The sequence below is a fragment of the Meleagris gallopavo genome, chromosome 6 (genome assembly GCF_000146605.3).
Source record: "Meleagris gallopavo isolate NT-WF06-2002-E0010 breed Aviagen turkey brand Nicholas breeding stock chromosome 6, Turkey_5.1, whole genome shotgun sequence".
Taxonomy (NCBI): Eukaryota; Metazoa; Chordata; class Aves; order Galliformes; family Phasianidae; genus Meleagris; species Meleagris gallopavo.
Window position 1 is genome coordinate 2,369,084 of NC_015016.2, and position 65,096 is coordinate 2,434,179.

Consider the following 65,096-nt stretch of genomic DNA (forward strand, 5'->3'; position numbering starts at 1 on the left):
TTTTACGGACAGACAAATATGACCACAGAGCTTGTAGAAGGTGAATTCCACTCTGAAATGACACAGAGAAACCAAGTAAGATATTCTAAAACTCATGGATGGATGTATAGCACTGAAAATGTATATTGAGGCAACTGAGTCATCCTCAAAAGGCCATTCACTGCATCTGCTTTAATTTAAATGACAATTCAGGCACATAGCTTAGCAAGTGAATTGTTTTTCTCACTATTTTCAACATTAAACTTGTGGAATAAGCTCTAATTGGTTTAGGAAAAGGTTAGAGGACCCACAGACCTGTAAGCATATCTCTGCCTTGGAACCAGGTGTACTGGATCTCTAGCTGCAGCCACCTGATGTCACTCTGTGGATATTTCTTAGGGACAGATGAGGTAGCACATTTGCAAAGTGCAAGGATAGCAGGATGTATGCATCACCTACTTGGCTGAAGGCAGCTGGAGATACAGAGGTGCATATTGGCTTCCGACAGAGGCCATGCCAATCAACAAAGTTGTGCAAGTGGTTTTGTTGGGTGTGAGCAATTGGACTTGTGTGTTGGGAGAATGTAGTAGATTACGTCTTTGCCCTACCCCACCCAGGGCCATTGAATAGGCCATTTCAGAACTCCTTTGGCCTTTTCTTGTCTTGATTTAAGGTACAGGAGCTGCGAGAAGGGATTGTTCAGAGTTGCACAGTGGAACAGATTCATTGTGCCTTGCTCACAGATATGCAGCACTGCCCCAAGATGGAGTGATAAGGCTTGGGCCACGTAGCAGAACTCGAGTTTTCTGTTTTGATTGCATTATTGCAGTATATTCCACTTAATAGGTCCCCTAGTAAATGTCACCCTCCCTCACCTGGCAAGATTTCCTGGGAACAGACTCGGCGTGAGTCATTTCATTGCCTTGAAACAATGAATAAACAACACATCTAATCCACAGAAAGGGCATGTTAGAGGGGATGGCTTAACAAGTTAAGTAGCAGATTTAAAACACGTAGACTCTCTGGAACCATAGAACTAAATTCAAACAGTGTCACTTGTTCTCTTTCACTCTTATTTTTCCCTCACGTTTTCCTTCTCTTTCTTCTCAGGGTAAACCAAAGGAATATCAGAATACTCTTTTGCACTGCAGAAGTTTGGGTTGTTCACCATTGCTCTGGGTGGGCACTGGAAAGCACCAGGCGTATTTCATGCAAGTGGGAATTTACCCTATTGTCCTTGGACATATTTTTCCTCCTTCTTATTGTTATGGCCAGAGCAGGCTGGATTTCAGCACCAGTTGATGTGACCTTTGCATGTGTAATTTGCTGAGTGCTTTGGGATCACAAGGGATGAAGAGCTCTGTTTAAATGCAAAGTTTTTATTATTAGCTCCTGTGAATAGACTTCAGGCAACAGGTGTGAATTGGTGCTTGCTTAGCTAAGACTTCCTGCTGTGCTTGCCTTGGACGTTGCTCCTGGCCTCCAAGCTCTGTCAGTGCTTCCACAGCTCATGCTTACCTTCACAAATACTTTTGTGCTTCCTACAGTGGCTATTTTTAAAGGCATCACTGAAATGGAATACTGCCCTGAGGATTCCCCATATTCCCTAAGGATCAGTAGATGCAGAGAGGAAATCCTAGTTTGGGGGTTTTCAGCCTGGACTTTGCATATCTTTGATCTGTCTACCTGGAAGAGGTCTATCAATACAGCTATGAAGGTATTTATGATTCAATCCTCCCGTTAGTTCAGTCTTCCATCATGCTGGAAATCCTGTGTGCCACCTTAAGCAACATTCCTCTTTCTTGCCCGTTAATAGCATTTTTCCTGTTCTTTGTTCATGGGAAGGAGAGGTTCTTCTGAGTCAAGCTCTTACTCTGTATGTGGTATGATGCCATTATGAACTGATTAATTATTAGTAGGTAATGAGACAGTTGTATCTCTGACAACTTTCAGTTTGTTCTCATGGCCCGTGAGAAAAGTTCTGATCCTAGGTTCTTTTTTTTTGTTTTTTTTTTTTTGCCATACAAGTAGTTGGAAACCTCTATTAAAATTGCATTGCTCCCTTCTGCCCTCAGCTGCTGGTAATTACAGCATGATAGCATCAGTGTCGAATGACACAGACAGGCAGTCATTGGGAAACAATTCCAGGAACACTGACTGAGATGAACTGACCTGTGAGCAGTGGCAACTTGTTCCCAGGGGTTGCCTCACAGAAGCCAGGCAAGAAGAAAAAATGGAGTCTTGCAGGTTGAGCCACTGAGAGCAAAAACCATTTGATGGAGACAAACATTTTCCTCAGGAGCAATCAAACTTACTCTCAAGAATGGGCAAAGGACTTTTCTGTCTACCTAAAGGTAGCACTCAGGGACAGAGCATGTCTTCACTAGCAGATCCAAGATCTTTATTGCTCATCCCAAAACACTCTCTTGGTTTTCCTGAGGTATATGCTCTTACCTCTGCTCAGACACTCTCCTACTTTGTTTTTATTATAATTTTTTTTCCTGTTGTGAGAATCAAATGTTGTTTCTGCATTAGAATTGGATAATATATATTTTTATTTCATGATCTCCACTGTCATAGTTCTTTCTGGGAGTCTTTCTGCTTGACTTGGGGAAGATCCCTCATAGTTTACATCACTTATCGTCTAGATAACCCTTCCCAGGGACGCACACTCTGTATATAGGTGTATATAGGTGTATATATGTATATTTTGTCATACACGCTGCAAGAATATCCTGCACCAGATCAAACCATAGAACAAGTCATGACATGCCCGAGGAAGCGCCTGAAGAGACATCGGAAGGCCTGACATCATCCCCCACTACGGTGATCATTGTTTTAACGAAGACTTGGAAGCAAATCACCATATCAATACGACAAGAAGAGCACTGAGACATCTTGGAAACGACAGGATGGCGACACCAGATAACAAACAAATTAACAACTAAATAACAAATGTAAATCCTCTGATAAGATTGTGAACCTGGAGTACCCAGCCAGTGGGGAAACAGGGGAGAGGGGGGAGGCAAGGGGGAGAAAACAGGGTATAAAGGCTGTCATGTTGTGTCCATAGGTGCGCTCCTGCTTGCGGGACGCCCGCCATTGCAATCGCGAATAAAATCTGCTTTTATCAGAGATACCGTCCTGGCAAAATTATTCGGATATTTCCAACACTATCTGCCTTCATTTCTGTGTTTATCCCAAACGGTTCAACAGACAAATTGGAAAAAAAAGGTCAAAATCAAAGCAATTAAAGCTGATGCAAGTAATTATGGATAGAGCACATATATTCATTCTTGCTCAAGTTTACATACCCTCTACAATGAGAATGACAGAATATGATTAATCCAGAATACAAGCAGTAGGTGGTTGCTTCAGTAGGTATCAGAGAGATATCAGCAATCAAATTCTTTGTACTGTAGTTCAACACAAATGGGAACATGGCATCTGTTAAAATAGATGTCTTAGTACTGGAAAACAGGGATGAGGGAATTCTTTTGATTAGATAATCGTTCACTCTCCTGTGATTGTTTTCAGAACACAACTGGAAACTTTTCTGACTTCTGCAATGTCTGCTTCACAATATTAGCTTTGCTGCAGCACCACCCTGAGTACTTAACTATTTTAGGTCAAGTCACTGCCAGAGAGAGAAATGGGGAATCAAATGCAGGAAGCAAACACAACAGAAGAATAGGAAATCATCACTTTGAGCAAGAGAGTAAAGAACAGGAAATATACAAAAGAACTGGAGAAAACGGAAGAGATGGAACTACTTGAGCTCAAAAGTAGATCAGTAGACACAAACTGGTTATTGCTGTAAAATGTTAGTAATTGTGACACAAAGAACATCCAGGGAACAGTGAAGTCCCAGATGTTAAATATTAATGAGATGGTATTAAAAGTTTAACTGTCAGTACGATCACACTAAATAAACTCCTGTTATACAGGGATACCCAAATCTCAAAGATAAAGTAAATGTACTGACTGTGACCATCATGAAAATTACTCTGTGCACCTCTGTAAATATTAAAAAAAAAAAAGAAGAAAGAAAAACAGAGCTGCAACCAAATGTTCCAGCCCCCCAAAGATGTGCATGATAGGCTGAAATTCATAGACATGTTATTTTTTTCTTAAGACAGATCTTAACTGTAATTTGATTTTGTGATCTGTTGGCATTTGTTTCTCTGAAAGTTCAAGTTGAGTTGTTCAGAGATTCTATTCTAAAAGTATGTTAAAGAAAAGAGTGTAAGGGCAGGTTTTGGTGTGGAAAGAGCTGTCTGTGTTTTTCTGACTATGCATTTCTGCTGGAAGTTCAGAATTGTCACCTAGCTTTGAACAGGGGTGATATTTCCAAGTATGATGAAGAAACATCTCTTTATGAGTTCATTCTATTTTGTTATAAAACAGTTCTGACGTACTGGAGACTTGTTAGGATAAATCAATAGTTCTGAAACCACTTGATACCATAAAAATATTTTAAAAAATATTTTAAAAAAAGGTTTTCAGTGATAAAGATATATATATTATTTATCCAGGTGCATCCTGGAGTGCATCTTGCATAGAAGAGGCCTGATGCTAAGTTCTGATGGCTTCATCCAAACCAATTTGGACTGGTCGGGATCACAGTCAAGGAACAAATCCAAGAATAGGTCGCAAATGCAATCTGAAATTCATGCAGAGAGTCAATTAATCATTTAATACACTCACTATATCTTGTCTTCCAGATGTGTCTCATATAGACACAGTTTTAGAAATGCTGAAGACATGTTTCCCTTTTTGTATGCCTCAATTGGAATTTTGGCTTGGAATCTCAGAATCTGGTTTACCAATTAATCTGCAAATATCTTCTTTTTGTCTTTGATTCTAAAGGTACCAAAACAAATGCATGCTAAGTATTCCTAAATCCTTAATGTTGCTATCAATAAACTAGAAAACTCCACTAGAAAAGTAGTTTTCCAAAAGGTAGACGGATCATCCAGGTCTACATTTAATTTCTTATGCTAAATACTGTTGCCAAGGAGACAAAATTTGATAGCTGTTTAACTACAGCTTTCTGCAACCATTACTCAGCTTAATGAAGAACCCAATTTTAAGGAGAACACATCAGACTTGTATGAACTGTACGAAGGTGATTGAGAAAGAAGCAAAGTGCTCATTCAGTCACAAGTTCTGTCATTCTTTGGAAAATTTAATTTATAACCTAGAAACAAAATCTATTTATTCGAGATCTTGGTATCTGCAGTGGCTGAAAAGGACATAGAGAAAAATTGTTCATTGTTTCTTTAATGGATTCCTGAGAGATTCAGTTAGACCTTATCACTCTACAACTCTCTGAAGGGAAGTTGTAGTGATGTAGGGATCGGCCTCTGCTCCCATGTGACAGTGATGGGATGAGTGGTAGTGACCTTAGGTTGTGCCAGGGGAGGTTCTGATTGAATAGAAGGAAAAATTTCTTCTCAGAAAGAATGGGAATGTATTGGCACAAGCTGCGCAGGGAGGTGTTGGAGTCACTGTCCCTGGAGGTGTTCAAGAACATGGAGATGTGGCACTGAGGGATGTGGTCAGTGGGGATGGATGGGGTTGGTCTTGGTGATCTCAGAGTCTTTTCCAATCTCAAGGATTCTACGATTGCAGGGTAGGTAGGGAGCCACAGTGAAGCCCAAGTGAGAAGAAAAGAGGCTGCTTTTCAGAATATTCACATTTCTTTCCTCAAAATCTGCCAGACCTCAGGAGCTTGATTCTACAAGGTATTCAACTATGGACTGACTCTTATGTTCGTTTTGGTGCAGGCTCTGAGGGTCCTGAGAGTGGCCTGTCAATATCTAAAGGGAATCTTCAAGAAAGGACACAGACTTTTTAATAGGGTCTGTTGTGATAGAACAGGGGGAAATTCATTTTCAAACTAAAGGAGGGGAGGTGAAGATTTCCTCTGTGTGTTTCTACCTTGCAAGTCTACATCACTGGATCACAGAAAGCAGAAACTCATCGGTATTTTATTTATATCTTACATTTCCTGGTTTCTCCAGTGGTTTTGGCATTTAAAGGTTTTACTCCAGTGCTTGTTTTAGAAAAGAGGATTAAATTTATTTTTCTAGCCAAATTTTGAGAAGTTTCCTGATTCCTGATAATATCAGAATCATTCTTTTTCTCAGCCTTAACCTAAGATGTAGAAATAAAATCAGAGACTACATACTCTCTGTGTTTTGCCAGCTTTACTGGCAGATGGATGGACTGTTTTCATAATGTTTTTTGTTTTTTTTTATCAGCTACAGTTGAAGTCACACAATGTCTTCATAGATCAGTCCTTCTGATTGAGGATCACTACGATAGGATCCATCTTATCTAACTGTAGCCTTATGAAAAATAATGTAAAATGTGTTATTCTCCAAAGGTTTGTGCTGTAGCCAATGGAAAGAAAACAACAATAAAGTGCTTAAAGCACTTAAAGGGTAATTTGTTTGACCAATTTAAGTTATTTATTTTGGTTTTAGGTGAAGTGAACCCATTAGCTGAAAATGTCTGGCTGTTAATCACCCTGAGAGAACTAGAAGCAAGGTTGATTCTTCAAAGTAATAGAAACATATCTCAACTACAGAAAAATCCTTATTTTCTCTGTATTTAGACTTCATTTAGAAGGAAGTAGAAATCACCTGGAGCTACTGATACAGAATTTGGGTGTGCGTTCTATGATCTATTAGTGGAGATCATGCATGTGTCTCTTATATGATGTGAACATTACTCATTAAGATGGGATTATGTGAACAACGTGTCTTTTGCAAGATCTTTACACGTCAGTAAATTTAGGAAAACTAGTGAGGTTTTCCAAAGAGTTCAGACCTGCCCCAAACTGATTCCTAGTGGAAAAAAATAAATTCTGTTAAATTGATGGAGACATGAAAAAGTTAGTGGTAAGGCCTGAATTTAGGTTACACACATAGGTATCTACTGCTGCATTTTACCTTTCTGTTTGATGCTGTTCCAGATTGATGCAGGTGACAGATGCAGATTTTTTAAAATAAATTTTCTAACATGAGACAGAAATACACAGTCAACTTTGGGTAGATATCTATATTTATATGTCTATCTTGTAGATTTCTATAGGTGAGCTAGGGAACTGATTCCTTTGTTTGATTTAATTAATTTCTTCCATTTAATATGTTTTAAAAGGAGACAGATGGGCTGGCCCCTCTGTATCTTTAGCAAGATGTAGTCTCCTGTAGTTCCTGCCTCATATCTACCAGCCCAATGCAGATGTTGTGGATATCTTAAAGTCATTTCAGCTGGCAGTCTCTGGTTAGATTGCTGACTCATATTTCTGCATTTGACCAGCTGAATAGCAATTTGGACCTCACTAATTTTGCTTGTGATTATCTACTGATTTATAATGGGAGCCTATATACGTACCGACATGTAGAAATCTCCATTTACATAACTGTAAGCCAAAATCTTACCCTGAGCAGATTTGAAAAACCCATCCTGCTCATGCACACTCACCATCTACTTATGATTTAGCCCTGACTATATTTCAAACTGAGCACACTGTGTAGGTGGACATGTGTTCCCAACTGAAGCTCAAAATATAACTACAAGTCATGACATCACATGTAGGAAACAGCTAACAGATGTCATGAATGTAACCAAACAACTTATGATACTAACATTAGACTTCCCAGAAAACTTTAAGGATCCATATATTTTAGACCAGACAGGCCTTGGATTCTTTAGTCTGACCTTGAGCATAACATAGGTTAGGAAAAAAATCACCTACTCCACTCCAAAATGAGTTCCAAAAGCTGTTTGCTTAATTTTTCTTTTTATCTCTCAATTAAAAAAAAAATATATATATATATATTTTTAAGAGAAGAATATTATCTTTAGATGAAAGCATCATGAAACCGATGCTTCAACTTCTGTCTTGGAAGATTATTAATGTAGCCAATGACCCTAATTAAAACAAAGAGGAAAACCTCATAGAATCACAGAATGCAAAATAATTTGCATTCAAAAAGACTTCTGGAAGTAATCTCATCCAACACCTTTCTCAAAGCAGGTCCAATTAAATAAAGCTGAAGGTGTATTTTGTTTCCTATTTAAACTTCATGTCTGTGATATTGTTGTTCTTTTTCTCTTTTTCTTTCTTTTTTTTTTCTTCTAGTGGGGGTGTGTTTGTCTTGGAATTAAAGAGTTTTTTAGCACTCAGTCTTTTCTTTCCATGAAAGTAGTTCTATATTTTTATGAAGTCCTGGTGACTGGAAAGATGACTAAATAAGGTTGTTGGATAATTAGAAGAGTTGAGAAGTCTAAAAAATGCAAGTGGAAATAATGTATTTTGGCTGATGTCATGAGCTGAATTGTTATTTTAATTTCGAACAAATAAAATATTGAATCATAAATGACTTAGTCATGCACAAAAGACTTTAATCTTGCAGAACTGGAAAAAAAAGGAAAAAATGTTATTTGAAATCAAGACAAAATGAATTGTATTTTTAATAGGGAATTTATCATTGCACACTATCATTGATATTTAATACCAGTAACATTAGGAAAACATCATCTGTATATGGTGAATAATACATGTGTGTCCCTCAGTGTGTTGGTCTCAAATGATGGCCTATGGAAGCAGAATTTAGGCGATTTCTAAAGCATCCCTCTATGAAAAAGCTATTGAATTTAAGACATGACTACAGCATTCAAAATCTCCACCTGTTAAGGCAGAAACCATGGTTTAAGGTACAGTGCTTGAATAAAAGGCAACGCTGCAAATGCTGAGCAAGGCATAAGAATTTTGGAGGCTTGAATTGGTTTGCTAAGCATAGACATAAATGATATTTCAGACTTCCTAGGATATTCAAGGCATACACACAGGGTTGGAGACAATAGACAGGATATGTAGGAGAACCATCCTCTTCTGAGCAAGAAGTGTTGAGCAGTCGAGGCATCCTGTGACTTTCCAAATGTCACAAGACACCTATGTTTAGCAAACCAAGCTGAGTCCTTTGTGATTTGCTCACGATGAGACAGGAAATTGTTGTCAAAATAAAACTTGGACTGTGATTTCCTGAGGCTGCACCTGTTCATCCTAGCCATAAGAACATCCTTTTCTTTTAAGGAGCACATGACTTTTGAAGGGTGTCACGACATTGAAACAAGAACAGACGATATGAAATTCTTTGTTTGCAAAATGAGATATTGAGAAGGAATAGAAGGGCATTTCTCAGCCCCTAAGCTATGTAATCTTGAAGTATCAACATTTTAGAAGGCAGACAGGTCACTCTGAGACCAACTTCAGGTGCCTATTTCAGGATGTGACGATGTATTCACGTACTCAGATACAGGGGCTTGTGCTGCTCATCCATAAAATCAGATGACGGCCACTTTGAGCTTCCTGTGAGGCTTGTAGGAGTGCAAAGGCCAAAGATGGGGAATGTGCTCATCTGGTCTTCAGATAACTCCTGTACTAGCAGATACAGATGAACTCAGCCTAGATCTGTAATGACTACAGATGGAGCTTGGATATATGTAACAAATGCAGATGCCTACATGTTAATATCTAGAGGCATTTACAATATCAAACTTCTTTTTCTCATTCAGTTAGATTTCCTTTCTCCTCACTGTTGTGTTCTACTCATGTTGTAAATTTTAAAATCCAGAGAATTTAGAAAAAATATATATATTGATAACTGATGTTACTTGGGTAATAAACTCTGCTCCAATTCAATGTGCTATACTGCTAGTGTGGAAATTCAGAGGCAAAGCCCCACTGCCTTCACCAGTCAAAGGAACTGGGCTGTCTGGCTCCAACCCAATGAATCTTGTAAACCAATTGGATTTTTAATTGTTTCTTAAATATCATAACATGAGAGAGTTCCTGCACTGTTTGTAGACATAAATTTCATCCTCAGTATGTCAAATATACGTAATATGAACTATAACAGCTCTTCTGTTTCAATACAATCAATAGTTGTATACATCTCCCCTTATTTTTAGATGCTTAAATATATGATGCATATGTTTAGAAAAAGATAACAAGTAGAACAAGAGATGAAGATTAGCAGCCAACATCAAGCAGCTTTTCTTTTCTCCCCCACAAAAACAAATGGTGTACATCACAATAACAGATTCAACTTCAGCTGAAAGTTTAGCATTAGAAAAATCATTGTATGTCAGGGATATTTTAAATGTTAGAAGAAAGAAGAAAACTCATGAAAATAGATTAAGTAAACACATGTGAAATTGAGTTTATTTTTGATTCTCTTAATATACAGGTTAAGAATTGGTCATCAAAATTATGACAAACAATAATAGAAGCCATTCACATTCGTTGTTGTTGAAAGCCATTGTGACCACTGTGAGATTTAATTCCTATACAAACTAAGAAATATGACTTAATTTTAGAAAAAGTCACATTTATAGAGTTCAGACAATTTTTAATCCCCTTGAGAATAATAATAAAAAAAAAGTAACTTAAAACGTATGATTATTTTTTCAAGCTCTGATTTCCATTGCTGGAAATCTAGAGTTCTGGATTTAAATCAATTATAAAAATATATCAAAATTAGTTCTGACTATTGTTAAAGTGGTCAAAATTGAAAAAAGAAATCATTTTGGTTTTGGGGAATAAAAAAGTATTTGATCTACCTGATTAATTTTTTCCAAAATACTTGTTTTTGAACAATGAAGGGCAAACAAATGCAATCTCAAACTTGCAAACTTTGAATCAGTGACCAAAGCACCTCTGTCCCAACCTACTTGCTCTTCTTAAGCCTTATTTAGGAAAATCTGCCACTTATGTAGATCTCTCAAATTGTTTTTTTTTTAAGTCTTCAAGCATTTTGGGTGATTTCAATCCATGTTTATTAGAACAAGGGTTCATTGGTAAGGACTCACTGTTAGTTCATTGTTAGCAGCAGCTTGTGGTGACATTATTAGGACTGAGAGCAATTTTTCCTCCTCATTTAAGCTCTTCATATGGATGTTGAAACAAATAATGACCTCAGCACAGATGATGGATGGTGGCTCATTAAGCTATGGCAACCCATTTCTCCATACAAAGAGATGGCACCAGTGGGCTTTACTACTAATGCTCCATCTGATGTCTACCGAGCAGCCTTTAAGAGACTGAATGAAGCAGTCTCTAAGGTAGAGTCTTCTAACTCTACAAAAAGACAAGGAAGGATTTCATTTCAGTATTAGATGGATGATCGTCCATATTGGAAGACAATCGTGGGCTGCGTGGAGAGATGAGCTGAAAGGTTATGGATTTTGATCTGGATCTGGATATTGACATGTTGGAGTAACACAGTGGGCTTTAAGTTACAGTGTAGGAGTTAGATCCTGGTTCTTCTTGCTTCAGTAGGAGGATGAACATAGCACTTGTATCTATATAACTTTATTGTTTTTCTTAGGGAAAGGGCAGAGAAAGGTAATTTAGATTGTACCATCCTGTTCTTGAATGGAAATCTTAACTTATGGGCATGAGACAGACTATGCCACTTACCCTTGGGTTAGGAAATCAGCCTCTTATTTGTTTTATTTACCAGTATCAATGAACTCAATGAATCTGAGCTTAAGATGGGCTGGGGGCAGGCAGTTTGTGAGCAGCTCATAGCACTACATTCACCTTGTGGTCGGGTCATAGCTAGACAACTTCCCCATACAGGACTTGGGTTTTCAGCACAAACCTTAGAGATTAGGTTTTTTGCACTTCTATTTTTGTTTTCATTCACGTGGGGCTTCTGGGGTATCCATCTGAAATGCCTGAAACCCACTCAGCAGCAGCTGTAAACTTTTTCCAAGGAAATTCACATCCAGTCTCCCTACTGATTCAACTCTCTCACAGCTGGAGTGATTTATTTTTACTTTCACCCTCACGGAGAAGCAAATGAGATGCTTTTTTTTTTATTTCCTTTCTCTAAGAACTTCCCTCCTCCAGTTAGATTATGCCTGAGGGAAAGAGGATGAGGACAGAAAGTACTGCTCCATGAGAAGTCCTGGGAGATGTTGCAATTCAGAAACATCTTCTTGAGAGCTGGTTCCCCCCTTGTTTCCTCTTATTTTGAGGAGTCTGGGGATTTCTTAGTAACGTGATGCTTGTCTACAATAGCTGTAGTTCTCAACACCCTGCATGCTAGTATTTCTGCATTGATTAGGGAACTGCTGGGTAGTTCCACAGCTAAAGTCTGCCCATGTTGTTTGCACAGCATGGAAATGAGGGATATTTCTGCTGCCTGAAAACTTGCACTTCAGGGAGCAAGAAAAAAAAAATAAAAGAGAAAAAAGTGTATATATGTTTTAACACTAGGTAAAAAAATACACCTCTGTCTTGTGAAGGATCTCTTTGTCATGTATGGTGCTGATCACACCAGGAGTCCCTGCTTTTTCCTTTATGCCCCCTACAGGGACATGACTTCCAAGTCACACTCTGGCTTGGTTTTATCACCTGAAATATGCAAGAGATGGACTGGTTTTCTTTCCCTGCTGTAGCCTAAATGGGTGGATAGAAATTTTAAATTGGTATCTAGATTTAATGGAATTACATATGATAGAAGCTCTTGAAGGATTATAACCCTGACTCATGAGAAAGAGATAGACTATAAAGCCAAGGAACTGGTCATCAACTGAGATACAGTAAGCTATTAAATATAAACATTTTAATTTCCAGAATACATTTTGAAGATTAATAACATTACAATGCTTAAAAAAAAAAGACAAAGATAATTTCTCTCCAGTTAATGTGATGTGAAATCCCATATTCTTTCCTATGCCCGTAATCCTTTGCAGGTTTCTTCATGGAAACCTGCTACACCTGCTTTGCCTTCAGGCTGAGGCAGAAAGTAATTGACAGAAGCAGACAGTAAATAGGCATAAATTGGCACAATACTTTCATCTCAGAGGAGATGTAAAGTTTAGTGTTGCCTGAGGATCTACTTCAAAACACGCTGCTAACCTCTTGCCTTTTAAACTGGAACAAGCAAGTGTGAAAATGAATCAGTGAAGTCACACACCCCAAAATTGTATTTGGCTTTGTCTGAAGCACTTATTGTGAGTTACGAGTCCATGTTTGCAGAAGAAACTCAATCCTCCTAATTGCAAGATATTCTGGACCTGTTGTGTTTTTCCATGTCAAGCCCCCTTCAGCCGAGCAAATATAATAATAATACCAGTGTCACACATCATGAATTCACACTTCACAGACCAGTAGGTGAGGTCTAAGCACTGCTGCATTGAAACAAAGAAGAGAGGCTGCAGTTCCACATCCATTCAAGACACTGTCTATTCTCAGCTGTAGCTGAACTTAACCACATTGCTTAAACAGACTTTGTGTCACTTTCTGGCAGAGAAGCTTACCAAAAAAGGTTAAAAAAATGGGCAGAATGTTTATTTTGCCTCTATTGACCACCCAAAGTAAGCCTAATAAATCAAGTGATTAAATCATTCCTGAAATATTTCCCTAAAATAGATTTGCATGAACATATTGAAAGCTAGGGATCATGTTAATCATAGTAATCTATAATACTTCGTGCTTGTGTATTGTGAGGATGCCAAAACGCTCTCTGAACATTAATTAATTTTCACGTTACGCTGTGTGAGCATAGGGATTATCCTTGCTCTATAGCTGGAGGGTGATGGCCGAATGATTTGCTCAAGGCCAACTGACCCACAAGCCAATGCCAAGACAGGGAGCTGGACTGAGATAAGCTAAATGCAAGAATCCAGAAGCCTTTTTTTCTGAAGGCAGGAAGGGATCTTGGGTATTTGTCAGTGAGTGAGCCCAGTTTCAGAGGTCATTTGGGTCAAGAGTAATTCCTCCAACACCAGCAGAGCTGCCTTGTGGTAAGACAGTTCTTTTAGGATCCAAATATGTAGCAATACAATTTATGACTGTTTATAAGGGTGGATAGTGATAGGATAAGGGGGAATGGTTTTAAACTGAGACAGGGGAGGTTTAGGTTGGATATTAGGAGGAAGTTTTTCACTCAGAGAGTGGTGAGGCACTGGAACAGGTTGCCCAAGAAAGTTGTGGATGCCCTGGGGGCATTCAAGGCCAGGCTGGATGTGGCTCTGGGCAGCCTGGTCTGCTGGTTGGCGACCCTACACATAGCAGGGGGTTGGAACTGGATGAGCATTGTGGTTCTTTTCAACCCATGATTCAATACTTTGAAGGCAGCAGTATGACAATCAACAAGGAAGGAAGATCTGGTGTTATGGGACAAAATAAAACAAGACATTTGAAGATTAGCATTGCTAGCTGCCCAACACTAACCCCTTGTCTTTGGGAGCATATTAAATGTGCCTTCTATTTCTTTAGTGATTAAGTTATCTGTTGCAAAAATTGCTTAGACTGAGAAATGTTGCTTGTAGGTATTTAAAATTTTGCATGTGATCTTTGGCCAGGTCACAGAAAAATTTCAGCCCTGTGGTTGAGTGGTTGCTGTGATGTCCAGATAGATAAAATAAAAGGTTCCCATAGAGTTTCAAAATGCTAAAGAAAATCAGTATTATGAGTGAGGGAACATACATGTGCTTCTTAGGGAATGCTTTTTTTCTTTCAGAACTTCTTCCTATCACAGCTGCTGTGCCTTGGTGCTGTGCCCTTGCACAACATCCTGAGATGGTGAGGACTGAGCTCAACATTTGCCTTCCTCTGCAAGTGACTCATGTCGCTGCTACTTCCTAGACCTATATCCAGACAGGATGGCAACCATCCTTCTTGGTCCTTTCTCTGACATGATCACGTTCCTTATGTTTTATTTCCCTCTGAACACTCTCGTCACCATGCCATCATTTGTTTATTCCCCTCACTTTTGACAGTGGGAGGACAGGCACCAATTTATTTCTTTTTTTTTTTCCTTTTTCTCCAAGGGCAGCTCCAGGAACACATCTACTAACAGCTGGCATTTGTCTTCCTCCCTGTTTTTTTCAGCTCTTAATTCTGGCCATGATGTCAGGCAGTGTAGGCTTATGTGGGCAATTTGTACAACTCTGTACAAGTGCAACCTCTAATTCAGGAAGTCTCTTTCCCTCCTGCCAGCACTGAGCCACTGGCACTCAGCAATTACGAACCCATGCCAGAAAAAAGGCCATGAAGCAGCAGAAGTTTCTAGTGCAGTGAACTCAGTCACCAACTCTGGGAAAATCGTCAGGGGAATGAAACATTACTGGAATATCCATCAGTACCCATGGACACTGTGAACACCACCAGTCAGGAAGACTTAATTGGTCTGGTGGATTTTTAAGCCCAGTTATCATATAAAGATTGTAGCATGGCAACAAATCTGACCTGTCTTTTGATGGCAAATCTTCCCTTAACTTTCCCAAGCCCTTCTCATACTGACTTGCTTGAACATCAGATTAAAATAAGTTCTTTCATCAGTGACTAATCCTCCACATAGTTACTAAACCATCACTTCTTTGGGAAAAGTAAAACATCATTTTTAGTGCGTACAGAAAAATAATCCCTATCACCTATTTTTTGAGTTTTGTGTGTTTCCTTGAATACAGTTATCCTATACTTATATAGATCTAGTTCAGCAGATTGAATTTGTGTGAGTTGCACAAAAGAAAAGATGCCCCATCCCTGGAAGTGTTCAAAGTCAGGTCCGATGGGCAACCTGGTCTTGGGGAACTGCTCCTGTCCATGGCAGGGGTGTTCCTTCCAGCCCAATCTATTCTACAATTCTAAATAATGGAAGGTCCCTATAGGTGTTTCTTTTTATTCAGTTAATTCAGCATTGCAACTCTATTCACAGACAGTACTACCTTCTCTCTCTTACTTCTCTCTGCACAGTTCTGATTCATCCCTTGGTAAGGCTCTAGAAATTGCTGCATGGACAGTGAGTCAGAGCAGGGAACTGATCCCAGTGAAAACTAAGCTTGTCAACAAAGAAGAATGTAATTTCCAGCTAAATGGATGTCCTGGTTCCCCATAGTAGATCTAGATGAGAAATAGTGTTAGCAGCAGAATGAGCACCCAGGAACATGCAAGGAGGTGCAGGACCAAGTTACTTTGAGGCAAGATTTCACTTGACATAAAATGATCAAAAACACCAAATCCCATGCAGTTAGAATGACAGTTTGCTCACTTCTATATCTCCTATACAGCAAGGCACCTATACATATGCAAAAACCCTTCCCACTGCACAACAATGCATGCCACATGCAGCTGTTCATCAGAGAACTGGTTCTTTAGGCAGGGGGATAAAATAAGTGGTGGAAACGAAACAGAAAGTAGAGTTTTTGTGCCAATCTACAGATTTGGTAAAAATCTCAGTTTTCGCAATTCCAGCTCCTCGTTTTCTCCTCAGTACACATAAAGTGAGATTCATCAGCCCAAATTTAGTGGAGCAATTTCAGGTTTTCTTTATACACAGCTAGGAGAAAATGATGTTCCTCCAGAGCTGTAGAAAGCTGGATGTGTGAGGTATGGTAGAAGAACTGGGAAGAGCCTATTCAACAGAAAAACCTGGGAGGACTGGCAAATGTTTAAGCTTGAGACATCATGTTTCTGGTGAGCACCCATTTCACTTGCTCCTGCAGACTAGCAGCAATGAGAAGTCAGATTTTTTTGTCTAATCAAACCTTAAGCATCTACAGTATGGAAATCTCCAGCTCCACTGATCTCGTTTGATCTTCTTTGTAGATAAATAGAGAAATGGGTATTTTTATATAGAAATTCATCTCACTTTTTTTTAGAATTCTGTTCTAGAAGTGGGGTCATTTGATCTGAAGACTCAACTGGTTGACAGAAGGAGCTTTGAGATTCTACCTCAGATGTTGATGTCTGGATGTGGTTATGCAGTTCCTATTCCTGTCTTCCATTCATGCACTTTGACAGATGAAAAAATGACAGAAAGCCACCCTGGACTCTTCTTCCTACACTTCTTGGTGCTCACTGCAAAAAGAGAGCTGTCCCAGGACTGCAGGGCTGCAAGCAACAGATCTCTGTGCCCTGCAGTGGGCATGTGGTATGTGTTGGGATAGTTATAAGCTCAGCAAAGAAAGATTTCTTTAGCAACAGGATGTGGGCAACAGGAACATTCAAAAGACACTCTAGAAGCAACTCAGAAGCTGCCATGCCAAATAAAAAACATCTGGCAGAAAAACTTGCAAGTGACTGTGTTAGTCAGTGGCAGAGGTTTGGCATCATGTGGGGCATAATCAAGCCAACAGTCATAAACAGTTTTGGATTATGCCATGTGTATGTCACAGATGCCACTTTGGGATTATTACTTACTGTTAAATTGCTTTTGCTTATGCCAAATGAATATGAATTCCTTCTGACAGCAAGACTTCTAATTCTCTCCTTAGAAGAACTGTGGAGAAAAAGTGAGGCTAAAAAGGGATAGATTTCCCCTTGATAATGAACCTGGAAGTTCCTTTTCCCCGCTTCCTTTTTTCTGTTCATAGTACCTCTGGTTGCATTTATCCAGTTGATTGGGCACCTCATTTGCCCTTATATCATCCCCCTGAGTAGTACTGTTATCTCATTTTTTATTCTCCCTTAAAATGTTGTGCTGATACCTCTCAGAAAGGTAGGAGCTACCCCCTGGAGATCTCTGCATCTCTATGCTAAAGGTACCTAAATCACAAACAACAAACACTGAACCTTTGCACTGCTATAGTAAAAACAGATAATTTCCCCACTGAGTATTTGAGTCTGCTTTGCAGATCTGCTCCAGAGAAATGAAGACTTCAGAGAAATGAAGACTTTAGCATGCAGAGGTGAAATGGTTAAACCTGACTGCCTGGGAACAGACTACCTACTTCTGCATATAAACACAGACATCTCACACCTACAGTGGTCAAAAATGCAGATGTTGCATTTTTAGGATTTAGGGATGCTCAGCTCCCACTCGTCTCATAAACCTTCACATGCACTGTGGCATGGTGAGACCTTGCATGTCGACGTAGCAAGGGAGATGCCTCTGTGGTGCATGCTCTGGGCTCATTTTCAGTGGGACTGTTCACCAAAATGAAAAGTTTCACCTGCAGAGCAGGAATCAGCAGACGTTTCCAGAGTTTCAATAGTAAGGGTTCTTCATAAATGCTGGCCATAAAAGTCAGTTACACGACAGTCACTTGTGTAAGAGAAGGAGAAAATGAGAGGTTATTGTTGCAGGTTTTGTTTCTTTGGAGAAGAGGGAAGGCATTAATTGTTTTCCTGGGACAGGCAATGAATTAGTTTAATTCATGGCTTATCATACACTTTGTGAGAAGAACATGCATTAAAGGAGAAAGGAGAAATATGCTTTTTCCTGGCAGAGCCTTATGGGAAGAAGAAGAAATTATTTCTTTCCTGAAAACACCTGAGCTGGCTCAGTTGGGAAAATCTTCTGGAGAACAGGGAGCAAACAAGGAGGGAGAGAGGCAGCTGGCTGGGAGCCCGGGGCACAAGGAGAGTCCAGGACATTTCCTGAGGGGAGCTGGAGGCTTGCCTCTGGCACAGAGCAGAGCCACAATGAGGCCTCAGAAGTGACGGGAAAAAAGGGACTTTCTTTGGGATTCAGAGGGGATGGAGTTCATGCAGGAAGTGACAGGAGATGGTGGGAAAGCAAGACAGAGGCAAAAGGACCTCCCACAACTCTCAGTGTGTCTTTGAAAGGCACAGCAGGGAGGACTTGTTTGCAAGTCTTTTCATTTAACATCTCACACCATCTCAATTTCACTGTTCAGTGGGTTACATTAAGGTTGGATCTCATGTCTTTTGACATGTTCTTTTCAAAAAAGGCATGATCTGATCTGTCTCCAGGCTTTGACTAACCTGAGGGTCCATCACAGTGCTTATAACCCAGGACACAAGGCACTTGCCAGGGAGTGAGAGATCTTCCCACTGTCCCTCCCTGTCTACCTTCTACCCTATGTGCTTTCCTCCTAGCTTTGTGGAAGAACTTCAATGTATTTTTTCTACAAAATGTCGTAAGGGGATGAAGGATGATCTGAAACCTTCTGAGGCACCCCCTTAAAGCTGTACTACTGGGGCAAAGTCAAGAAGAGAAGAGGTAACATGGCACAGGCTGCCCAGGGAGGTGGTGGAGTCACCAGCTCAGGAGACGTTCAAGAACCATGGAGATGTGGCACTGGGGACACGGTCAGTGGGCATGGTGGGGATGGGTTGGTGGGTAGACTAGATGATCACAGTAGTTTTTTCTAATCTTAATGATTCTGTGATTCTATGAGTCTATTGCATACTAATTAGATAACTACCTCATCTATCAGAATCTAGCTCTAAAATCTTTGAATGTATGACTTTCAGGACATCATCCTCTTCCAGTTCATCATATTCCAGTTGTGTTTGTAGACCACCAAGTGAGCCATCAGATGTCTGCAGTATTTTCAACAAAGGACCTGAAGAAATTCAAGGCCCAGTTCTTTTTGCAGCAGCAGGTAATATCCACACTGCATGCATGTTCAGTAGAGCTCTGTAATCGTGCATAAACAGAATACAACTGGTTACATGCTGAACAGAAACATCCCTGTTTATGCCAGAAATGTCACTCCTGGGAGATATCTCTTCTACGGACTCTCCTTTTCATAGGTGGCAACCCAAATGTTTGGCAAAAATGGTAGGTATCCTTTGTGTGGTTTCTGTAGGGTCCTTCCCCTTATAGAATGGTTCAATTGCACTATGGGCCTAGGTTGGCCATACAAGTCAGGGCATTTCTCTCTTTCCTTTAGCCACTAAACAAATCCATGAGATGGCCTGCTGACTCTGGTTTTCCGAGCTTTCTGAGTCAGGGAAAAGACCACCAACAATTTGCAGCAAATAATGGGGGTGTATGTTTGAGAAAAGGACTATTTTGCAGCAGCACATAAGCTCTTAATGTCCTTGGGAAAAGCCAACATAAAGCATTTTTATTGCAATAATAAAACTTGAAACTTGCATGTGGTGTAGGAGGAAGTAGAAAATAAGAGTCTGTGGCAAGTGCTCCTATGAAACTGCTACGCAGGCTACAAAGCAAAGAGTTATCAGAAGTGGGAGGCATACATCCCAAAAGTGGCTGCTTGGGAATAACCATTGAGGAGTTCTTAGGAATCCAGTAGATTCACTTAAAACCACATCATTGTTTTTAGGGAACATGCTGTCTTCTCAACAATCTTCTTTAATAAGAGGGTAAAAGGAAACATTTGGGGGGAAAAAACACAATGAAACACATCCATTGAGGCAGAAACCTCAACAAAATGTTTTGGAAAAATATTTTGTCATGTTGAAACTTCTCATTTATTCTATCTGTTTAATCTTTTTATATTAATTTACATTGTCTCATGTTGCCTCGGGTGTCAAGCACAAATGTCTTGCTACTGCAAATGAGTGTTGTAACATGGCCATGTAATTTTTAGAGCAGCAAAATAATTTTGTTTTACATTTAGATTAATTATGGACAGCTGCTGCTTAGTACAAACATGAACATCTTTTTTTAATTTCTCCTAGATAATTTTCTCCTGTTCATCTTATGTTAGCTAAGTTCCCTGAAAACCTGAAAAGAGAATACCATTCTTCAGCTTGACTTCAGGCTATGTGGATGGGAGACTTGTGTAAGGAAGAGTGGCTGCTCGTGGTACATTATTGAGAAGCTTATTCGTGCAGTGAAGTCACCATGAGTGAACACATACTAGGGTGCAGAAGAGGAAATAATGAATTTTACTTAGGGGATTAAGTGTATTATCAGAGTTCTCTTGGCTAAGATATGATGTGTGTTTGTTCTGACAATGGTAAGTGCTAAAGCAGCTACACTTCTCCTGGACATGAACTAGTCCAATGAGATTTGGCTTGGGATGCTACACAAAGCCTTGAATATTGACATAAAAATATGCTACGTATTGGCTGTGTAATGATGTGTAAGGAAAAATGCTTGGAACTCTCTATGGACCCAACTGACTCTGTGTAATCAGAACAGAGGAGGAACACTGAATGTCCTAAATTCACCTAGATGACCTACACAAGACTGCCAGACCACATGAAGGCATATCTACTTCAGAATTACTTCCTTCTCCCAATCCTTTTTGTAACCCATCACTCCACTTTTGGGACATTCATTGGAGTCAAGCTAGATTACAACATTATCCTTATTTTGGAGTCCTAAATATTGAGGCCACCAGTAGAAATTTATTTCCATCATAGTGACAGTAACTCTGTAATAGCCTGACTGCTTGCAAGTCCTGCAAGAAAAGGCATGAGTCAGAATTTTTTTTGGTTCAGCTTCTTTTATTTTTTTTCCCCACGATTGCATTTTATAAGCTGGCAAGAGCTCACATTGACATAAATATTGAGCAATTCTTCCCATCTTGATGAGGACTTTTGGAACAGCAGGATTCACGAGCTATTTCAGCTGAGGATAATGTAGCTTGCTCTTAAGGCCCCCTTGTTAAAAATAAGCTGCCTTCCATGTGGTTCTCCTACACAGGGAAACCAAATCCTTTTGTCAGTCAGCTGGAAATCTGCTCAGCCACCTGAGATTCATTGTGGATGAGAGTGTTTACAAGGCTCAGTGTAAGTATCCCCACTCAAATGTCAGCCAGGGGCCCTGTTAAGTCAACAGGAGCTTTTCCCATTGATTCCAGTGTCCTTTGAATTAGCCTGAGGTGGTGGATGTTTCAGTAGGTTGTTGTGTGGGAGCCTGATTTTGTAGTTAAGGTACCCGTGTGGGTACAAGAGAGCTGTGCTGGGTCCCTTACCTGTATGACTGAGGCAGAAGAAGGAAGAGACAGACATCTGATTTCCATCATTTTGTCAGTTCTCCAGCAATTCCATAAAGTAGTAGATAAAAAAAAAAAAAAGGATTTATTACAAAAATGATGACTGAGAAAGCAGAATAACATATGCTATGTTTAATTCAGAATAATTCATCATTTTTACATTGTATGTTTTCTTTCTGCGTTCTCAAGTGAGCAAACTTTCTGTGGGTACATCGTGTCTGTGTTTCCTCCCATCTTAAAATTCAATCTCAAGCAGCTTAATAAAAGGTCAGAAAGGCCCTGAAAACTACAGGAAATTGGTATTTTGCCGTTCAAAACTGTTTTATCAGTTAAAACGTGAACACATATTTTGAATTCACTGCATTTTGAAAGATTCAGATGTTCTGTGCCAGTGTTCCTTCTAATTGACACATTTGCATCTCTTGAAATGTGAAATGCTGTCTCCTGATGGTATTTAAAAAAACATTTACGCATCATTTAATGAAATCCAGGATAGTTTTCTGAGCACTGGAAATAAGGAAATCTGCTTTCCTACAGATTTACATCTGCTGGAAATGTGACTTTGCTGTCTCAGCTTTGGCTGAGGATTTTCTTGGGGTTGGGGCACTTGCAGTGACTCCCCTGCATCTGCTCTGGTATGTAAAAAAAAAGCTGTTTCTTACTATTTGTACTCTGTCTGACACAATGGGCTCACAACCTTTCCTCAGCTCTTTGGATGTTGTGCTGACATGCACTGAGCATGTGATGTCCTTGTGTCTCCTACTTTTGTTGTTGTTCATAAAGCAGGCTGCCTGCAAATCTAAATTTAGAAAGAAAAACATACGTGCTCTGGCAAAACTGAGCAAGTGTCATTGTGATGGGAGGACCCCAGGGGTTCAGGCCATAAACCAATTCAGAGTTCAGGAGTTTAGTCCTACAAATGTACACACAATTTACTATGCAATAAAAGTGAGAAAAACTAATAGGCAACGCTTCCACTTTGGTGTCTGTAGTGGTAACAGAGCCACCTTCCCATTGCTTATATCTGAACTGTTCTTTGTTCCAGGCACAGAACAGCCTGCCCGTAGCTCCTTCTAGGCTTGGATGGAGCAAGGCACCTTCTCTCAAACCTCCAGGTCTTGTTTGCTATCTCCATCCTCTGGTGCATGCCAGGGAATAACATTTTGGTGGAGAGATTATGAGAAACATTAGGAGAATTAATATTAACATACATTTAGAGTATAAGATTCACATTTCATGACAACTTAAGTAACACCTATGATCTCCTGTTATACATTGCTTGGAATATCCAGGCTGACTTCCAGATGTTTTCTCCAATGGGTCCTCTGTCCCATTCTGTGACTTCCACTTCCATTTCCTAAACACAATCAAATATCTCAAACTGAACCTGGCACTACATTTGAAGTATTTGAATGCCTTTCCATCTCACTGCTCTCACAGCTTGAGTATTCCCAAGCTTTATCTTACTGCTAAATGATCAGAAATATTTGCTTTACTTAAGAATTGAAGTGTCATTTTCCCCCCAAATCTAACTTAAAGTATCAATTACTGTTCTCTACTCTTATTCTCTTTCAATCCCAAATGTGATTCCATTTCCTGTACACCGCAGTATAGAAGGTATTAAAAAGCATACATATATGTTGGTTTTGTTGTTGTTTTCCAGCTAGGGAAATACAGATATGTGCACACATACATGTTCCAGGTAAAAAATATATTGCATCAGATTTCCCATCAAATAAGTAATTAAGCATAATAGCAATAACAATAATAGTAATGCACAGGATAATTGCAACCCAGAATACTCTGGCCTGACCGTGACTTCAATTTGGGAATGAATGATTTTGTATCTCATATCCTCCAAGTACCTGGATGGTAAACCAGAACCCAGACAGGATGACAGGCTTTGAAACTGCTGTGCAATCGAGATTACTGCTGATGAAAATGCATTACAACACGCACAGAGTTGCAGCATTTGAATGCTTGTTAGAAACCAGCAACCAGCCCCATTTTGTGAATGTACATGTGTTTTTGTATGTATGTTCCCCTGCAGGTATCCAACCTTTAAAATGTGAGTAGGTTTTTGTGACCTGATCAGCATTCCAGCAGCAAACACTAAGTACCCTGTCTAGAGCCACATCCTCACCTGGCTCAACAGAAGCCAGAGGCATGCTTCTCACCAGCCAGCAGTGGTTTCTGAGATGCACCTTATGAAACAATCAGCTGTTCCCTTGAGGTGATGGTCGGGACAGAAGAAACCACCAACACCTGTCTTGGCAGGGGTCCGAATTAAGTTCTTTCTCTACAGCTAGAGGAAGGAGGCAGAGAGAACTGGACAGTCTACTTAATTTGGAGGAGAGCAGATTCCCAGTGCAAAATATTTAACCTGGAGTGCAGCGTGCAGCGTGTCAAAAGGGATTTGAAGGCTTGTATCATCAGTGAGGTTCTAGGGGCCTTTTCCAAATCTGAATGGTGTCATCCTAAATCCCACTGGGGAGAACTGCAACATCATCAAATCACTGAATCACAGAATGGCTTGGGGTGGACAGGACCTTAAGGATCATTCAGTTCCAACTTCCATGCTCAGGCTGTCCATGGCCCCATCTATCCTTGCCTTGAGCACCTCCAGGGATAGGGCAACCACAGCCCTCTGGACAACTGTGCCAGTGTCTCACCATCCTCTGAGTAAAGAAGTTCTTCCTAACATCTAACCTAAATCTCCCCTCTTTTAGTTTAAAACCATTCCCCCTTGTCCTATCACTATTAGACAGTATAAAACCTTGTTAGGACTACTATCCACTTCTGGTCTTTCAAGCTTGGTCACATGAGGCTGTGACTAGAAAACGAAAAAATATCAAAAAAGACTTTATGTTCCTTGGGAAGGTGTTAAAGGGATTGGGAGCACAGATGGTGTTCTCCTCAGTCCCTGTTGGAGGCTGGATCTGGGCAGAAGGAGGAAAACAAATCAGTTGAATGAATGGTTGCATGGATAGTGTCATGTCCAGGACTTTGGGTTTCATGATCTAGGATGTACCTTTGATGGGCTGGGAATGCTGGCACTGTATGGAATACAACTAACCTAACTAAAGGAGGGGCAAGAATGTACTGGGTAACATCAAGACTGCAATAGCTTAAGTTGTTCAGTTCAGATGTTGGAAAAAAAAAATAAAATTGAAAAACAAAAGGAAGCAAAACAAACAAAAAACCCACAAAGAAAGAGGTGAGTTTAAAATGTTTTTGATTCATCCCTGAATTAAATCATTAATCAAAGCATACCAACCTTGAAACTTTTTTTTAAGAACTACTTTCAGACTTCAGGGTAGCACTGCTATGGAAGCAAAAAGGCACCCACATGCCCACATGCATTTTTTAGGAACAGGACAGAGGGATGGATCTTCCCATAACTGGGCTCACTCCAGCCATGGGGTCATCAATTCTACTGAAGTAAATGAAACAATTCTTCCTCTAAATGAGGTCAGAATACCATCATGGTTGTCACAGAATAATGAAAAACCGTCAGATCTGCATAGTATACTTCATAAATATTTGCATAAATATCCTTCAAAGCAGGCAGAGAAGGACTGATTCTTCCAAAGGTTAGATTTTCCTAAGGAATACCTAAATCAAATCAAAGCAATAGTTAGACAGAAGAGCTTCTACCTATCAAAGAAATGCCCTAAATATAAGCTTTAGGGAGCCAGAAGTTGTTTTGGGAGCTATATCACATGGCTGCTTTCCCACTGAGTTTCTATGCCTTGAATATGAAGAAAAAAGAGAGAAAAAGAGGGATAAAAAATGCAAATGACTTTTATTTTATTTTTTAATCCAGACAGTACTTACTTTGCAAAGAAATGGCTATTTAGGTTTTTTTGCTTCAACACTTATTCAAATAATTGATACAAAGAGCAGGAGGAGCACAGGCCGTAGGACCAAAATTTCAGCTGAACCTCACTGTCTTTGCACGAGAGCTGTGCTGACAAATAATGCTCCAAATGGAATAATAAGTGCCATACACATATATCACACCTTCATCAGGTCAAAGAATTCAAGTATATGTTTGCACTGCAGTCTGAAGAAATTAATTGACATGTTTATCTATAATGAGTAGCTGAATTAGTAAACTGTCTTCCTTGATTCTCTGCAACTCATGAACCTGTGCTGCACAAAGGAAATTAACCTTTCAAGCATTTTTCTCAATAGTTTAGAGTTGTCATAAATTGTGTCATACACATTCTCTATGCTGGAAAAAAAACTCTTACCAGAACTTTTTACATAAAACTGTTTTATTCTCCTTTTCCCAGCATATTTTAGGCAGGCTTGTAATACCACTGGCAAGTTTCCAAGTGTTTGATTTGGAACATGATACTTTTCACTAAAAAGAAGAGAAAGAGAGAGAAAAGGAGAGAAAAAGGAGAAAAAATGAGAGGAAGGGAAGGGAAGGGAAGGGAAGGGAAGGGAAGGGAAGGGAAGGGAAGCCTATTAGAAAGATCAGAATAGTTGTTACTAGATCTGCACTGAGTTGCTCAAGGGAGTGTCAAACTTGGGTGAAAAACTCCCTGAAGACTGACTGGGAAAAGCAGCTTGTTCACCTTCTAGTTTGAAGATAAAATTGCAAAGCTGAAGTGGAGAAGCCATTGAGCAGCTGTTTGCTGGAGGACATTAGAAATCCAAGCCACCCCATGACCAATGGATAATGATGTGTTCTCTGCTCTCTATGGGCCACCATATGGGAAGGGGACATGAAAGCTAAGAAAACAGCCAAAAAGGAGTTGATGGACTTCAAACCACACAGGACTCTTTCCTCTTCACATCTGTCTACTCACAAAGAAAATCTTTAGATCTGCATTTGTCTTTGCAGTTTTCCCTCTTTCTCCTCCACTTTAGGGGTTTTCTCTTACTGATAATCCTGGCTACAGAAATTCAGACTCCTGTTGGGTGCATATTACTTACTGTGCAGTCACAGTTTGTGCAAAGGAATACAATATTCCAATGTTAACAACTAATGCATCAGGGATGAATGATGCACAGTGACTGGGGGTCCTTGATCTTCCCCTTGGAATTTTGGAGGGGAAAACTATTTTGTCAAATCCATCTCATCTCATTTTGCTCACCTGTAACATAGATGTCTCCCCTGTGATCATTTTCTTCTAATTTATTTATATTTTTGGACAGCCAAACAGCTTGCCTGAATGAAGCAGACATAGAGGAGAGCTGAAAAATAGGAACAACTTGCATGAATAACAGAGTTCTTGGTAACTACAGGCACATGAATGTAAGCGAGATAATAGCAAAAATTTACACACTGTCTTCTGTTTAGGGAGCTTAAAGCATTTTACAAGTAAGTGTTAATTGCACCTCAGAACAATTCTTTGATCCTGCAAGCATTACTCCTTGCACATAATTAGTACACAAAAAATGAATTGCATACCAAAACTTCAATCTGCTTAAAAGAAGCTAGAGTTTCACCTTTTTCCTATCACTGATGGACTTAAATACTATACATTTTGATTTTTCAGTAGTTGGCATTTGGTATGAAGTGTGAGGGTGTTAAATCAATTGATGATGATGATGATACAAGGTGTTAAATCAATTGATGATGATGATGACAACGATGTTGATTATGCTAAGGTTCCTTTTCTTGAAAGAAGACTGTCCTATGGTCAGTGGAAATCGAGTTACTGGATGGACTGTGGGAACAGTTCATTGCATTGTAAATTACATTGAATCACTTCCTAAAGGTGAATGTTTCTGTTTATGCTAAAGGAGAGTCTGAGGAAATCTGTTCCATCAAAGTCTGAAATGTAGACACCTGAGGTTAGGTGAGATAAAATCCATCTCCAGTGGCTTTTCTGGGCTTTAAGACAGGCCCTCACTGCAGAATAATGTCTCAACCATGTTTTGCCAAATTAAGGAATTTAATGGATTCACTCCTGGGATTTAATTTTTGTTTTAGGCCCAGGAACAGTGATTTATTATCCCTAGAGAGCTTTGTTCATTAACTTCTTCAGAGACTCCCTACATGCATGGACCCTTCCTGCTAATATGGTCATGTGAAATTCCTGGCAATCACTACCATTACAGCACATTTTGCTCTCTCCCAGAGGTTAAAACATCCTGCAGAGCTGTTACTGCTGCACCTCTGAAGGAACTCGAGATCAGTGATTTCAGTACAGCACTGGAAAGGTATTCTGCTCACTGTGTTTATACCATGGTAATATCTGGGAATATTTAAGAGAGATCTACTTTTGGAGGAAGTCATGTGAACCTGAGATTCCTTTCATTAGGGCCATGACTCAGCTTTCCACACATAGCCCCTTGCCCTGCCCTTGAGTATCCTTCTAGTTGCCTTTCTAGGAGCCTTTAAAATAAGCATTTAATGCTGTTATAGCTTTGGCTTCACCATAGTATCCTGATCCAGAAGAACATCGGTCTCCTGTGTACCCTTTGTATTTCAGATGGCTTTAGATGCTTATGTTAAAGCAACTGAATCAGGTCCTAAATCTTCTAAATCCCTAAGTTAAACATCTGGATATAGGCATTCAATGTGCCTGTCTTCATCTGCGAGATGAAATCTACTTTGAGACTTGAATGCAAAGCAGATGATAACAGTCCTTCGACCCTGCATGGTTTAAGATAGACTTCAGGAGAGCTTTTCTTATTGTGTATTCCAACTACCTCTTGCCCTCCACATGGGTACAGTTTTTCAGGCTTTTGCACCCAGAGTTCGTGTTTGCCTTGAATTTTGTAGATGATCTGTATTTTTTCACTCTTTACAGCACAGTTTACTTTTCCTAGTCGGACCACAAAGCGTGGCAAAAATGACATTAAAAAAGGATCACCAGTGCCTGTGAATGATTCCCTCATCAAAACGCCACAAGGGTCAAGTCCTAGTAAGCTCAAGTCTAGTTGCCACAAGTCTTATAGGCAACTGAACCTGCACCTGAACTGAATATAATTGTACATAATTTGTACTTCATCCTGTCTTCTTTAGTCCATGTCAAAGAGCGAACAAGTGTTGAGAGGCCAGTCACTTACATTGGTACAAACTGGAACAATCTCCACTGAGGTTTTTCATGTTCCTTTCACAAAACACGTTAAACATGCTGCTATCTAAAAAATTCTATCCTGAAATAAACGGGGTGTGATCTCACAGGACATCCTCTGTACCACAAACATCTGTACAGTTTTACCATGAGCCAAATATGGCCAGCACAACACAGGCTATCACCGAATTGCAAGTGAATTCATCTTATAGGGGGTTAAGGCTGCAAAGGGAAATACAGCACAGAGCTGCCAAATCCATGCTCATGTTTAACTTGCTCAGTAACTTCCTCGTGTATCCTTTGTAAGGCACATGAAATTCACACAGATTTAATGAGATGATCATGCCCACACGATTCACTTTGGAGATTTAATCGTAACACTTTCCAAGAGGGACGGGAATTTCATAATTACTTTGATTAAACTAATACAGATTCAATAAGCAAAATGCTGGCAGTAGCTTAACCACAGTATCCGGAGAAGTTAGCAAAAAAGACACTAGCAATTATTTAATCATACCGTCTGGAGGAGATACCTATAAGGATATCAACAATTATTTAACCACATCATCTAGAGAATCCAGTTAAATCTGAGCTCTTTTGAATTTGTAACTGTAGTTTCTGGAGAGCTGGTAAAATAAAGACAGTACCACTTATTTAATCATAGTGTCTGGAATATCAGCACAACCAGCAATTTGGCTTCAGGATTTGGGGAAGCAAGTAAGAAATACCATCCCCTAAATCAGCCAGTAGCATGTACATTCTTTAACGTAGAATCAAATCTGAGCTCAGGACATTGTTCCCCATGGAACTGCTGGCAGAATTCTTTTCCTGTTTGAAAAGGAGTTTTTGCTTGAGGCTCATGCAAAAGAATCAGATGACCATTGTTATTAGGATTTTTTCCTCTAGCATATGGTCCAAAGTCTCTGAAAAATGCTTTTTCTAGTTTTGTGTCTGTGCATGGAGTATAAAAGTACAAGAAAAGGGCTCAGCAGTTGGTTTAACAATCTGATTGCTAGTCTAAGACTTCAGAGACACAAGATCAACACCTTGCTCTGCAAGGGTGTTTCTGGGTCACCACGGCCAAGTTATACAAGCTCTCTATGCCTTCTTTCTCCTGAAGAATGATGAAAGTGCTACCCCGCTGTGCAAATCAAGATAATAAAGAATATGAGAGATGTGAAGTGTACTGTAATGGAAATCTGAGAGATATCCAAGAGAATTTGATTGGAAGATGGCAGATGACCAAGAAAAATGGCTCCCAAACCAGAATTAAAATTGCATCAGCGATATTTTGGGATGAATAATATCCAAACCTGCCAAAAGTATAAAAGATTCTCATTAGGAACTTATCTTTTATTTCAGTGGAAGGAAGTCTTCAGTTTATATGGCCTACTCATTACAGTTAAGCTGAAAGCCCAACATAAGGATACAAATATGATCAGATGAGAACTCTGAGCCAGAAATGCTGACTTTCACTTATTAAAGAGGAGTTTTTCTATGATGTGTTTAAAAAATGACAAAGAATCAGAGTGTGGGTTAAGTACACCAGATCCCTTAGGGAGTAGCTGGGAAACGAAGGCAAATGGTTTAAAGTCAGAGAGATTTAAACTCCTAAATGTTTAATTCAAAAAAAATCACTTTAGATTGTACCTATATTTGGAGGCTGTTCAAATCCTCTTACTGCTATTTTCCATACAGGAAGATCCATAAGACGTTTACATTTCTAGTATGGGATGTATGTACCACAGCCCATTTCCTGGCAGTAGCAAGTAGTTCAGTGGCTTTTGCAACCAAAAGTTCCTGTGAAATCTGCAAAGGGGATGGTCTCTTATCTCATCCATAGATTCTGATCCATTTGTGTCTTTATGAAAGATTGCTGCAAAAAAGGCTTTCAGGGAGAAGCTGCTGACATACTTCCTTGCACATCTAACACTGCTGTTGTTATCAGCACTGTGTTCAGGGTAATGGACAACGTGAGCATGGAGAAATTCCTCCATTCTTCGCCTGGTGGGGAGAACATGAAACCCATATCTGTAATATTAGTACTGTAATTTCTGCACAAAAGATGCAGAAATGATTCTACTTTCTTAAATTTCTACTCTTTGAAAAAATAAAATAAAATAAAAAAAACATGAATTTAAAAAGAACAATGTAAAATTCAGTATGTTCAACTAGAAAGGCCAACCATTTTGCCAACCTCAGTGACCTTCAGTTACAGAAGCTTCCTGTAAAGTAGTGCTCCAAGCCTGTAGACTTTCCACTTTCTTGAGGAATTCTTCAGCTTTCATTCTGTTTGGAGTAGGAAAAAAAGACTTGCCCTTTGAAATGTAAGAAGGGCCCCATGTGCCATCATGCATGCTCTAGGAGTCAGTTCATTGCTGAAATGTATGTACTTCTGTGGGAAAAAAAAGGTGCTTAGCTCATTGAAGGACAATGTGTAACTCTCTTTCCTCTGTATTGCCTGCTCTGATGTTTTTATAACTCTTTTGATAATCTTTCTACAAGGCTACCTGGAGTCCTGGTGACCTTCCTTGGCTATCACTAGGACAGCAGTACTAATAATGTAATGCTAATAGGAAATAGCAGGATTAGAACTGGCCATCTTGGAAACTCAGTGGGACTTTGACTGAAGCACAGAGGAGTCATACACAAAGAGACATTGTCTCCTGTGCATGCCAAGAGATCCTTCCCCTCTGGCTTCGTGCTTCACCAGCGATGAGCTCTGCAGACAGCACATTTAACCAAAAACAAACCACAGGATTGCTTTGTTACTGTTTGACTCTGCCCCATGCGTCTGCTCTTCCCCCTCTCCTTCCTCTTAGTCAGACTGCTGTCTTCCCTGGCCCAAAGCACACAAAGAAAGTATCCTCCAGTGATGAGAGCAACGCTCTGTTCCCTCCCTTCTCCATCTGCCACTTTGCACAGTGCCTTTCTGTCAAACACCATTGCTCCCAGATTAAAACAATATATGACAAAATGATACCCGCTGACTATTGACACTGGCAATTATATAAGAATTACATGGGCTGTGTGTTTTGGACGAGCTTCAAAGGCCTGTGGGATTCCCACACATGCTCCGAAAGCTGTGGGGTCCTTTTCAGTTCTCAGACATATGGCCACTTCCAAGCCTGTTATTTCCTATTAACATGAAACTATTATTACCCACTTACTAAACGCTTCCTGCCACTATCCAGCCAGGAAGGAGAGAGTCCAAGATAACAGCATCAGAAACCCCAAGAAAGGGGCCTGGCAGATGGGTCTGTTTTCTAAGGAGCTATGTGCATCAAGTTTTATCTCACTTTCTGTTCCTCCGACGGTGGGTGTGGTTGGAAGGCTGATGTAATTTTGACCAGCACTGGCTCTTTAGCGAAGCATCTGTCATAACAAGTGTGCGAGCCTGTTGCACTAGCTCAAAATATTGCACATGCCATGGGAAAAGTCCCTAGTCATTAACATGCAAGTGCTAACCCCGCCACAGCCCTCAGGCTCCTTCCTGGCTCTTCCCTAGAAAATTATTTCTCTGAATGCACTTAGCTCACCAAATTGATGGTGGAGAAAAGAGCTTCCAATAATTTCCTTTCCAAATGCATTTTGAGATGCGATGGGCTATAGAGGTTTTTATAAGATGTCCTTCACTTCAGCCTTTGAATGTCAGAGATATTATTAGAAATGGTGTGGAAAGCAAGAAGAATGCCACTCCTTTTTTTTTTTTCTTTTTTTTTAACAAATGCTTAACTTAGGAAGAAATTCTTTACTGTTAGGGTGGAGAGACACTGAACAGGTTGCCCAGTGAGGCTGTGGATTCCCACTTTCTGAAAGCCTTCCAAGCCAGGCTGGATGGGGCTCTGAGCAACCTGGTCTAGAGGGAGGTGTCCCTGCCTACAGCAGGGGATTGGAACTAGATGGTCTTAAGGGTCCCTTCCAACCCAAACCATTCTATGATTCTATGAACTACATCCTGGATTTTCTTCTGTATTCAAACTCACAAGTTTCCTGAAGCTTTTGCATGTGAGAGCAGTTAAGGGTGAAGATCCCAGTAAGATGAGGGCATTTACATCCATGCTTTTAGAGAATTTGGCCCTTAAGAATTTGCCTAAGAACATGGTGAAACCATATCGCAAAAGCTGTGTTGAAAACAGTCCCCCAGAGTTGTTTTATTTTTTCCCCACAAGTGAGCCTCCTGTCTTGAATAGATTGAAGAATTCTCCTTCATTAAAAACAAAGAAACAAAACAAATTAAAACATTTACCCTCTAAAGAGCTTTGGGTTCAGGGGGAGCCAGGCCAGAGCTGCACATCAAGAGTGCCGATGTCAGCATGGAGGACACACCATGGTTTTCATTCAGGCCTCTCATTATGGTTTCATAATGGCTGCACTGAATCTTTCTGCCCATGGGCTGCTTATGGCCAGGCTTCTCAGAGCACATTGTCCCAATCCTCTTGAACCAGAAAAAAATGGGGTGGATCACTCTCTGTACTCCCATCTAGCCCAAAAGCATGATATTACCCTTGGTGACTTCCAGCACATCCCTTCCCAGAGGTCAAAAGTATCCCTCAAATACCAGGCTGAGACCATAAGAGAAACAAAGAGGCCCAGATTCTGCCAACCCTTTGGTTGTTCTGTATTTCTATTCTTGGTCTTGTCTTCCCCCATGTGGACTGTGGAAATTAACATGGATTTTGTCCATGTAGCTCCAAAACATCACATTTACTGGACTTCTCTGAGGACACAGTGCCTGTAAATGGAAACAAAGTACAGCCTGCTGATGTGCATAGCAAGGATGAGGATAGAAATATCATGGCACAGAGGGCTGAAGAATATGGCAAAACTACCCGTTTAATATTTAATGTCTCAGCTTCTGTATAATCATGCAGCCGATTCTCAAGGCTAACAGAGTGACAGAACCATATCTGTTATATAAAGGTTTTGGGTCCAGGTAAAATCTGTGCAGCAAGTGATGGTCACCTCTGCACTTTCACCTCAGCCCAGTCCTCTCCTCCTCTTTACCCTCCCAGGAAAATCTGCAGAGATAAGGAGTTGAAACTGAATGACCACCCCTTAAAGATTCTGTGCCCATAGCAAGACCTATCTTACGAAGGCAGAAAGCCTTCCTGAAAGTGCCATTGGGAATAAGACTGATGTACCATCTGCCTTGACCCGCTGGTACCTCTTCCAGCAATACCCCCACACCGTGTACCTCACCCTCTAAGCAGACTCTAATCACAAGGCAAGAACTGATTTGAGTGGGAAGAGCCCTCTTGTTGCTTGCTTGGTGAAGTTATCTCTCGTTAGATAGGCAGAAGTGCATATGACCTACACCAAAACCTCAGGCTTCTTAGGTGGGCTTTAGAAATATATTTCCAAAGGGGATTTAGCAACATGATCTAGCAAAATAAGACTATAATTAGTGCTTTTTACCAAATACTGCCTAGTGAATCTCACTGCCCCAGGACTCACTAAGAATATTGTAAGCTCTGTTGCCTATTCCACTGTTACAGCACTTCAGCTGTGCCCATGGTCAGTGGGCATGGTGGGATGGGTTGTGGTTGGACTTGGTGATCTTAGAGGCCTTTTCTAACCTTAACAATTCTGTGATTCTATGATTCTGATATTGTCTGTTTGCTACTTAGAGTATATCTCTTCATGAAGAAAACTGAATAAAGAGATGAAATGAAACTTGTTAAGCTTGCAGAAATATTTCAATGGCTTTTGGAGAATATGCTAAATCCTTAAATGTTTTTCATAGTTGTACTTAGAGACAATAACACTCACTGTAGGCAATGAAATCATAATATTCCATTAGCAATCTGACAAACTCTGTTAACGATACTCATAATCGTATCCTATAGAAAGAACTCCACCTACTCCTCCTCCTTCAAATTATAAATACTTCCCTCTACAGCTCCTGAGGCATTTTGTCTTTTAAAGGAACAAATGATTGTAGGAAAATCCTTGACAACATTGCAGACAGGATTATATTATTAACTCCTTTATAAATTGCTAAGTGTTGCCTTAATATCCCAAAAGTTTTTCTACCATTGATACCAGGGGAAACTTTTCCTGAAGCTAAGATCTGGAAGTGCCACTGCTCTCTCTTGGTTCATATGCTTTAAAAAAAAATTATTACTTTCATGTTTGCATCTGTTTGCATTTCTGTGCATTAGTTACGACCCTCTGAGTACATAGTCTATCAAGTTACACAAGCCAACCCTCTACTTTGGGTTTACTGCTGGCACTTGAATCACCAGGGCATGTAGAAGCTCTTCTTATTTATTGCCTCACCTCCCTAGCCATACTTCATTTGATAACACCGTACTCATAGATGAAAAGGGATGATAATCTCCACATTGATCACAAGGCAAGAGAATTTCCGAAGAAGCAAAAAGGCTTTCCCAAGAATCAAGAAGTACACAGCTAAACTGGCAGCAGAATTGTTGAGGGTGGTTTCTTGTTTGTTTGCTCTTTCAATTGGAATCCAGGAGGTTGACCGTCAACATTGGTCTTTAAAGTAAGGCCAAATGGAAGAAAAGGTACGTGAGATTTAAAATGTTTCCAAAATGTTGTAACACTCAAATTGCCTATTTCTCTCCCATGACTGCAAATTAGTTGAGATTAATCCCATGCTCCAAGTTATTCTTCTGCAATTGAACCCAGCTGCTAAACACTATCAAGCTCTTTTGAAAATCCCATGTACAATTTTCCCATTTATAAAAATAAGTTCATTTATAACAGTGTTCATGTGTAACTAGCTCTGCTAAAACTCCTTGTACTGGGAATAAATAAGAGAAAAACATAAACACCTTATTCCAGGAAGCTGAAACATCAAACAACAGATGACAGTGAAGGCCATGAACATAGGACCTTAAAGAGTCATGATATGGGGCCTTATTCTGATTCTAATGGCATTCATGCAGAGAATCTGAAAAATATCTGTTTATGACAAGGAAAACCATTATTAAGCCTAGAGGGAAGACATCTGTGCCACAAAAGTGATCTGTTTTTCAACCTTTAGCAATTAATCTAACAGAAAATGCCACAATCAGCTCAATTGTCTGAAATTCCTTCTTACTGAGTAAAAAGAAGCTGATGTATATGAAGTTTTATTAATTCCTTACACATTAAAGGCAGAACAGTTATGAAGCATGTAGGACACTGTGGTTTAAAGGACGAGGACCAGGACAATTTTGCTGAACCAGGTGCATCTACCCTGAAACATTCACTGAATCAGAGATTCACAGAATTCTGGGGGTTGGTTGGGACCTCTAGAGGTTGTCCAGTCCAACTCTCTGCTGAAGCAATTCCCTACAGTAGGTCACAAAGGACAGTGTCCAAATGGGTTCTGAGTATCTCCAAAAAAGAAGATTCCACCATCTCTCTGGGCACCAGTGCTCTGCTACCCTCAAAGAAAAGAAGTTCTTTCTCATGTTCAGTTGTGATCCAGTTTGTGCCCATTGCCCCTTGTCATTCATGTCACATGAGAACCTCTAACTGAAGATATCCTTAATGACATCTCGAGTATTGCTGGAAATCTGAAATATTTATGCATGGCTCATGGATAGGCACTGGTCCTATGGGAGACCACTGCCAATCAGAACTGGAAGCTGAGCCAGAAGGGATGTCCTGAAGCCATTATTTATATATTTTAATCCAAAAACCTGAACCCCATACATTTGGTATGACTTTTTGTTGTTTTCTTTAAAAAAGCTTAGGGAATCTCAGTGATTGAGGAAATGTTGGTGCTGCTGGTCCTGCAGGTAGCATGATGCTGTTTTTAATTAAAAGAACATGCATAATGCGAAAAAAAAATAGGGGAGATATATTTGGGTGTTCCTGTGCATTGAGTGTCTAATGATCCTCTTAATTTCTGTGTTCTACTTTTCTTCCCATAACTAGATTTTGCACCCTCTAATCGCTGCCTTCAGTGGCACCCATCTATCCCAATGGGACATATCAAATGCCATTACAATAAAACTGGATGCAGCAAAGGACATTTTAAAATAGATATCCTTACCTAAGTCCTCCTGAACTGCCTTATAGGATTTAGAATTTTTGGATTGTTTGTGAAAATGGTGACTGCTTTTTCTCATCATATTTTTCTTCCCTTCCTTCCTTCCTTCCTTTCTTCCTTCCTTTTTTCTTTTCTTTTTTTAAATCTCTCGTATGGATGTAAAATGCAGATATTCTGATGAAATAAGAATGGCTATGAAAATCCACAACCCCATTTATCTGGAAACGATTCAAGCCTGCTCCAGTCTATTACAATCTATTGGGAGACAAGTGTTGGCAAGTTTCTTCCAGATACATCATCAAATTAATGGCCATCAGAGTCTTTTCTTGAAGCAAGAAGGGAGTGAAAATTACAGACGCAGGCGGGACGTAAGTAATGTAACTATGGCAGAAAACAAACCACCATTTGTTGTTAGTTATCGTCTTTCAGCTCGAAAGTGACAAAAATACAAACAGAAGAATTTGTTATGTACGTTGAGGTTGGAGGAGTGTAGGAATCATGCAGCTTTTAGGAACATTCAAGGAAATGGGCTCTTGCCAAGTGTAAGCTACTGCCATAAATCTGTATTTCTGCCTGCTGTTTGCTTATTATATCAGAGATTTTGTTGATAGAGTGGGAAAATTTGGAGAGATGAGTGACGGAAAATTAAAAACAAAATAAAAATAGAAGTAACATTTCTTTTTCTTCCCTTAAAATTAATGAGGACGAAACTGTCCCAGACTGAAAGGGTGGGACTCAATTGGAAGCCAGCAGACTCCCACTACCACAGACAAGGCGCCAGTAAACTTATATCCAGTAACTTATATCCAGTAATTGGAGAGTGAAATGATACCTCACTTCAGCTGCCTAGAAGAGAAACATCTCCAAGAGAAAGTCTCCAGGCACCTCCAGGGGACAGTTCATTACTTAGGTCTGAAAATTGCACACTTGTGTCTCTCTTCTTTGTCACAGTGGGAGACCCTAATTCCAATGTAGACTGGATACTTAGAAGTTAAGTGGTGAAAGGCAAGGTAATTCACACCTTAACTGAATAATGGGCAGCACTTCCACGCCTGCTTTTGAAATGTGCCTAAAAAACCAGAGCTGCGATTTGTTGTTCTCAGTCAAATGGAGAAGTCTGAAAACCCTGTGTGCTGGCATGCACTGACACTCACTAATCCAGAGTAGAACCCAGTGGAACTACCACGACTTTGCAGGAACTCCTTCAGACTGAAACGTGTTTATTTTCTCTGGGTAAGACAGGTCTTTATCAAAGTTGTATATTTACTGCTTGGTTTTCTGAAAGTGCAGAGCATTTTGTTACTTCACATCCATTGGTGATGGCTGAACTGCAGCACATTTGCAACTTCAGTTCCTGGAAATAACAACATGTCCACTGCTGTCTGCAGGGACCAAGGGTGAGATCCTACATGCCAGCAGCTGTTTCAGCACAAGATATCTACATTTGATCAACTGAGTTATTGAATCATAGAATCATCAAGATTGGAAAAGACCTCCAAGGTCATCTAGTCCTACCGTCCACCTACCACCAATATTTCCCACTAAACCACGTCCTTCAGTACAATATCTAAATGTCTTTTGAACACCTCCAGACACAGTGACTCCACTACCTCCTTGAGCACCCCATTCCAGCACCTGACCACTCTTCTGGAGAAGAATTTTTTCCTAATATCCAACCTGAGCCTCCCCCAGTGCAACTTGAGACAATTCCCTCTAGTCCTATTAGTTACATGGGAGAAGAGGATGACTCCCACCTCACCACAACCTCCCTTCACATAGTTGTAGAGAGCCTTCAGGTAGTTGTGGAGAGTTTATGGTGAATAAAATTAATACATTTCAGGGATTGATTCTTCTCATGACTTCAGAATAAATGACTTTCCTACTTTACTGGCTACATCAATGAGTGATTGACCGAGCCTCCCATAGGAGGCTCCCATGTCATTGGATTTGAGATGCCCTGTGGTATCTGCGACTTGTTTACAGGGTTGATAGATAGGTCACAGGACCTATCAGGGAACCATACAATTCTGGAAAAGCCTCTAAATGTCATCTAGATTTCAACTTTGAAAAAGGTTTCCAATAACATAAGATACTTGCTTGTGGGTTACTCGTTAGAGATATGGATCTTCATTAGCTATAATAGGATGGAGGCACTTACATCTTATGAAAATCTATGTACTACAGACTGAAGAAAGCTCTACTGCAGGTTGTTTTGTACAGAGATCTTGCAGTGAATGAAAAGCACTAAAAATGCATACAGTTAGATGAGATGAATAACAGCTTAAGAGTCTAGGCCTTAAGCCAAATCAGTTTCTCTATGTTGTGACACTAATTTAAAGTAACTCTGTTTCAACAACCTTGGAAGTTTAGATTCAAATTCTCTAGAGAAAAAAAAATCTGGGGAACAGAGGAGGTTTGCTTTTTCTTCAATTACTGCACAAGGAAAAAATATTAAACTAATGACTTTTCATCAAAGGAGTAATAAAAGTAAAGAATTCATTGAGAGAATGGGAAGAGAGTGGTAGAAATCTCTTTCCTATTACAGTGCTGAAGACATGGACTGGAGAGATCCATGGTGAAAGTATTCACCAAATTTCTGAGGCCACTATTCAGAAAACGACATCGTGTTAATGTTGTTATTTCACCTCTTTGCTGGGGATGGGGTTAAATGATACAATAAGTACAGTCCTTGTGTCATTTCAAAATATTTGTTTGAGGCCTCAATGTGAAGGAAAAAAAATGGATAAAAAAGTTTCCACCATATTTTCGAAAGAAATCATTTTTGCTCTACCTTAAGATTTGGAGACAAGGTTCTTCTATAGTTTATTTATGTACCTAAATTGGTTTGATGAGGTTTTTAATGTCCTAATTACAGAGAGACAGTCTGGAAGGGTGTAAGAGAGGGGAGAGGAAAATTTGTCTTCCTCAGGATATGTTCACTCTAAAGTTGAGCAGTAAAGTTGAGTTATTGTGTCACCAAATGATTCCCTGTGCATTCAGGATTAAGTTTAATATAACAACACTTTTCCTAACATACATGACATTTGAATTTTGTGCTAGTGTAACTGAGACCAAATTGACTGTTTTCTCTCAGGAATCGAGTCTAGAAAGGAACTGAAAAGCTCAGGGCTAATCCAAATTAATTGCCAGTCACAATGGATAGAGAACAAACAACATGCAAAGCTCTGCATGGGGAAGAGAAGCAGGAGATTAAACCTATATGAACGTTATTCCACCCCAGACAGTTCTGCACACATAGCTGCTGATTACAGGTATCTGTGTCAAGGATCATATTCCTCACTACACGCTCATTAACCAAAGTCACATCAGCTGAGTGTTTCACCTGGGTGGAGAGCTTGGCTATTCAGGAATTATGGCTGCTTTTCTTTTCCAAATTAATGTAGGGGTGATGTGGCCCAGTGGTGCACCTGGCTCATGGATGTATAAAATACTTTGGATACCCCAGTGAGCAAAATGAGCCATGGAAGTGTCAATCACCTTCAGTGAGAATATAAGCAAGCAGGTACGAAGCTGGGAATTTGCTGAAATTTGCTCACAGCTGAAACCTGGTGCCTGTAGTTGTTTGGATAGAAAACCAAATGATTTGTCCTGCTCTTACTTCGAAGTTAGAAGTGACATTAGGCAACTTTGGCCAATTCACACACTCATTTTTACACGCTTCATACACTGTATTAGCAGCCTAATTTCCTGAACTAATTCTTCAAATCAAGTAGTTAAAAATGATTAACAGCACCGATTGATGCAAATATCAGTGAATCCATTACTCCTTTACGACAATAATAAATGACCCTCAAGCAAAGTGTTTCTTTAAAAATAGTACAAAATCTCCCTTTGTCTTCCTTTTAATAATATGGAGAGTTTAAAGCCCATGTTCTCAAATCATGCCCTGACGAAATGCCAAGGTCTGGTTTCACCATGCATATGATTCTCATTTATGAGACACATACTTAGATGAAACAACGTCAAAGGCTTATTTAAACATAGCAATTCTGCAATGAGCTAATAACTCATGCACAACAAGGTATTTCTTTTGCTAGCTCTAAACAAATTATGAATGTAAAATAAACATCTTCTTCTTGCTTAAACTACTCAGATGCAGAGGAAACAACCGGCTGCTTTTAATAAAAATATTGTGTAAAATGAGAGAGTCCCAGATGGTGAGGTCTATTTTTTTGTTTTCTAAAGGGCAATTTTAATTTTGATTGAAGCTCTGTAATTTCTTTTCTTATTTGATTTCCCTAAAGCAACATTCCAAAAAAACAGCTTTTCCACTTTAGATACTTAGGCAATGCTGAGATGAAATTCTCATCTGGAAGAGTTTTTCAGCCACTTGTATAAGATGTGACCCAGTGCCCATCAAAGTCAATAGGATTCTTTCTTCTGATTCCAATAGGCTTTGGATGAAACCTAAGGGGTTTGATTTAAAGTCTAGTTAAATCACAGAAAGATCCTCTAGAATTTAATGGAAAATTATATTTGAAATGGCTCAGCTTTTGAATAATATGAAAAAAGTGTTTTCCTATCAGGTTTTATTGGTTTTATCTATCTACCTACCTACCTACCTACCTATCTATCTATCTACCTATCTATTTACTACCCTTTAAACCCTCTGACAGCAGAAGAGGGAAGAAATTAAACAGTGTCAAATTTCATAATTTTCTTTTTCTGCAAAGTTTGAAAGTCCAAGAAAATAAACCACTGAACCAAAATTCCACATTTCACAGTTTCTTATTTTATTCAAAATTCTCAGCAGGAGAGGACAAGTAAGCAGTTCAAAGGTATAGCATGAAAAGGAAAATGATTATTTTAACTTTAAGCGTCAAAGAGTTATTTTTCAAATGGTAAACTGAGATCTAGCAAAACTTTAGTGATAACATTTTCAATCTGTCTTGCTTTTTTCAAATTATACTCTACCTGATAATTTTAGATTTAATATTGAAGACCAGTTATGGAGAAGTGCATATCAAGGATTGTATCCTTGCAATACTTCAAATTAAAATTGAAAAATTCTGCTGTAGAATAATTCTTTGGAAAACACACATTTTTCTCTTTTGAAAAGGAAAATAAAAGAAAAAATAAAGGTATTACTAGAAACAGAAAATCATTTTTAGTCAAACAAGTCTTTCTGATAAAATAAACAATAAAAAAAGATGGACAATGTTTCTCAAGTTCATTACAATACAATTCAAGTCAAAGTCTGCTTTTTCAGACATTGACAGAAACTTTTTTTTAATAAGTTTAAGGTTTATAAGGGGACACTGAGAAGGCGAAGTTACTGAACACTTTCTTGGCTTCAGTTTACTGCTAAGACTGTCCCTTAGGAATCCCAGATCCTGGAGATAAGGGAGTTTGGGGAAAGGAAGATTTTCCTTTGGTCAAGTATGATCTTGTCAGAGATCATCTAGCCAAACTCAACGCACACAAATCCATGAGTCCTGATGGGACTCACTCAGAATGGGATGCACCCACAGATGCTCAGGGAGCTGGCAGAAGTGATTGTCAAGCTGCTCTCTAAGATCTTTGAAAGATCATGGAGAACAGGAGAGCTTGAGGACTGCGGGAAAGTCAACGTCACTCCAGTCTTGAAAAAAGGCAAGAAGGAGGAGAGAAACTACAGAATGGTCAGCCTTACCTCCATCTCTGGGAAGGTGATAAAGCAGCTTATTCTGGATGATATCTCCAGGCAAGTGCAAGAAAAGGTTAGTAGCAGTAGACAACATGGATTCACCAAGAGAAAATCATGCCTGACCTGGTAACCTATGATGTCATAACCAACTGGGCAGGTGGAGGGAGAGCAGTGGATGTTGCATACCTTGAATTCATTAAGGCTTTTGACACTGTCTTCCACAGCATCCTCGTAGACAAGCTTGGAAGCTGTGGGATAGATGAATGGACAATGAGGTGGATTGAGAGCTGGCTGACTGGCAGAGCTCAGAAGGCTGTCATCAGCAGCATAGTTTAGCTGGAGGCCTGTAACCAGTGGTGTCAGTGCTGGTCAGTGCTGTGGCTGGTCTCATTCAACAACTTCATCAGTGTCCTGAGTGTAGGGCCCACCCTCAGTAAGTTTGCTGATGATACAAAGCTGGGAGGAGTGGCTGACTGATACAGCAGAAGAATGTGCTGCCATTCAGGGAAACCTGGACATACTGAAAGGTGGGTAGAGATGAACCTGTAGAGGTTCAACAAGGGCAAGTAAAGAGTCCTACATCTGGGGAGGAATGAACACATGCACCAATACAAGCTACAGGGTTGAACTGCTGGAGATGATCACTGCAGAGAAGTATCTGGATGTCCTGATGGACAACATGTTGATCGTGATCCAGCAGTGTTGACAAAAGATATTGAAATAGCTTCAGTAATAAGCACATATGTTTCTGTTGGAATATACATTTTTGTTCTTTTACAGTATATTTAATGGTCCCAAGTGGAGGAGGCCTTGCACTGCTGGAACCTAGAACTTTCATTTCAGGAAGAGATCATTTGTAGAATCAGAGCATTAGTAGCTGAAAGAAAAACATCACTAAAAACCAGGCTCTGACCAGGATATTAATAACCAGACAGAGTGAGCAATGGGGAACTCAGGTGAGATGCCCACCCTTAAAAGCTCAGACAGAAAAAAATGCACATCCTAAACTTCATTTCCATGAAGGCTCATTGAGATAGTCTGGAAGCCAATGTGAACAAAACCGACGCTTCCTCTTGCTTCCTGCTTTCGTAGTTTGTCTGAGCTTAATTTTCTGCCTTGTTATTTATGGCTTTTGGTAACCTAGCGAGGAGCAAGTGCAGGGGCAGGAAGGGCCCTTCCCTTGCTCTATGCTTCTGATTGTTCAGAGGTGCCACTCCCATTGGTATTAATCAGTGCAAGACCTTCGGAGCTTGGCTCTGGCTCCAAGTGAAGCAAGATCCTGTTCTGTTGCCTGGAAAACATCTGCTGGGGTGGAAAGAAGGAACAACAAACACAAGAGTGAGAAGGGAGACTCGGCATGGAGGAGAGTAAAAAGCTGCAGTTAGTAAAATGCTACATACCTTTCAAGACTGATCCAAAGCCCACCCTGAGTCAGTGACTCTACTGACTAAGGTCAAAAAGCTTTGGACAAAACTCAAGAAGGGTGTTTTAAGCTCTCAAACGCTAGGAGTTTTCAACCTATGGCTTGAAAATTCATGTCAGATCATCATCTGGAATTGTTAACAAATTTAAATAAAAAGCTTCAAAAGCCTGCTTAAGCTCACATGAAGATGGAAGAAGTTAACTCCATGAAAATCTTGAAAGATCGGTAAAACAGAAAAGGCAGACCATCATCACAGAGGACTTCACTATCTTTTCCCTTCATTCTTTCTGTACTGCATTATCACTGGGAGCTTGCTTACAGTCTCCAAAATCAGATGGCCAGAATGAGAAACATGTTATGACTTGTGAACAGAAAAAGGTAATGTCCCCAGAAATCTGTCTGCACTAATTTTAATTCAACAAGGAAGTGCATTGACAAAACTACTAGTATAGCCTGTGCAAGGAAGTATCAATGAATAAAAACAAATTAACAAGCAAACGAACTATAGAGGATACCAGAATATGTGTCAATTCTGCTTCAATGCAACACAAGTTACTAACTTTTCTGTGGAGCTTTGGATGCTCTAGTCAGGTTATAAAAATACAGACATAAGCAAAAAATCAGAATGTTGTCTGGTAAGTAGTTGTATCCACACTGTTATTTAAGGATGGATTCAAAGATTGGCTTGAAGATTTGCTGGATCGTCTGTCTGCATAAATGCTCTTGAGTCAAAGTCACCAAAAAGGGCTGAGGGTTCATGGGTCATCTAAAAGCATTATATAAACTTCTGTGTGTGCTTTGGGGAGTGCTTGGGTGTGCCTTCAGGCTGATCCATGGTAGCAGCCTCTATTTATCCCATCTGCGGGAGACAGGGAGCTTTGGTCCCTCCAGGAAGCTGCAAGTATTTATATGCAGCAAGGAGTCAAATTTTGTACTCCATAAGGTAGCAGCTCACAAGAGTACAAGATTTTAGTCTGTTCTCCATAAGAATACTTTCATCAGCATTGGAAAATCTCATTTTTCTTTCTATGATAGTTCAGAGATAAAGATAATTAGCTTTTTATCCATGCATGACTATTACACCAATAGGCCCAGTGAAATTCTTATTAATGTGTTAAGGAGCAGAGGACATTGTAACAGAGTAATCCTGCAGTTGGAACCACATCTTACATCTTTGCTGTAGAGAACTGCATGTACAGATGTAGTAGGCTTGGAGCCAGTGAGGTTTTTCAGCACCAGGATCCAGCCAGATCTTTTAGGGTCTAAGTAGGTAAAGTTACATCTATACAAGGGGTTCTGGTGAAGGAAAAAAAAAAAAAAAAAAAAAAGATCAGCTGTCCTACACCAAACAATCTGTATAAGGAAAAAGAAGCCTAGTTGTAGAAACAGTTCCTATGCTAAAACCTTATTCTGGAATAGGTTTACGTATCTATGTACAGAGTTTACGTGGCAAGTTTTTGGTGGTGGGAGGGTTGCAGGAGTTGCCTTTGTAACCACACCACACAGTTCAAGGCAGGTTAGCATTGCATGAACTTTGAGCTAAAGCAATTGTGCAAATGCCAACTCTCAGCTCACTCAGCCTGAAAAGTTCTGCCGTTGCCTGGTAGAAACATACCTGGATTTATCTGCCAAAAATTTTTGGAAGGAATTTACTGGGGAAGTTACAAACTACTCAAATCCCATAGATTTGTACAACTCTACTTTCTTATAGCTATTGCCAGATGGCCAAATGAGATTGGGAATCATAATTCCCTGTAAAATTAAAGAGTGCTGGCAGATGGCATAAAGTTGCTACTACAGGGCTGTGTACAGGGGGCATGTTATTTTACTATGAATTTCCTGACAATAATATGGTTTGTATCATGTCTAAGCCATATTTATGCAGTCTGCAAAGCTTGTGTACTTTCTCTTGCAATACTTTTTGAATCCTGTAGTCAACTACCATCAAATTCAATAGAAAGCAGGGGTCTTTAAGATTCTTACAAGTATGGTAAAAAAAATATGGTCAGAAATGAGAAGATAACAATGCCTTAAACATGATGAAGTGTGAAGTCCCATACTGGACATCAAGAAATCCACAGAGGCAGAAGATAAGACTAGATATTAGGATGAAATTATTTACTGTGAGGGTGGTGAGACACTGGATCAGGTTGCCCAGTGAGGCTGTGGATGCCCCATCCCTGGAAGCATTCAAGGCCAGGCTGGATGGAGCTGTGAGCAGCCTGGTCTAGAGGGAGGTGTCCCTGCCTATAGCAGGAAGTTGGAACTGGATGATCTTAAAGATCCTTGCCAAGCCAAATCATTTTGTGACTCTCTGATTCTATAATAAAAAATCCCTAATTTCAGGATATTTCTTTTAATCTGAACTCATGCTTTATTAGACAACAAAGACTCCAAAATGGGATCTTCTGCTATAGGAAACAAAACAACTTCTTTTTCATCACTCAAGATGTATTAATTATCTGGCTAGCAGTTTTCTTTTTCCTTTCCCTATTTCTCTGGACAAGTATTGTTTGGCTCTGTAAGTTTATGTTTGATCACTCTCCCCTTTACTGTTTCCAGACTGTCCTTGAATAACAGGCCTTTGAACAGCCCTCCATGAAGCTGCTGCTCGCGTACCTTGGAATTTTTGGTCCAAATGGATGTTAGCCAGTTTCATATTAAATTGAGTGCTTTTTAGGATTCCCCCATAAGTACTCTGTTCTTGCAGAAAGCTCTTTCTTGTTAGAAGCCTATGGACTGTGATCATTGCGTGCTTCAAGTTTTCTCATATGGTTTCCCCAGGTGTCATACAAGCCACGGACAGAAACCAGTTACAGTGCTGATGTACATCTGGTTGGAGCTGATCCACTTAACCCTGACTTCTTACTACGCTGAATTCAAGCACAACACAGTCACTGATTCCCACATGACCAAGTACACAGAGTTTCTTGTTTGTTTGTTTTTCTTCAGTTAAAAATTCAAGTCAAATGGACGGCTTTTGAGAGATACTTTTAGGAAAACATTTCCACTTTTAAGTAGAAACAGCATTTTTCCTACTGTCAACAACAAATTGCGGTTCAAAAATACTAAAAGTCTTCTAAAATTGACATTTTAACTTTTTTTTTCTTTAGTAAAAAAGAGAACCTTCTCCTAGACAGAGAACTATGGCTCAGTGGAACCAGCCCAAAGGTCTTGTTCCATGCTCCACACCCTTCTAAGTGATGAGGCTCAGGGGAGTCTATTTGCTGTCAGAAGAACGTCTCACCTTTACAGACCACTTCAAGTGTACAGATGAGTGTGTTAGAAAATGGTCTGTGAGGAGCTGTATGCAAAAGCAGAGAAACTAGATGGGAGGTAGAGCCATTGTCCAGAGTTTCCATGTCTACTTGCTGTAGTTAATGCAAGTTGAGACAATGAGTATCACGAGACTGAAATACCTTTCCCTCAATCTTCCCATTGGCATTAGCTTTGGACAACAGTCAGACCAACACGCAGGGAGGTAACATACCAGCAGCCATCCCTTATGCTAATAGAAGACTAACTTTTCTCCAAACAGTCCAACTCACCTTCACTAACACAGGATAAATCTGCTTTCCTGTACTTTTTGGCTCTTCCTTCTCCAACCACAGTCACTGGATAGAGAGTTGAATGACTTAGTCTTTATCCCTGAAAATAAAAATAAATCTCCTATATGTGTGTGTGCATGTAATCTTCACTTCATAGCACTGTCTGAAGACTAGCTCTGTCAGGCTTGAAGTGTTTAAGAAAATCATTTATAGGTTTTGAAGCCACCCCACTCCTGCTCACTGGGGTGTAGCAGACAACTGCTCTGATCTCACATTTCACTTTGTCTGGATTACACATGGTATGAGTTCAATAACAAGGATCACACAAATTCAGCAGTGTATTATTTTATGTGCCAGAGTTCAGGCTCTCAATCAGTGTGTGAGTGTCTCCTTGTCAGAGGTGGCCAGTGATCCCAGTTCCCTGTCATTTGGGTATCCCTGCATGTAAACACCACTGTTTGAAAAGGACAGCACAGATGAGAAACCTTGTACTTGTATGCATTTTGTTTAGTATTGTGGTTTGTCTTGAAAGATAAATGAAGTCTACATGGCACACAGTAATGCAGCTCACAACTATCACAAGGTCAACCTTATGGTCTCCCATGTCTGTGGAGTCCCTGTTGGCTCAGCACAAACCTTTCTTTCTGTCATCCAGGTCTACAGTGAATGTCTGGGCAGTTTGTTATCTCAAGGCATAGCCATACCTTTCTTTGATTTATGCTATGGTAAAGGATATCTGTGGGCATTTACTGGATCCCAGTACATCTCTGCTGGGTGAGAACAAGGTTTATGGGTACTGTTCCTGTTCCAAAGCATTCTGTGGTAGAGCTCAGCTTGGGCAGGATCTGCTCCTTCTGGCACAGATGTGGAGCAGATGTGGAACAACATGCGATAGCAAACAAGTCAGTACAGAGATTCTTTTGTAGCTATCCAGGTAGCGTTAAACTCCCAGGCTTGTATGAAAATTCAATCATATCGTCATAGAATGACTTAGGTTGGAAGGAACTTTAAAGATCTTCGAGCTCCATCCCTTTCAATAGATAAGGGCTGCTCCCCACCACGTCAGGCTGCCCAGGGCCCCATCCAATGTGTTCTTGGGCACCTCCAGGGATGGGGCATCCACAACTCCTCTGAGCAGCAGTGCCAGTACCCTCTGAGTGAAGAATTTCTTCCTAACATCTAATCTAAAATTCCCCTTTTTAATTTAAAGCCATTCCCCCTTGTCCTACCATGAGGACCTAGCTCTCTCTCTTTCTGTTTATCAATGCAAATAAGCCATAAGACCTATGGTTTTGTAATAAGGGAAAAGGTTATAATCAACATTAGTGTTTCCTCACATGCTGTAGCTCTCTGTAAAATACTTCACCCAAAGTGTAGGGAGGGGACATGATATCTGCATCTCACAAGAGGAAGCTAATTGGTGCCTGCTGCAGGGAAGTCCTTACCATATATCATCAACTGCTAACACAACTCTACCCTCTTCCACAAATAATACACTCACATGCTGATGTAAAACAGCCTGAGAGCTCTCTTGGAGTGCTTGAGTTTCCTAACCATGTCTGGGGTGCGTTTTATCACAAGGTTCTCTCTGTACCCTATTTAATTCTGATTCACACTTGCTAGGAAGCCCAAGGCTTTCTCCTTTCCCTCTCTCTTACTCTTAACAATAAGAGATAAAGATCTTTTAAAGTCAGGTGTGGCAGTGTAAGATAGCAAAAGAAAGAGAAGCAGAATTGAAACAGAGTTTGAATATGCACTTTACAGGGCTGTTTTACAGATGCTTTGAAAATTTCTTTTCTAGAATCCCTTTAATTATTTTCTAGCTGTAGAAAGAGGGCTCCAAAGTGCCACCCCAAATCAAAGATGATCCTGTAGCACCAAAGAGCTTCCTTTCTGTGGAGCTGCGTATTGCATACAGATGAAAATGCCTGGGATGGCTCTAGTTGGAGCCAAGAATGCTGGACACTTAAAAGCAATTTCCCGTCCCTATTTCACACCTAATCAGCCCAGGGGTGTGTGTGAACTATGTAAATGTTGTTGATGGCACTTTGCTTTTCCAGCTGCAAACAGACTGGCTCCTACTGCTTGAACGAAGGATGATCTGGCACAGTTGTACAGACAGATTCCTTATCCTTGCTGCGGTATGAGCACTGCTCAGTACCCACACATACCCTTTTCCACTCAGTCTGATGTTCACTGAGTTGACTTTCCCAGATCTCCTCCAATGGTGCTTTCTTGCTCTTTATAGAATAAAAAATGAGACCACCTTAGATGAGACCGTATTATGTCCTGTTTGAAGAGAGATTGATCTTTTTCTCAAAGGAAGATGGGAGCTGTGGGTTAGGTCCATAACAATTTATTCTATAAGATATTATGAATAATTTAAGGAAAAATAGATGAGTGGTGGAAAATTCAGAATAAATCCAATTTAGTAAATTGTGAGGAAAACACTGAGGTGGAGGTCTTGGGGAAAAAGAGGAACAGACAATAAGAAAAGGTTTTGTTTAGGGAGGCAGTTCCATCCCTGACTTGCCACTGATATTTTTAATGAGACCAAAGGCAACAGACTTAGAGACGAATGGCCAAGATCTTCACTAAGTACTTAGGTCCTTCATATAATATTGAAAGAAGTTGTTTCTACCTATCAAAACACCTAAACTAAGAAGTTTCTGGGTCCTAGAAAGCATGCAAAGTTAGGGAACAGTTGTCTAAATGTAGATATGTTGATTGAGAAGATACCTGAAGTTCAGTCTTGGCAGGTTACCTGTAAGAGTGAGTCTGGGATTGGTGATGATGGATTTCTCCAGTTTTGGATTGGCATCTGGGCTTTCCTTGACCACATGCAGACGTTTTTATTGTTCCTTACTCATTTAGTAGCTTCTGAATAATATCTGGTTTTGAGCTTAATAACAGAGAGAAACACAAGCATTCAGTCTGAGATTCTTGTTGAGAAAACAAAGAAAATCAAAAACCAATGACATCCAAATGTCTAATTTCAACCTTGCTACCCTTTTGATAAGGGAAGATACATGAATCCTATAAATTCAGTGCAAAATTCTGCTTCCAGACTTTACTTTGACTGTCTATTCCTACGGGAAGCTTGTCAGATACATCTCTAAATAGTCTCTTTTCTTCCTGACTACTTGTTAGGACAACCAAAGTGTCAAGGTTAGAATAGACCACACATAAGCTTAAGTCTTCCAGCGTGAGGCATTTTTTCAAACTGCTGAGTTCCTATGTCCACTTGGTTTCCTAAATATCTAAATACCTTGTACCTCAAGGCAGTTGGTACCTTCCTGCACACTTCTTTATTTTTATTGGCAGATTGTGCTAGGCATCATTTTTCAACACTGTCTTCTGCCCTCTCCATTTGAAAAAAAAAACAACTTTTATAACATAAGGCAATTCTTCCTTCCCCCATTGACTGAAATTAGTGGGGTTAATGGGTTTCTTCAGTGAATAACCTTAAACAACGTCATAGGATTGCTCTGTGTATGTTATGCAATACCTCAGAGTTAGAAATTTCACAGAAGCTGATGTGCAGCTCTGAATAGACATTTTTATCTTGCAGTTAAAACAGACAAAACCAGAAAGAAGAGCACCTCTAAATACTGTAAAAGAAGTTCTCTATGCCTATTGCTTCTTGCAACAACTTCAGATCTCGCAGTCCCAAAAGTACTGCTTTGTCAGGCCTGCGTACCCCCCTCTCTTTCTCCTGATGACTCAGAATGTGGCATACCATCCTATCCTGTCCCTGTTCCTCCTTCACATCTTTCTAAGTCCCAGTTAAACTCCATGGGGTGGGAGGCCAGCACCTGACTGCAGTTTGGACTCCCTTATAGCTATAAACTTTTTGCGTGAACTAGAGCAGCCCTTAGGCTAGTTTAGTTTGGCAGAAGCAGACTGGCCATATCAAGAACTAATATCAACATTTTCACACACACAATGGTCTGAGTGGTGCACATTATGTTTATCAGCAGTCCCCCAAATCCTAGCTTGAAGTTGTGTTTTTTTTTTTTTTTGTCAGCTCTGAAGACCAAACAAATGAGGAGGGCAGTGCTATTTTGACACTTTGGCTTTAAACTTTTTCTGAATAGTTACTCCCTTACATGTTTTCATTTCTGGCAGTGTTCAGAGTCTTCATAACAATTTAAAAGTACTGGCAATAAAAATGGCACATTTCCTCAGACGAGGATCCAGGAACTCTTTAGTCTGTCATCAGACAAAGTGCCCATCCAGCAAAGACTTGAACATTCTTAAAAAAAAAAAAGCCATGCTGCCTCCTGTAGTCACTCCTTAAGTTTTCTTCTAAGTCCTTCATGGATATCCAAGACATCCATTCTCTCTCAAGGCAACTCTTGCTTTCACTACTCTGAAGGGACACAACACCAGCAAACAGTGGCAGGAAATACCAAGTTACAGCCAGGACCTTTGAAAGAAGACAGGTGAAAATGTAAGCCTGTATTTCCAGTATGCAGAAGTAAAGTTCACCATAGCTAAAAGGAGTTAAAGGAATTTTACTTCTGTTCATGCAATTATTTTAAATAAACCAGCTACCTTTGGGAAATTGAGTGTACATTTCAGTTAGGCCTTTTGTAAATAAAATCTATTCAATTCCATTCCCAACTTTTAGACAGTAAGATGGTTATTTGTACACAGTGGTGTATAAATCTAAATATGCATGGCTATGTAATATATTTATAGATTCCAAATGTTGCAAGCTCCACTATGACCTGCTTTATTGACCTCCTTCTCAGCATTGGTCTATTGGTCTGACAATGTCTTTATAATGAACAATAGCTATAGTTTCGTGGGGGGTGTTGTAAGATTGCAAGATCTGTTTTCACTCCAAATTGGGATGAGAAGAATAGTTCTTCCTTCTTAAACAAAATGGAAATGCATCTGTCAAAATGTTTTCCTTCAACACTTTTTTTTTACTGAAAATGAAATATTTCAGCATTCCTTGAAACTGGAATGTTTCACTTGGATTCACTGGTCTGACCGGAAGCATTTTATTTGACATTAGTTCAATGGTAATCTGCCTTTTTTCTTCTTCTTCTTTTTTTTTATTTTTATTATTATTTTTTTTTAACAACAGCACATTGTCAATTGGAAACTGTAGCCCCAAACCTGTTGGTGTCATTATCACTTTTGGTATGGGCTTCATGGCTGCACTGTCCTTCCTGTAATTCCATAGAGGTGCTGTGCAGTCTCCATCCTTGGGCATTTTCAAAAGTGAAGAGAATTTTATTCTAGCCTTAAAGTTCACCACGAAAGTGAGTTATTCTTTGAAAAAATCTGCTGGATGAGAGACCGTAAGCCGTCTCTTCCAACACAAACTTTCCCATGATTCTGTGATTAAAATTCTGTGTAAGAGTACTGAAGTTGTTCCTCGTACAGATCTGGTAAATCTTGTTTTCAGTCTTCAGTCCCATGTTTGAGCTCTGCTGAGAATGTTCACGTTCATAGATTCTTCACTTGTTCTCTAGCACTTCCTAGTCACAGCTGTCCTTATTTATACTTGAGGGCATCAGTTCATACTTCAGCCATGCGTACTTGAGGTACATGGCAAACAGTTCAGATCAAATCGACACAAGATGCTTTCTGCTGACCCTAAGACAAACGCAGGGTATGTATGCTAAGAGTAATGGAGCCCTATTCTCTCCTTATTTCTTTTCTGCTCTTCTCTCCATTTCCTTCTTTACCCTGGGTTATTTGGACATTGCAGTAGGGTATAAGAAAAGTGCAATCCCAGAACTCCCCCTACTGCTGATGCCAAGTTTGCACCTACGAGTCTGGCAAGAATGTGGCTAGAAGATGTCGAGCTAGAGCTTTCTCTCTGGAGAGCTTCCCAAAGTAATTCCAACTAATGGAACAAAAGCTCCAGAAATGTACTATGTTTCTTATAAAACAGATGTTTTAATGCCGTGCCAGTGCCTAATAAATGGCAATGTATTCACACTGTCAAGGTTGTAAACTTAATAAATTGCATTTAATACTGACATAAAAACAGAAAACCACACTGAAAATAGATGAGGAAACTAACCACATCTTACATAAGAGCAAAAATGCTGGAATGAGCTTTCACCCAGGAACATGTGGGTGTGTATCTGTATATACAAGTGAATGTTACCAATTAGCTGAACAATTCTGCATTACTCCATCAACACTCACCTGTAAAAAGAACAAAAAAAAAACCCTCAAAAATAACAACAAAAAAATTTGCACTGTCAGGAAGATTGAGTAATGCTGTGCAAATCACCATTCAAAAGTCAAAGCTGAAGTCTCAGCACTGGCTAAGGATTTTTACAATTCATGTCATTTTTTTTTTTTCAGATTAAGTGCTGTGATTTGTGTTGAAAAAATAAAATGAGGACCAAAGCTGTTTTGAGATACTCCGATAGCTATAAAAAGGGCTTGAAGGAGTCAAGACTGACTGACTCCCTAATCACTTCTTCCTGGCTCCAGAAACTACATAGACTGCATCTCTATCATCTTGCAATTGGTATACAAAGCAGATTAAAGTTACTATCAAAAACAGCTACTGTTCCATCCAGCCACTGACATTCATCCTTGACATTCATTTTATGCAGACAGATTCTATGTGAGCCCAAGAGTTTTGAGACTGGACCAAATAAAGGAGACCAATAAGTAATACATTTAACTTTTCCATGCTGGAAATTGCCTGTTCCTGGTTATGCACACAGAACTCAACAGCAGTTGTATAAGGGAGTACAAAATAGATCCTCTCCTTTGTCCCAAAACTTTGTAAGTACTGGTAACACAGCAAATTTCTGTTAAGGGCTTCCCCTTTCCTCTCACTTTGGAATTTCCTCTTCTTTGACTTCTTTGACTACCTTCAGGGTAGATAAGGTGTAGTTATTTGTCTTCTTTTTTTAAAAAAAAATATTATTATTACTATCTTTTTCCTTGGTCTAAGGAATGCATGTTCTTTAATGGTGCAAATAAACTTCTCCCTGTTGCAAGGGAAAGTGCTGTTCCATAGAAAGTGATCTATAGAACACGCTGTCCAATCTTTATCTGCCCAACAGACAGCACAGGCTCCACTTTGGGTGAGACCTTCACTGTCAATGATCAGCAGAGAAGATTTTCCACATCTAGATCTTTATATTTTTCTCCTGTTTCTTTGGATCCTCCCTTTGTTTGCATCTTATCTTTCAAGTGGGCCTGAGCTAGGCTCTACCCTTCTCCTTGTGGAACTGGATTCACTAATGAAGTATTAGAGAACTGTTGAGCTTGGCAGGGAGATCATCTCTGTAGATCATCTAGTCCAGCCCAGTGGAGTGAGTGGTAACCTTGTCCATGGCAGGGGTATGATCTGTATGATCTTTAAGGTCTCCTCCAACCTATGCCATGCTATGAACCTATGATTATAGCCCAATTAATGCGTTGAGTCTCATGCTGTTGCTGATCTTGGGCAACAGTGATCTGTTACTGTTTCAGAGACTTCAGCTCAGGAATGGTATCTGATTGTTGTCATTCAAGAGATTGTCCACTCACATTCCAGAGGCCCTATGAGCAACAAGAGCTCGAGTCCACTTCTCCCCACCTGTTTACTTGAGGAAACTCAGCCATATGCTCCTGTGCCTCTGGATACTAATATTCATTTTGATTAACAGTTCTCTGGGGCTTCTTGCAATGCATCTCCGTGTCACCTTGCTCAACTCAGTGTTGGACTTTGGGCACTCTCACAAAATGTAGTGGATGAAACTTTTTTCTGTTCAGGATAACGTCTGTTTGCCATATTCACATGAAAGCTGCATAACCATGCAAAAAGAGCTGGTATTTTTGCTTGATTGCAGCAATATGCCCATTTGTTGTTTTTCCTATTAACCTTTCAGTGATGGAGCAAAAAGATTAGGAAATGAACTACATGAAAGTATTTTGAATGATATTCCCTATCAGATTTGGCTGTTCCTGAGGTATGTTAGAAATTATGTTTTCAAAAGGGGGTAGGTTATTCATCAGAGTCCCTTTAACTTGGAATTCACAGATCAAAATGAATGCATGTTTCTGCCTCTTTCTTTTTCCAACGAGTATCTGAATAAAAGGGGACATGTTGACCTTGGAAATTACCTCCTTCTGTTTTTGAAGGAGATGAGAGGCAGAAGGAAAAGGTTAGAAGTGCGAAGTGCTTTGGGGTTTGGATATTGCACACTTCAGACTTGTGTTGCAACATGTTTGCTAACAACACAAGTGATGAAGAATAGCATTCTTTTGCACACAGCCCCTGTATCACCCTTCACATCTGACAACAGGACTGCATATCATGACTAACTATTAACAATTAAATAGGATAAAGGGTGACCCGATGAACTCCATGCTGCTGGAAGAAACTCTGCAAAGCATCCAAGACTTGGCTTGGTGCTAACCACTGCAAACAACAGCGTCTGTACGAAAGGATCATGTAAAAAATAACCCATCTTAAAAAAGGGCATTCATTCTAAGCAAACCTGATTAACAGCAGGCTCTGTTTTTATCACTTTCCAACCTGCTTATGATATTCCTTTATTCAAAATCCAGGCAATCTGGTAGAAACCCTTCTTGTAACTGCAACGTGCTGACAGTGGCATGTCTGGCAAGCCAGACTTTGCCAGCTGTGGTACATGTTGCATTGCCACAAGGAAGACATTGAGCACACACTGCAGGTCAGACCCAAAGAAATCTGCCATTGGTTGGGTCAGAAGCAAGCAATACCATTTGATTCAAACACAGATGGAAGAACTAGCTTCCAGTCTGGCAAGTAAGTTCAAGCTAGAAAGGGACTTAGAATTCCAGGTTCAATCAAAGGGATTGATGAATTCTTAGAAAAAAATATTATTTGGATACAATTATTTCCCAAATATAGGTGGCTAGTGGCTTTTTATATGTTCTATTTCAAGTATCACTCAGCAAGTATGAGTCTCCTGAGTGCCAGCATGGGTTTGCATGGAAATATCAGACATCTCATTTGAAATAACCTGAAATACTTACGTTAAGGAAACTCAGTCATGTGTTGGTGTTCAACAGCAGAGGGGTCTCTGCATGAGCTCTGTGTATTTGGTGGAGTTGCCCACACTCTGGTGCCTAGTGTCATATGAAACACACTAAGACAGGCATTTTCAATCTATGGCCCGCGTTCCATTATAACCCTACAGATTTCATTTATAATCAGATATCCAACATCTGATCATATCTCTCTACTATAAGCTCTCTCTTACCAGAGAAATACCCCTCACTTCACAATCAGCCCTATTCAATGTCACTGCTTTTTGGCAGTATGCACACTTGTGAACAGCTCTTCTCAACGATGAAGCACAGGAAAAATAAAATTTCATCAAAAACCTCTGATGAATACCTTGAGAGCTCACTAAGAATTGAAACCACTGCCATCAAATGAGACTGATGAGCTAGTTTCACAAGAGCAAGGTCAAGCATCCCACTAGTTATGGGATATTTGTTTCTCTCCTTCTTATGTAGTTTCATAAAAATATTAATTTTTTAATAAAAATATAAAACATTTTGTTATTTGTATACATTAACTATAGTATATATTTCTTGAGAACTGCTCCAAACGTAATGCCTCCTATTTTATAATGTTGGCCCATGATATCAGAGGCAGATGTTAGTGGTATGGCAGTAGAGGTTGAACCTTCCCACCAATATTCCTTTCCTTATTTTGTTGTCATGTGACAGATGGCAGCAGAGAGGCAGTTTGACAGAACAGTGTCGGACAGGGAAGTGCATATGAAGCAAGAGTGTGTCACTGAACTCCTCCATGCCAAAAAAAATGGCACCCATTGAGATTCCTGGCACTTGCAGAACATTTACAGAGACCCAACAGTGGATGCGAGCACAGTGAGGGGTGGGTGGTCCATTTCAGTAGTGGCAGCAGTGACATGGGGTCACCTGTGCTGGTGCAGAATGTTGCAAGCATGGAATGCAGGCTCTTGTTCACTGCTCATGAAAATGCATGGCTAATGGCACTGACTATGTTGAAAAAGGGTGTTCTGCAGCTAGAATTTGCTCTAGCAAACAGTACTACTCTGCTCATTGTATCTGTTGTAGTTCCCATGGAAATAAATAGGAAGCATTACTTCTGGAGCGACCTACATATATGTGGCCTGAGACAGTTTCTCTTCACTCACTGTAGCCCAGGCAAGCCAAAATGTTGGACACCTGTGGACTAAGGATCAGAAACATCTCCATTAGGATCAAAGGATCAAAGATGGGACAAAGGAGCTGAAGGAGACCTCTGTAACTCCGGAGTAACACTGGTAGGTTATAAGGAATACCTGCATATCTCAACTGGCACTGGACATCTATGTGTGCAGAACCAGAATGAGACCAAGGTGTAAGTCTCTGTTACATTCAGAACAGAAGCTAGACAACCCAAAAATCTAGTTGTCTTAGATTCTGAGTTAAATCCCACTTTTCCTGCTTTGGAATATCTATTATGATAAGTATAATTGCTTTTACTCCGCTTAATAGTGACAATCAGCACGTATGTGAAACTGAATTTTTGGGCTCAGTAAGTAGCATACTCCAGGATTTGGTAAAAACAATTTCAATTGTGCAAAGCTTTCAGGCCAGTGCTGTTGCAGTGACAGGATGCATAGGCAGATGCACACATAAACATGAGTGCAATGCAAAGACAAAGACAATCTTGTACAGCATCCTGAACTCTTCTGACCCCAAACCAGTACTGACGGAACCCTGTTTGATAGAATTCCTCCAAAATATTAATATGTCTCACTATCAAGATTTTAATGCATTTAATTTTCTATGCTCCTTTAAAAATACTGGATTTTGAGTTGTGGGGAATGTCAGTCATTTCTGTGGTTATTTATTCTACACTGTTATGAACAAAAATAATTATCCAAATCCACAAAACAAATAAAATTTTTATGAAGAAGACATTCATTTAGAAATTCTATTTATATTTAAAACAATTTAGTTTGAAAAAAAAATGTTACCTGCTTGTATAAGTAGACTTGAAAGAGCAATAGAAAACTTAATAGAAAATATAATTTCCCAGAGGAACCCAGATGACCTTTTCATTGGATTGGGTGCTGAGGTAATATTTTGATTATTTGTGGTAATAAAAAATAAAACTACATGTTGATTTTGATGTCAGAATCCGAGAGATATTAGGTAATCCATGGACTTGGAAGGGCTTCTGAACCAAGCAAATGGTAGAAATATAAATAAACATTCTGAAACTTTGATGTTTTGTTTTGTTGTGTTGTTTTGTTTTCTTTTGTTTTCTTTTCTTTTTCTTCCAAATCTCTCTTAAAAAAACAAACAAATGTGATGACCAAACCTAAAGCACAGGCGACCCTGCACATAGCAGGGGGGTTGAAACTAGATGAACTCTTTGAGGTCCTTTTCAACCCAGGCCATTTTGTGATTCTGTGATTCTCTGATAGGAGAAAGGGGAAAAGAGAACAAATATTAGTGAAAATAAAGTCAAAAGAGAGAAAGCTGGAACAAAACTAGAAAACGAAGAAGCATTTTAAAATAATTCATTTTAACTGTAGCTAGCTTTATGTAAAATGATAAAAAAAAACCTCTCTCTTTGATAAAGCAGGTGAGTAAACAAAGAAACATAATATTTCTTAAAACCAGATTGAAATAATGGTAATCAGGATGGAAAATGAGTAAGCACGGGCCTGATCAAACCTATATTTAGTTTTAGCACCCTGCTGTAGTAATAATGAGAAAATTTGAGAAGCTTCAGAGCCAGAGATGGTGCTAAGTGAGGTACGATCTTCCTTCTCCTCCTCCTCCTCCTTCTCCTCCTCCAGCCTCTGCAGGCCAGCACTGCACCATGAGGCCCAGCCCAGTGCCTGGGGGCTGGAGTCTCTTCCCAGGCTGAGGATATGGCTGCTGGTTTCCTCTCTGTGGGTTCAACCTGCTATTTGTGATTACACCCCAGGCACACCAGGTTGGGAGGAGACAGACGCTTGGCCTCCCAGCAATCAGTACCAGGATGTAGACATCCTGTGACCCACAGCTGGCATTGTGCCCCTTACTCATCTCACTCACACTGGTCCCTCTTCCAGTGGAAACACACATTGTTCTCAACCCACCACACCCGGTTTTCAATTCCAGTCACACCACAGCTGGTTTGGGAGCACACACCGTTCCCATACCAGTGTCCCCAGTTGCTCTTACTGGGGCAAGAACTGGGCCTTGACCCCAGTCTTACTCCAGAATCTAGTACTCTATTCATCCATGCTAGACTCTCAGAGCTGTCCCTTTGGGCTCAACGTCTTGTCCAGAGAGCTATGGCTCTTTCAACCATTGACTTAGGACCCCACTCTCTCCAGTAGTTGGCCCCACAGCCACAGGCCTGTACCCCTCAGCCTGACTCCAGCAGCTGGCACAATTTTACTCACATACACACAGATCTCACCAGTAGCTGGCATGTCATCCAGCTCTCCTACATTAACATGGGAGAGACTGTGAATACAAAGAGAGACTTAAGAAAAGATGTAACGAGGAAATACAAGAAGACAGGACAGACTGCAGTGATCAGGTATAGGATTTGACCAGACAAGTTGCTGACTGGCTCCATTTATATATGATTGGCCCTCTTACACCTTTTTCTACAATTCTCTCTTCTTTTCTCCTCCTTTTCCATCTTTCCTTGCACACACTCACGGATTTACAGAGCTCCACATCTTCTGCACCCTTCCAGTCAAGGCTCACCATGGTTCATGTCTAATCAGCTGCAATGTCCAGGTTGATTATCGTGGAAGTGTGCTTGTAGTGTGATAGACTCTTTCATCAGATAGACTGGGAGGTTTGTTACTTGTCATTATCTCCCTTTTTGCTTTGTGAGATCTGTGTCATCATTTTGCTTATCATTCCCCCTTTTTTTACTTATTATTATCCCAGTTTGGAGATCCTTACTGATACAACCTTGCTTGAATCAGCATTCCTATATTCTGTGTCTTTCTTTCTCAGTAAGTTCAACAGATCAAGTTTAATTCCATTTTAATATCCCTTTGTTTCTTTGGAGAAGTTCCTTGATGAAATAGCCTTAAAGGAACAGAAACTGAAATGAAACTTCTACATATCCTTACCATTAGGATTGGAACCCATTGAACAATTAACCACCACTTTTAATTGCAGGAGATTTAGTGGATTTAAGTGTAGGATTTGTCCAAAGCAGAAAGTTGAATTAGGATAGGTGAATCAGGCCATAGAAGCTATAATTTTTCTCCACCGGGTTTTAGGGAGAGCCAGAGTGATAAGCTGATATCTGCAGGTTTTCTTTGTGAAATTAGACAAGGTCAATCCCATACTGTTGCTTTCAGCGCCTTATGAAAAAACCTTCATGGGTGTTAAAGGCAAGAATTCTGTTCAGAAGAGTCATATCTGAAGTGTTTTCCTTCACAGTAACCAGCAATAACAGTAACTGTAATTTTAAAGTGATGGCAATTTAGAACTGATAGGACTTAGTCTTTGCTGAGAATAAATGTCTAATATAGTTCATTCATCTGGCAAACTTGGATTCCTTCCTTAAATATTATTACTGCAAAATTTCATGATGCAATAATAAAAATGGAGGTGAGTGGTGGAAATGGTGGAAAACTTAAATTGTGGTTGCAGTCCCCTCCTCCATGCACACCTTTTAAAAAAAGAAAAATCTATATAAAGCGAGAGATCTGTCTGAAAATAGACTCAGCTGTACAGTTCAGGATGACTTACAAAACTCATTCCACATCTTTAATAAAGATCCTTTTCAGGCAGTTGAAAGGGTACAGATTCTTTAAGCTCCTGTTCCTCGTATCCTTTCTTACAAACAACATTATCTCCAGGAACTCAAGGAGTGGACAAACCTATGTGAAGAAAACAGGTTGTAGAATTAAACCGTGGTTCCAAAGCTCTTGTTGCTGGCATGAGGGCTGCAGTCTCTTGATTACACCTCTATTCATCAATTTAATGGCAATCCAGTCATGCACTTGGTTATGAGGTCACCTTGGGTTACTAGCTGGAGCACAAAATGACCTCAGGCCTTACTAAACCGCTGAGGGAATTTTGGATAACAGTTACATGTGCTCATTACATTTTGGAAAAGTTGAAGGAGGGACAGGTAGGGGGGAAAGTTTTGCTGTGTGCCTCGTCTATTAGTTTTGCTCTTACCCTAATCTAGTTAAACACCTGTTGTGTAACAGATTTCTCGTAACTAGTAGAAACATGACAATTTTTCTCTGAAAACAGGGAAGGAATGGCTTGGAAAATAGAGTCAGCAGCATAAATCTTATCCCTTCCAATATCTCAGCAGCATAAATTTAATCCCTTCCAATATCTCAATGGGTGTAGTGCTCTTTGCCACTAGTATGAACTCAGAACTTTGAGTTTAATTTTAGATGTTCATTTGTATTGGGTCAGTTCATGTATAAATGCTGTGACAGAGTCCTGGCAAATAAAGCGATCTCCATGTTCTGCTAGATTAATTATAGTCTAAGAGTTTTACTGGTATAAACACAATTTGGATTTCAATGCCCTCATTTTCTGGATGTTAGCTTTCTTAGCTCATTTCAAGAAATGCTTTAAAATAGTTATGTGGGTCATTGTTTTATTTCATACATGTGCTAATAAAATTTAGAAAGGTATGCAGTATTTTTTTAACCATATTAAGATCTGACCTTACAGGCTTGTTCAGTTTGCTTTTAGAAGAAATAAAGTAATCCCTTTGAAATCATTGTGAGGTTTCTTTGGATAAATGTTTTGGGGTGCAGCCTTTTATTAGAAAATGTTTTTTTAATGCTCTGTCATTCTATTAAATGAAATTTTCCTAAAAGAAGCTAGTGGGAAACAAATGTTAAAGGCTATCTATCCAGGTTGCAGTCAGAAGCTTGCCATAAATATCTCATCGTAGGACTTACCTATGTAATTGGAAAGAAAATTGCATTGATTTTTCCTATTAATTTGTTATTTTTTCCTGAAGTTTGAAGAAATGTTTCTTTATCTGTTTCAATTGGAGATGCGCCAGTCTGGGGGGAATAAATACATAAACAAAAAGCATGGGCTACTTTCTGCAACAGTGGCTCAATGTTTTCCATTTACTACTGAAGATCATAGAATCATAGAATCACAGAATCACAGAATGGCTTGGGTTGGAAGGGACCTCAAGGATCATCAAGCTCTAACTCCCCCGCCACATGCAGAGCCACCAACCTCCACATTTCACAGCAGCCCAGGCTGCCCAGGGCCCCATCCAACCTGGCCTCAAACACCTCCAGGGATGGACGGGGCATCCACAGCCTCTCTAGGCAGCTGTTCCAGCACCTCACCACTCTCACAGCAAAGAACTTCCCCCTGACATCCAACCTAAATCTTCCCTCCTTCAACTTTAAACCATTTTCCCTTGTCCTGCCATTATCTACCCTTGTAAAGAGTTGACTCCCCTCCTGTTTGTAGGATCTGTTTAGGTAAGATCACTTAAAATAAGCTTTAACATTTTCTACATCTTTATATATTCAACCATTTGATTAATTTGCTTTGCTGTGAGCACAACCAAGTATGCTTGAGGTCTGCAAAGCAATGAGAAATGTAAATACTGTGTTTTCATATCAGGCCTTAGGATCCAGAACTTAATGTTAGTATTTTTACAATTTCTTGCATCTTCTGGGGGCTCCTATAAACCACAACAGACTGTTGTGAGAACTGAGTTTTGTAAGGTAGTGCTTATCCTTGCCATACCTGTGGCATGCAAGCAAACAAAACCTGGCTGTATCTGCCCGACAGTCTCTCCAATGCAGGATGCTAAAGTACAGAAGGAAAAAGCAGAAGAAATCTAGAAATTATAGAGTTACTTTCTCCCACTACACCCTCCCAGTTTTCAGCAGTTGACTTCTAGACTTCCTCAGAAAATCATGTTTCTGTCTCTGTTGTATTTCTCCCCTGTTTTGTGGATCCACCCTCCTTCCATGCATTTCTGCTTTTCCTTGCAGAACATCTGGAAGCAACAACTCTCTTTTTCTTTGCTAAAGAGGAGTTTGGAAAGGGGCTGCCTCCTGATCACACTGGCCACTGTTAACCTGCTCATGCTGACATGCCAAAAAGGAGTTTCTAAATCCACTTGATTTACAGCCCTGTCTATAATTCTGATCCACCTCTGGTTCCTTGGCCTCGAAGCAAAGTGTATTCTGTTGGCAGTTATGCAGTTTCAAGCACCTTGAAAATTATAAACTTGATATCTCTGATTTTCACAGACTTTTTAGTCTAAAAAACATGACAGTTCCAATTGTTTAATAAGTGATGTAATTTTAGCAAAGAAACATGACCAAAATAAGCATTATCAGATAAACTTAGAAAGATTTTACCAAGTATATCCAGGGAAATTCACAAGTCTTGGTTTAACTAGCTAAATCCCTGATTTGATTATAGAGGATTTTTTTGCTTCCCTTTCCTCATGAACTCCAAGAGATGCTTAACCAACATGTGAGGTCAAATTAATTCCACATAAAACTATGTCTTTGTGTCACATTAGCCACAATGATCTGCTGGAGCTACTCGTAAGGCCACATACCTTAATTGCTGCTCTGTCATACATCCCACATAACTAATCAGTTTCTCTCATGATAGCTCTCTTCCAATATGGAAAGTATTGATCCTCTCTGAAGCTCCTCATGAGGTGCTTCTCCAGAAGACTTCTTTAGAGCTAATCCTTTTATTCCTTGACTTTATTTTGCCACAGGAAGAAAAGGTTTATTCCACATACCAATCTATTCTTCCCAACAAGCTTTCTTGTAAGCAGCTTTTATCCCTCAGCTGACAATCCCCAACAAACTCTCATTGAAACAGCACTGGAGTCATGTTCACAGTAGCCTGGTATAAAGTTAGCACAACTCAGTATTGTGACCATGCCCGAAAGGGTCAATTTCTTAATCCTCATTGCTTGATCAGGTTTTCAAAGAGTCATACAGATGTCTCAGTATGAAAGACAGATGCCTGGCATTTATCTAAGTACAAGGAGAAAAGACAGGATGATTCAAATAATCCTGAAGAAATGCACTGCACCATCACACGACATCTGATGTAGTACAACTACCATAACTAGAATTTGAATTTGCTATCAATTGGTGGCTTCTTAGCATTTTTTTCCAGGCTTTAATCAAGAGACCTAGATATGACACTCCTAGATATACAGTCTATCCCCTGTAGATATTGTCTTGATTAAGCAAAGACATTTTTAGCTCAGCTCTTGGCAAAAGAAAAATCATCTGAAGCTATCGATCACAAAAAGCTTAACACATTAGAAGAATGTTTGGACTAAGGCAGAAGGCAATAATAATAAATTGCATGTGGGTTGAAAATCTCCTTGCCAATATCTTCAGCCAGCTGGAATTTTAAAGGCAATGATATGAAGCTCTGTATGCTCAGCACTTACTAAAACACAGACCAAACCAATGTATAGTAAATACTGGAAATAGAACTTTGGGATCAGTTGATTTATTATTAATGTCATTAATTTAATTAATTTAAAATGCTTAATTCAACATGTTTATTTTCCATTTCTAAGGAGTTATATGAAATAACACTGATAACACCCTACATGGCTTTATGTGTGTGTCCATGAAGATGGAATTCAGATCATTGTATGAGCCAACACAGACTATATCTTAAATCCAAAGTTTTATTGAGAAGTTTGGTAGCTACCATGCATTTCCAAATGTTGCCTTCCTTCCTTCCTTCCTTCCTTCCTTCCTTCCTTCCTTCCTTCCTTCCTTCCTTCCTTCCT

At 39.7% G+C, this 65,096-nt stretch overlaps 1 long non-coding RNA gene across 1 annotated transcript; it reads right to left on the bottom strand.

Annotated features, from left to right (window-relative positions):
* Window positions 1-25,955: 25,955 nt before the first annotated feature.
* On the bottom strand, window positions 25,956-42,484 carry LOC109368372. The gene is made up of 3 exons (XR_002116359.1): window positions 42,374-42,484; window positions 26,781-26,880; window positions 25,956-26,041 (listed from the first exon to the last, which is right to left on the bottom strand). It is a non-coding gene; the product is annotated as an uncharacterized LOC109368372 (long non-coding RNA).
* Between the last annotated feature and the right edge of the window lie 22,612 nt (window positions 42,485-65,096).